Genomic DNA, 68244 nt, shown 5'->3' with positions numbered 1-68244 from the left:
TGTTCTTTTTCTTTTTGAAAAACATTTCATTAAAAAATATTTCATTTGCTTTATTGTCATGTAAATCTATTAAATGAAAAATAATCTATGGAATAAAAAAAATTCCTTGAATCCAATGGCGTGCATGATTTGCATCGAGAGTTTGGGTAATTAGCTCAAGTTCACTTGGGTTTTTTTTAAAAAAAATTGGGTTTCTTTCATCAATTTTATCTTTTAAAATTAAATTAATTCAAGATTTAGGTTCCTAGTTTGTTTTTTTCAAGATTATATCCCCAACTTCCGCTTATTAACCTGAAATAACCTAAATTGATCCAATGTGTTTCCTTCTCAAAGTTAAATAAAAATATTGTCTAATATGCACCTGATTTTAAATTAATGGATAAAATATTTTCATTTCTTTAAAAAGACACATTACCAATACCTACATTTGTTTTTGTTTGGTCTTTTTTTTTTTTTACTTAGCACAAGCTAATTGGCTTGCCTAGGTGTTATTTTGGTTTCAATAGGTTCCATTTCATAAGGGTTTTTTGACCTAAGTGTTTTTTTTTCCTTCACCTTACGCGAGGAAGTAGACCTAACTGCAATAATTATTTTGGCTTCGAATTGATTTTTTTTTTTTAGATGTTCTTTTTGTTTTTGGGTTTCTAGTGGCCATGGATAGGTTAATCAAAGTGTCTATAGTGTTTTATAGGTGTTTTAAGTCAAGTGTCTATAGTGTTTTCTAGGTGTTTTAAGTCAAGAATGAGTTTTAAATTGAAGAAAACCAAACCCCTAATTTTCTAACGAATTGCATAAAGCAGGCAAAACATTGTCTATTGTTTTTTTTCTTTTTTTTTAAAAAAAAAAACAATGGCCCATCTATATTCAATCAATCAATTCTATTTAATTCAAGAATAAAATCTATTTTGAATTTTTTTTTTTATAAAAAAGATCCTAGATAACCCAATCAAATAAAAAGGAAAAAAATGGAAGTAGAAAAGGCATACAAAAAAAAAAAGCCTAATCTCCAATAAAATAAATATCGAAAGATAAAATTAACTTAAAAACAAAAAAAAATGGCAAAAAAAAAAAAAAACCAACAATAAAAAAATAAGAATAAAATTTGATAGGAAAAAAAATGATGGAGGGTGAAATCTCTAAAAAAAAATTATAAAAATCATCTCAGATGGCATAAACAACAATTAAAAATAATAGAGACCAAATCTAACAAATAAAAAAATATCAAATAAACATGAAATTGAAAACAAATTTTGATTTTTATAAATTATTTCAAATAAAACAAATATTAACCAAAAATATCAGGGACTTAATTGAAAACAAAGAGAAGTTGAGAGATTGATCTGAAATATTGCAGGGAAGGGCTTAAAAATCGAGGGAGAGGGTAAAGAAAGAAGAAGAAAAAGAAATAGTCGTTAGAGTCAAACCAAAATTTTGTTTTGTACACACATCACCATTACATGAAAAAGATATCGAAACGAATCTAAAGATAATCTAAAACGACTTTTTGGTCACTGAAATCACTACAGGTGCCAACAAATCTTTTTTAAATATCTTTAATTTATTAAAAGAAAAAAAACACCCCTCATTTTACCCAATAACAACAAAAATACCAATAGTGCAATGAAATAAATGCCATTAGACCCAAGGTATAATAAATTGAACCCCAATAATAAGGACGTATTTTTATTGTGCAAATAAAAAAAGATAAAATTAAAACACATCCTGTCAGCTATTAAAGTATTTTTGTATATAAAGGGAAATATTTTATTTTATTATGCATCTTATAATTAAAAATACAAATCTACCCCTTAATGGAAAACAACAATGTATAACTCTTAAGGGTATTTATGTCCTTTTACTAAGTAACTTAAAAGGAAAATACCATTCTTGCTCCCGACTAGTTTAAAAATTTCAAAATGCCCTAATTGCAAAGAAAACCCCTGAACCCTTAGCCTAAAGGCTTTTTTAGGGTAAGATCATAAATTCACTATTCCAGTCCACAATAAAATTTGTTTATGGGACCAGTGAATTTATCATCCTTTTTTGTTGTTTTTTATTATTATTATTTTACAAGTTATTAATTACATCATGGAGTCTTGTACTCTCGTGATCCATCTAAGAATATTCAAGTGATTGGTCTGGCTTATTACTAGACTTATGCACTTTTGAGTGTTTAATAGTGTGATAATTTTTATTTTTGGATGCTTTTTAAAAATGTGTTTAACTTGAAAAAAAATATCAGATTAATGTATTTTAATGTTTTTCGATAATTTTGATATGTTGATGTGAAATAAAAAAAATATTTTGATGTATTTTTCAAACAAAAAGCACCCTACATCACAATATTAAAGCACTTGTAAGTGGTGCAGTAAAATTCATGGATTAGAATCATGACTTTTTAAAATGTCGTAGTTGGAAAGTGTGATATTTCAAATAAATTGTTAAAATGGGATGATACAAATTTCAAGGAGAAAGAAAAAAGAGAGGGAAAAAAAAACAATGAGACCCCGGAGGCATATCAAAGCTCCGATGACGATATGTCTGATATCATTAGAAAGATTTCAACGAGAAAAATCCAATAATATCAATAAAAAAAAATCATAAACGATACCCAAAAACAATTGAGCTGCCAATTATATTTGGGCAGCTCGCGTGATACGCTTTGGTTAATGTTACCTTTCTTGTTTTTATTGCTGAGAGATAAATATTGTTGATGTCATTACTAATTGTTATTATTGTTGTTATTGTCATTGCCTTTGATTTTGGACTCCTCATGCTTAGTACTTATGGAAATAGATGTATCCATCATCAAGAGTGATCCTTGTTTACATAAAAAAAAAAATATTGGCAGAATCAATGATGCATGTAATTTCTTCTATGTTTATTATGTCAATAAACCAATCTTGTAATAAAAAACACCTCAAATCGGTTAAAAAATACAAAATCAAATTTAAAAAATAATCTCTCAATATCGATTTTTTTTCCATACAAGATGAAGGGGATAAAACACCTTATCAGAACTCTCTTTGTTATTTTCTGGTGATTTTTTTTATCATCTCTCAAGTTTAGGGATTAAAACTAAACAAAATAAATTTTTGGATCAAAATGAGAATTATAAGAACTTTGAAATTAACATTGTATTTTCTCCATATTTTACACAATAATACTCTCTATTTAAATTTTATCTTTCTACTATAATTTAAAATTTTATCTGATGAGATTATATTAAATAAAAAAAAAAATCTGTTGATGAAATTAAAAGAAAAGGGATGAAAAGGAAAAGAAAAGAAAAAACCTTCACTTTCATGTGAATAATGAAACACCTCTCCTACACCCCATTTCTAGTTGTTTAGTTGGAGTTAATATGGATTTCTTCATGTCTATGTGGCCTTTCGAAATCGGAACAGATAGGACATGCGACGTGGTGACAAGAAGGAAGAAGAAGAAGAAGATTTGATACATTATCATTCACTCGACTTTTTACAAATTTTTGGATGCCCATTTTTAATTTGTGGTGCTAATATTAATCAGAAACTTGCATGTGTATCTCAATTTGCCATATCATTTTTCTCCATCTACAACCATTAGTTAATTCCTATGATGCATTATACCAATGTAGAGTTTGTATTTTTAAGATTATTAAAAAAAAATTAATATGTAATTAATTGATATGAGAATAAACCATGTTGATCTGAAAAATATGTCTTAATATCATTAAAAAAAAAAAACTTAATTTTGATTAATGTGTAGTTTGATTCGAAAATACAATCTTGAAATAAATAAATAAATCTACAGCCATTACTTATGAGCACACTAACTAGTCAGTTTCCCCTCTAATCATAGCTAAAATGTGAGCATACAGCGCTCTTGGGATGGAATGGATGGTACTGTCGTTTATTTTTTTTTTATTATTATTAATATAAATATTCAAGCTTGTACATACCTCAATTAATCACAATTAATCACACGAGTATAATACTTTCGTTTCTTAATAACGGATGAGGAGGCAAACATTAATTTATTGTTAGGCGATAAGTTGACGGATAGTGTAAACAGCAGTAATAATCCAACAATGAAAGGAAGCATCTGCAGAGTTTTAGTGTCTTTAGCATGAAACGCCTTTTCTTAGTTACTTGTCTTTTAATGACCCTTTCTTTCATGATCTGAAATATGATCGTAGCAGATCAATGAAGGAGTTTCTGTTGAGTAACTGGTTCTCTGTCTTCTAATGACCCTTTCTTTCAGCTGAAATATGATCGTAGCAGATCAATGAAGGAGTTCTGTTGAGTAACTGGTTCTTTGTCTCGAGCAAATTAATTAAGGACGAGATCAGAGAAGGGCTCAATAGGTTGGTGACTGCTGACCATCATCAATGCACTAAGTAATTAGGTCAATTGTATGACGACAGGATCCTATCACTGTCTGCGCATAAGATCCTAAACGTTTTGATTTTTATTTTTCTGATGTCATTTTACACTAATTAAGTGAGTGCAGGGGTCGTGGGTGCCTGGTAGTGCCAAAGTCTCTCCATGCTGCTTCCTATCACAAGACTTATGGGTTATGGCATAAGCATGTGAGCTCCAAGGGGAATTTACCTAATAAGAAAACAAGGGCATTTGAATTTAGAAATACGAGGGAGAGTAACCATGGATACACGTTTCTTTAAAGAACTTGCAAAAATAAACTTGGACCAGGGATATACTATGCAAGCAGCAGCAACTCTGCTCTATATCTAACTCGATGCAACGATATATATATATATATATATATATATATATATATATATATATATTTTACATATAAAACAAATGAGAAAAAATGCTGGAAACTCTCGTATGTTATTCAGCGAGAGATGACGTATATTTATATCGGTCACAGTACAATTGAGGAGTCAATTGCAGCTGTGTAGTCTATGGAATGTACATGGAAAGCAAATAATAAACTCCTGGAATCAAGGTGTAATTACACTTGCTGCTGTGCCGTGATCTGCAGAATGTATTTCCGTAATAATATTTGATAAAAGCATCAACGTGAGCCACTTGACCCTTCATTCTCCTCAAAGAACAGGAATCAGTCCAAGATGGCCGATCGAGGACAGGATAAGTGGACATCGACAGAAAACCCACTTAAAAGTACTGTGACGTCATGGATGTGTTCTCTATTTAATTTCCATGTTAGATTGTTTATGTTTCGTCGAACTGTAATGAAGTTAGCTTCCCACCTTCGATCCTTTTATTCAAGAAATGCTGGCTCTGAATGTTTCGTGTGGTGGCTTGTCGGTTCTGGCTAAAGTCCTGGCCATCATATATTGGAAACTCTATTCTGATTTCCATTAACCAAACATTCTTCCCATTGGAGGTGTTCTTTTCATGGGTAGGAATTAAATCTTGTAAGAATTCAAACATCACGCGTGTCCTGAAAAGTTTAGTGTATATAATTAATTATATTTGTGTATATATAAGCACTATAACCTATCTAAAAGTATTTGAAATTAAAGGTGATTATCCTCTTAATCAATCAAGATGACAAATAGAGACCTGGGAAATTAATTTTTTTTGTTTTTTTAATTAAATGCATTAATTTGTATTAGAATATTAACACAACAAATACTACAATCTCTTTCTTAATAAATGAGAATAATTGAAAAACTCTTTCGAGGAAAGTTAATATCACAAATGCACTGTTGCGTTTATTTTTCCCATTCATTTCTTAATTTTTATAACTAATCGAGACAATCTAACTGTACAGATAATGGAACCACTTAAATCTCAAGTTGCATTATAGAAACAATCCAAGTATATTAATTTTCCTTCAAATCGTGAACACTTTAGCCATTTTTCCATTTACAAGTTAATCGGCTGTTATGCGATTAAAACTACTTAAGCTAATGAGCCATGGCTGTTGGGCCATTTTAGCTTTAGCATGGCTTCAATTTTTTATCCAAAAAAGCATTCCTTCAATTTAATTCAATTCTAATTTCTAGCTACTCCCACTTCAAACGCCGTAAGTACTTTCAGTGCAGCGAATTCTTACATCACCGCTAATGGGGACACTCGCACCTTACTTGGTCCTAAATTTCCACTTTATAATCTGTTGTCTTATATAATCTTGGCTCTTATCAACGCAAACCCCACAGCACCAGGCATTGCTCTTGGCAACAAAAGGCGGAGACCACGCATTCTCGACTATAACACTTGCCATATCTCTTTCTTCTCGATCCAATCCCTGTGATAGTGTAATTATGCTAGCCACAACAGACCGTGCCCGAGCAGTGTGGCTCCGTTGCCTGGCCTCGGCGTTCAGGACTGCTCTGGCATGTACCATAGTGGGTTGCACCACCCTTTATGGTCCAGCTGCTGTCCAACACCATATAGCCTTCCCTGCGTTCTCTTATGTGACTGTGATACTCATAGTCACTGATGCAACTTTAGGTGACACTCTTCATGGTTGCTGGCTAGCACTCTACGCCACGATCCAGAGCGTGGGGCCGGCTCTGCTGAGCCTTTGGCTGATTGGTCCAGCTCGGTTTACTAATGGCACCATATCCTTAGCAGTGGCCCTGGGTGCATTTGTGGTGGCATTTCCTGAGGGGACTCATTTGATAGCAAAGCGAATTGCACTGGGTCAGATTGTTATCGTGTACGTTATAGCTTTTATCAATGGTGTGGATACTGAGGCTATTATGCATCCTTTGAATATAGCCGCTAGTACCGCTATTGGAGCCTTAGCTTGTGTTATTGCCCTGCTCTTACCATATCCAAGACTGGCTTGTTGGGAGGTGTTTAATATAATATCATTATATATGCATTATAACTAATTAATTAGCATGAATAGTTTGAAAATATTTTCGATAGTGGAAGATACATATTAATCCTGTAAACATTACATTGCAGCTGAAACAAAATTGTGGAAGGCTAGCTGAAAACGTTTCCGAGAGGCTGAACCTCTATGTGAAAGCTTTCTGTGCAGAAGACAATGCATTGGCATTGACATCTATCTCCCAAGCCAAGCCATTGACTATTGCTGGTGCCAAACTTCTCCAGAGTATCAAACGCTACCAAGTAAGAACTTTTGTACCATTTTATAATTAACACTATTTATTGATTCTATCTGGCGCCATCCACTACCAGTGCAAGACTAGATTTCAATTACAACTAGCTGATCAGTTGCTTATAATTAACTTGAATGCATGCACCATTTCTTTTCTGGATTGTGTACAGGAAAGCGTGAAATGGGAGAGGCTTCCATTGAAGTTTCTGAGAAACTTTTACTTGAATCCGGGAGAGAGATTGCAAGAGCTAGAGATACCATTGAGAGGGATGGAAATAGCTTTAACTAGTACCAGTTCATTTCCTATAAGAATGCTCGAGGCAGAGACCAAAAAAGGTCTAGTTCAACTAGAGGAGCATGTTAGCCTGACCCTAAAACAGATCAAGAATTGTTTTCCTAGAGATTCGTTAACTGTTCCAGAATCAAATGCAGACAAAATAATGGAGTCCCTTCAAACATTTCAAGCAACGATCCCAACAAACCACGAAGATTTGCCCTCTTTTTTCTTCTTATTTTGCATGAAACTCCTCCGAAGCAGATCACAGGCGAAACCAATCACCTCCACACAACAAAAAGAATCAAGCACTCCATGTCAGAAGAATGGGTTCTTCAAGAGCATGTGGATGGGCAACTGGTCCACAAGTGTAAACTGCAAAAGGCTTATGCCAGCATTCAAATGCTCTCTCTCCTTGGGCCTTGCTGTCCTGTTTGGTTTGATATATAGCAAGAAAGATAGTTATTGGTCAGGCCTCCCTGTAGCCATTAGCATGGCTGCCGCAAGGGAGGCGACGTTCAAAGTTGCTAATGTTAAAGCACAAGGGACAGTCTTAGGGACTGTATATGGAGTATTTGGCTGCTTTGTGTTTGAGAGATACTTGCCAATAAGGTTTATCTCTCTCCTTCCTTGGTTCGTCGTTGCCAGTTTTCTGAGGCACAGCCAGATGTATGGTCAGGCAGGTGGTATTTCTGCAGTGATTGGAGCTGTACTAATATTGGGCAGGAAAAATTTTGGCCCACCAAGCGAATTTGCTATAGCAAGAATTGTGGAAACTTTTATTGGATTATCTTGTTCAATCATGGTAGACCTTGTCTTGCAACCCACTAGATCTTGTTCTCTAGCTAAAGTTCAACTTTCTAAATGTTTCGGGTCATTGTCTGCTTGCGTTGCCTCGATGAGCCTTGCAGCCAACAGCAATACCAACTTGCTAGAGAAACAAAGGAGACTAAAATTGGATGTTAGCGAACTAGGGAAGTTCATTGGAGAAGCTGAGGTGGAGCCCAACTTCTGGTTTTTGCCTTTTCATAGTGCTTGCTATTGTAAGCTCTTGGCGTCTTTGTCAAAGCTGGTGGATCTCTTGCTTTTTAGTGCTGATGCAGTGGGACTCCTTGAACAAGAATCACAAAAACTTGGAGCTTCCTGGAAGGAGTCTGTAAATAAACTACATGCTGACGTTGAACTTTTCAAGGAAATGGCTGGTTCCTTGGTTAAATGTTTTGAGCATGTCACATTGTTGAAATCGCTAGCATTTCTTGAAAAGAAACTTGAAAACAAGAACATCTCTTATGATCTTGAATTGGGAAAATCTTCAAACTGGAACATTTTTAAAGCTTCCAGTTTAAAAGACGATAAGATAGATAGCATCATCAGCTCTTACCTCCAACATTCAAAAGAAATTGTAGACAAGTTTCACGCAGCTGATCATGAAGGGGAAAGGGAACTGAAGAGCCAGGTGGTCATATGCTTGAGTGCTCTAGGTTTTTGCATGAGCAACTTAATAAAAGAGACAAGAGAGATTGAGAAGGGAATCATTGAACTTCTTCAATGGGAAAACCCTTCAAAACACATAAATTTGTACGAGATTACATGTAAAATCCACGCTCTAAACAATTGAACAATATTGTTACCAATTGTATAAATTTAATGCAAGAAGTCAATGCTTCTTACGTCTGTAATATTTTTGAAAAACAGATTTCAAGAATTGAACAACTTGCCAAGGGAAAGTTGTGCAGCTCACAACCAATGTTAATCTTATGTTATTATTATTATTTTTTTAATAAAAAGTTATCGAATTCGAACCTTTTATTTATACTCACTGCTTAATAGATAAAGTATTAAAAAAGAAAACTATCCTTTGTTGTATCTGGTGGGTGCAGCGTTTTATTATTGTTATCGAGGAGCTATCATTGATCAATGTCTGGTAGCCCATTTAACTTTTCGTAAAGTTTAAGGCTTTGAAATATTTCTGTTCTTTTTATTGGCAGGTGGGAGGAAGGCGACGTGAATCTGAAGGTTCTAATTATTTTATTTATTTGCGATTCAATATTTGGTGGAAGAAGTTTCGACGTTATTGAAAATTATTATTACTGTAGTGGTATTATAAATATCAGCCTCTGATTTCTCAGCTTTCGTCAATCACACAGCTCTGAGAGAGAGAGAGAGAGAGTAAATTCGGGCTTCTGGGTTGGGTTATATTCCTCTCATCTTACCTCTGGTACTCCATTTGATTTGATTTGTTCTGTAATCATTATTTGATCACAGTTTGATGTGTATGTATATTTGATTGATGCTTCAATTTGATAGGATTGCGTATAGGTATTGGATTGAGATCTGATCAAATGGCATCAAACGGAGACCATCAAACAACTGTGAAGCCACCTCCAAGTCCATCTCCATTGCGAAATTCCAAGTTTTCTCAGGTGATTTTCGATTTTCTCTTTCATTTTTCCTTTTTTTTTTTTATGCCCATCTGGGTAGGCAGTCACAATTCTTTAAAAATTGCAATGCAGATATACTGCATTGCATGTATTACATTACATATCCTTAGTGGATTTTTTTACTGTATGATAACGACTTGCTTATAGAGAGAGAGAGAGGTGTGAGTGGTCCTACTTTTAAAAACATGTGGTGCAAGATCAAGAAAACTTAATCTTAATGGTGGTGATAGCTACTTGTTCTTTTCATAGATCTCTGTTTCTTTGAACTGCCTTCAGTAATGGTGCAGCTAAGTTCTTGAACTGGTTCAACTTAAGTTAGATTCTTGGCGTATATAAATAATAAATCATGCTAAGTGCTGGAAACCAGTTTATGAAATTGGGTTGCTTAGAGGGCAACTGAGATGATTTTCAATTTCCATTTCCACCACCAAATAGGCGCGTCGTAGTTGGAAAACAGTGATCAGTGATGCTACTTAGAGGACTACAAAGGCTATAAATTCTCTATACTAAATGAATTTGCAGCTGTTGATCTTTGAGGTCATTGAGATCTTACAATACTACTGTTTCCTAGTTTTAGGTGGTGATTTAACTTCTTGTTCTCTAGCTTTGATAGAGCAGTCCTTTCCCGTTGTTAATATGGTTTTCAAATAGCAACTCTTATTTTTCTGCTGCTTAGAAAGAAAAAAAAAGCTTCTTTTTGTTGCTTAACTAAATTTCGCACTTGCACCATAATGTCTGCCCTCATTGCTCCCAATTTTATCTTGTGATTATTAATATACTCTCGTGAATGAATTGCATTTGCAATTCAGTGTTCTCTATTTAGTCTTATTTCATTGCATTATTGATGGCAGTCCAATATGAGAATTTTGGTTACTGGAGGAGCTGGATTCATTGGATCTCACTTGGTCGACAAACTAATGGAAAATGAGAAAAATGAGGTCAGCATGTTCCCTTACCTAATTCAGCCTCATTTTAAGGTTTTTGACAAATAATGATTTATTGTCCAATTTGATTAATGCGTCTAGTACATCATACTCAGGTTATTGTTGCTGATAACTACTTCACTGGATCTAAAGACAATCTTAGGAAATGGATTGGTCAGCCGAGGTTTGAGCTTATTCGTCATGGTATGCTCTTGTCTTCCCAGTTTCTAGTTTTAAAAATTGACATCAAGTTTTTCCTTCCTTATACAAGATACAAAGCAGGTGCACTATTAGGTCCAGTTATTTATAGCTCTTCTGAATTAAGTTATGGTTTCACTTGGGCTAGGTAAGGACCTTTATGAGATAGTGTCATGGTATCATCCTAGCTAGCAACTAAACATGAGAAGCTCCATGTAAAGGTTGACTTTCGAATTAGATTTGAATATTTTGTTATTGATCTTGTTTTTTATGGTAGGGCTTGATGCCAAGTGCACTTTAAACTAAAGGCCAGGAAGCAGGTTCCTGGGATCTGGACTCTTGAAATTGCCCTACCTTTATGTTTTTGCCTAAAGTGGTTGTTCTTATATGCCAAACTTAGTAGCTCTTTTTATAAATGCATTACTTTCTACCACTGCAGTAGATAATGGCACTTACTGCACTCTGAAAGAACAAGTGGGACAAAAGAAAATAATGGTAATCTACAAGTTAGACAAAGAATCTTCCATATGTTGCATCAAGGCCATTGAGATTTTGCGATTCAGCATTGATAAGAGTTTCTGAGGAGTTTGGCATGCTATTATCAATGTATTTTCTGTTGCCTTTTATTTTTATGATATCAGAATGTTAATGAAAATAACTTGTTTCTTTTTGTTCTTCCTAGATGTCACGGAGCCATTGTTGGTTGAGGTCGATCAGATTTATCATCTTGCATGCCCTGCTTCTCCCATTTTTTATAAATACAATCCTGTAAAGGTGTGTATATGTGCTATCTTGTTGCTAATTTACTCTATTCTTTCAATGTATCTTTTATAAATACTCGTTCTTTGCTCTCTGCTAATTGCACATCAAGTCTCTTGTGCCTCAGCATGATAACTTGATTTTCTACTCCAGTCCTTGTCCACCATTTCCTTTCCTCTCTTTTGTTTTTCTTTTTTTTAGAGGATATCCACCATCCTTTCTCTGGCATTTGTAAATATTTTAATTTTGTGAAACCATGGTCCATCAATTAGTACTTGTTTACACCCTCCTTAATTTTGCAACCAACAACCCCAGCACCGTGATCAAGCAATGCTAAATAACCATCCATTAACAACCAGTTAGGTTGGAGTCATTTGACTATCAGAAGTTTGGAATAATCTATTTTGAATCTTTGTGTTACCTATTTGTGCTGCTGCCTTTGTCTTGTTTTAATCTTTCTGGGACAATGAGTTTCTTAGTGAGCCTTGACACCTGATGTCACTAGATTGGTCCCATTTTCAGCCTCGGGATGTAGAATAGGAAACAGTATGAGCCATGGTTGTTCTTCACATAAAACATGTCTCTCATACGTCACCAATTTAGTTTAATTGCTATAAATGCTCCTATAAATAGGAATATGTATTGAACCTTGGGACATTTTAACTTGGAAGCGTGTGATATCTTGCAGACAATAAAAACAAATGTGATTGGCACGCTGAACATGCTGGGTCTTGCCAAGCGAGTTGGAGCAAGGTTAAGGGATCATATTTTGTATTATTATTTTTAAAACTATCAATGAATGTGTTGACTCATTTATGATATTGGGAGCAGAATCTTGCTTACATCTACTTCAGAGGTATATGGTGATCCACTTGTGCACCCTCAACCTGAGAGCTACTGGGGCAATGTTAATCCAATTGGTATGTTCAGTCATCGACCAAGCCAAATTTTCTTGCATTTTCACTGTTCAATTAAGATAGGAGTTTCTTTGAACTAGCTCCTTGTTGATGGGCTTGCTCTTGTAGCAAGCTTTGCGTTCATTTGATGCATGGATCATGTATATATCTTCACCATCTGGTCCAATGCACTGTTTTTTAAGTTCTCTGCAACTCTGCATTATAAATTAAGTTCTCTGCAACTCTTTTGTGCAATAGGGGTTCGGAGCTGCTATGATGAGGGGAAGCGTGTGGCTGAGACATTGATGTTTGACTATCACAGGCAACATGGGATAGGTAAATGTGTTAACTTTCTCCATATGGAACCGAGTTTTCCTTGGTAATAATTTTGCTGACATAGTTTCTTTAATGTTGATAGAAATTCGCATTGCTAGAATTTTCAACACATATGGACCGCGTATGAATATTGATGATGGGCGTGTTGTGAGCAACTTCATTGCTCAAGCACTTCGGTAAGTCCTTGTTCTGTCATGGGTATCTGTGTGTTCGTAGCTTTATTTGTTAGCTTTAGTTGACAAGAAGTCTAGGTCCATGCTTTTGTTTCACCATCCTTGTGGTTTCTAGTGAAAATTCCTGATGCTTTGTTTTATAAAAAGTTCTTCAGATATTGGGTAAGATTTTTTGCTTATGTCCCATAGCTTTTAATTTACTCTACTATCTTTTGAATTTGTGTAGTGGTGAACCATTGACAGTTCAAAAGCCTGGAACTCAAACTCGCAGTTTCTGCTACGTCTCTGACATGGTATGCAGAACACACACACACACACACACACACATGTATATATGCATGTGTATCAACTTCAACCTCGCGTGATATCCAATGGGGTTCCTAGAGTCTCAAATGCTTGCTTAAAATGTATCAGGTTGATGGCCTTATTCGCCTCATGGATGGAGAGAACACTGGACCAATCAACATTGGAAACCCAGGTATGTTTGTGCTTGCATGGAAAAGCTTGGAATTTCATGTACATATTTCTTGCTATTAACCTCGTTGTTCTTTCTGTACATTTCCAGGGGAATTTACCATGACCGAGCTTGCTGAGACAGTGAAGGAGGTTAGTTTCCAATGTTGCCCCCACTCCCTTTCTGAGCCAGATATCCAGTGTGCACTTCACAGTTCGACACCATTTGTGTTGAAGCAGTATGGTCGTAGTTTTGTTTTTGACAAACGTTAACCTCTCTTTTCGCAGCTTATTAATCCTGGTGTGGAGATAAACATGGTGGAGAATACTCCTGATGATCCACGACAGAGGAAACCTGACATTACAAAGGCAAAGGCATTGTTGGGATGGGAACCAAAAGTTAAGTTGCGGGATGGGCTCCCCCTCATGGAGGAGGACTTCCGCCTGAGGCTTGGAGTCACCAAAAAGAAGTGAAAAACCATCACTGATACTGAAGATGAGCAGTGCTACAATTTTCGTGTGCCAAACATTGATGTTTCTTTCTCCCTAGTTCAGTGTCATGTTCTAGGAAATAAGCGGTGATGAGCATGGCCTTTACCCAGATCTTATATTTAATACAATTTTCACCAATATCATGTTTTCGTCTTCTTCCTTTTCAGTTCGATTCATTCATTGTTGTTGCAACTTGTTGCCCTGAGTTTTGATGAAATAATGACTGGTAAATTTTTAAAGTTTTTTTTTTTTTTTTTGAAATAATGAGCAATATCATATGAACTATGTTGATATACTTGCTGCTTTACATCTGGACAACAATTCTCTTTACATGAGAGACCTTCGAGATGTCTTTATTGTCTAACGAAAGCACACTTGCGATTGTTATCCCCGAGGATTCATGTGTGGGAGCTCACTGCTCTCTATGATCCATATTTATCACTCGTTTATTTTATACGGTGCCTAAAGCTTAACCAAGTTTGTCTATATTTTATTAAAATGAGTTTTTACACCGAGGAGCTCAATTTTAAGTCTAAATTGTATATACTGTAACCAAAAAAAACTCTCAAATAATGATTGAAATATCATTAATATAAAATATGATGACTAAAATAAATTGTTGGCGATGAATTTTTATGTGTGTTTGGGATTATGGTGGCGGTAATAGTTCAAAATATTTTTCACTTAAAAATATATCAAAATAAAATCTTTTATTTTTAAAAAATTATTTTTAACACCAGTACATTAAAATAATTTGATATCATAAAAAAATTCATTTAAACCAAAAAAAAATATCAAGAAAACATGATTTACACCGCATTTCCAAACACTCTTTACAAAAACTTCATGCATCATCATTATGCAACAAACATGTTACAATAACATATGTTGTTGCAAATGTTTTTTTTTTTTTTTATGGTTGAGTATAATCAAATATTATATAATATTCATCTCCGCATTGTTCTACCGATTTAAGATTTGATGTAAAAAAAATAATTTATTATTAAATTATAGATTTAAATTGTAAAATATATTATTAAATCACGAATTTAAATTGAAAAATATCTTGATATTCATATATATTTAGATTTCATAATTATAATTTGATGGGGTCAATGAAACCTAACTTAATTAGGTTTTAAATCAATTAAAGCTTAAAAAGGAAGGGAAACGACCATCCCTTCATGCATCATCATTATGCACCAAACATATTACAATAATATATGAATAATATATGTTGCACATGTTTTTTAGTATGGTTTATTATAATTCAATATCATATATTATATATTCTCGTATCTATCAATTGATCCAGGATTTAATTAAAAAAACTTAATTTATTAGAATTTGGATTTAAATTAAAAAATATTTTAATCTTTATCTATTTAAATTTGATAAAGATAATTTGACAGGGATAACAAAACCTAATTGAGTGAATTTGTGTGTGTGTGTGTAACCACATGTTAATAGCATACAATACATGTTCTCCGAATGCTAACGTGGATCTCCCCCTCTCTCTAGTCTCTGTTATCACATTAGCTGTAACTAAAGCAGTAAAAAGGAACAGCCTCCCCATCCCCCTTCATCTTTCTTTTCCCTTGTTATCCTTTCCAGTTTCTAGATTTTACTAGAAATTCAAGCCCTTCAAAAGAAAACACAATCTGATTTTGACCGGGGTTTGCCGGAGGAGATGGAAGTGCCAAGCGACGACGCTGTTTTGATCGAGAAAGGAAAGAAGGCAGGAGATCCTCACGTGATCACCGTTAATTGTCCCGACAAGACCGGCCTTGCCTGCGATATTCTTCATGTAATTCTTGACTATGGACTTTACATTACCAAAGGGGGTAGTTATTCTTACCAATATTATTTGGTTTTGTTTTTATTGATTAATTATTACAATTATTGAAGTGATAATTATGGAGCAGATGTTTCAACTGATGGGAAATGGTGCTACATAGTATTCTGGGTGGTTCCACACTCACGGTCCATTATAAGATGGACTCATTTGAAGAACAGACTTTTATCTGTATGCCCTTCATGTTCGGTCTCCTTTTACTGGAACCAGCAGCAATCCAAGTCTTGTCCGGTTTACTTGTTGAAGTTCATTAGTCTCGACAGGAAAGGATTGCTGCATGGTAATTAATAGAGTACATTTTTATTTTTTTTAATCTTTGCTTTCGTCGCTGCTTACTGCTTCCTTGGGTTAGTCTGATGATGATAATTCTATCTCTGATGCAATTGGAAAATGTTTTTCTTGTTAGATGTTACTCAGGTTTTGTGTGAGCTGGAGCTAACAATCCAGAGGGTCAAAGTTACTACAACCCCAGATGGCAGAGTCTTGGACCTCTTTTTCGTTACTGATAAACTGTAAGATTTTTTTCTTTCTTTCTTTCTCTTTTGGAATTTATTCGAATTCCTGTCTTTGAGTGAGGGCAATCTTGATTTTTTCTACTGTATAAGGAGAATTCTGTCCTGCCTTTTAATTCAAGTCCATGGAAAAATTGTCTAAACTGCTCACTGCATATCTTAGGCCTTGAGTTACTGAGGGCTGAGGTAACGTAAGCTAGTACTTCCTTGGTTTTTTGTTATTGAGTTTGAGTGAATAGAGATGGCAGCTAATTTGTTATCCTTGGAACCTATCATCTACCGTTCCTATTTATGGCATGGTTCTTCCCAAGTTTTTGCTGACCTACCAATCTTTTTTCATGAACAATTGACAATGACATGATAAGAATGATGATCTATACTTCGTAGTGAAGTGAATAGTTGTTCATGGGAGTCGAAGATATGGCTAGATTCTGTCTGATGTCCATCAGGTCATTGAACACTTCTCTGAATCGATCATGAGATCAATTGTAATTAAAAACCCAGGAGTCTGGGTTGGATTTTGTGGGTGTATTAATCTCCATTCTATTCCACAATTTTGTTGCAGGGAGCTATTACACACAAAGCAACGACAGAATGAGACATGTGAACAATTGCATGCTGTGCTAGGTGAATCATGTATCAGTTGTGAACTTCGATTAGCAGGGCCAGAGTATGAATGTCTTCAGGGCATGTCTTCTCTTTCTCCTGTTATTGCAGATGAATTATTTCATTGTGAGATATCAGATAAAGAAATCCATTCACAAGCTCTTAGCCCAGATATGATGAAATTGAAAAGGACAGATGTAATGATAGACAATTCACTGAGTCCTGCTCATACGCTGCTTCAAGTGCATTGTGTTGATCACAAGGGTCTTCTTTATGATGTGATGAGAACTTTAAAAGACTACAATATACAGGTATGGATTTGCATCTTCCACCATATTTATCCAATATATATTTTTAGATTCTGTCCATTGTTAGTATTTTAAGTTTATCACAATGGTGAACTTAGAATGGGCACTTAATCATTCCATGCTGTGAATGTTTCTGTGCCAGCATTGACAAGACAGCACCAGTTACCTAAACTTGTTAGGTTTCTATATTGGCCCAGCTGTAACAAACTTGATAATTTAGATTAATAGTAATAGTAATTTTATTGAGTTTTAAAAAAAATGATTACAAAAATGTAATTGAAAAAAAAGATAAAAGATAGTTTTTTAGTACATTTGAGGTTGCTCGGGTCTTCATAGGGCATATTTGAGATTGTTCATTCCTCCCATGACTTAGTCGAAAGTCCCCATGAGTTTTTTCATCCTCTTTTTTCCATAGCCTATAATTTTATTTAAATAGAAGATAAATTCAAACAGATTAAACTTTAAATTTTAAAGATTCTAATCTGATAACTTTAAATTTTAATGGAAGTAAATCAAGGCTATGACTGTCACAATTCTACCCCCATGAAAAACCTTGCCCTCAAGATTAGATAGGTTCCTTTAGCTAACTTGTTTTGAAGTTGTCGCACTGGTTCTTTCAAAATTCTTTGTTGAGTTTGTTGGTGTAGTTGTTGCTCCTCCTGTTGTTTCATGCAGGCAACTGCTTTAAGAAGTTATGATATCCTTGTTACCATGGATCTACTGTTTTGATACCAATTGTAACAAATTTGATAATTCAAGATGATAACAAGAGCACTTTTATTGAATTAAAAGAGATGAAGTACAAAGACCTAATTAACAAAAGATAAAAGATAGTTTCTGAGCATATTTGAGGTTGTCCAATTCTCTTATGATTTAATAGAAAGCCCGTAAGTTTTTCCATCTTCTTTTTTTCGTAGCCTAGAATTCTATTTAAATAGAAAAGAAATTCAAACAAAATCAAATTTAAAATATCTTAATATGATTTTAAATTTAAATAGGAGTAAATCAAAGATAGGACTGTTACACCAGCCTACCCCTTCCCCTAAATAAAGGGATCAGCAGGAAAATTTAGAACTAGATGTGAAAAGATGCATATCATTGAAATGCAATAGCTTCCAAAAAGATGGGTTTATTATAAAAAGAAGGATTGCATGGAAGGCTGAGCCAAATTCGTTATGATCAGATTATTCCATCTTCTACCTTCTTGAAATTGTGTTAGCACTTAGTGCATTGATGCAGAGAAGGATAATATGGTCATTTTATTCGCCCATATTGTTTGCTATTTTTGTGATACAGATAGCTCATGGTCGATTCTCACTGGTGACCAATGGTCATCGTGATTTGGACCTATTTATTCAGCAAAAGGATGGAAAAAAGATAGTGGATCCTGAGAAGCAAAGTGCCTTGTGTTTCCGTTTGAAGGTTGAAATGCTTCATCCATTACGTGTGATTATAGCAAACCGAGGACCTGATACTGAACTTCTAGTTGCTAATCCAGTTGAGCTATCTGGAAAGGGAAGACCCAGAGTATTCTATGATATTACACATGCTCTAAAAGCACTTGGGATCTGCATATTTTCGGTAAGAAGTCATTGCATTAGAAAGAAAAACTCAAAGATGCATCTGCACATTGCATCTTCATTCAACTTGCCGTGGAGTTTTTGAATGGGAAATTATGCAATGCATAGGACAATTCCAATGTGGCTTGGAATTAGGGCACTAGAATGCTTTATAAGCAATTTACTGATCCTATTTCCTTCTATCTCTGATGCAACTGCTATTATTAATATAATAGAACAACATTATAATGAAGAGGCTGATAACTTCATGTCAGTTGCCAAGTGCAGATGGAAATCTGAATTCAGTTCTAAAGTTTCCCATAAACAGTGAAATATTTCTAATGCTTTGCAATTTTTGTTCTTAGGCTGAAATAGGAAGGTATTCAACCTCTGATCGTGAATGGGAGATATACAGATTTCTTCTAGAGGAGAACTGCAAATTTCAGTTATCAAATATGATGGCTAGAAATCAGATTGTGGATACAGTTAGAAGAACACTGATGGGTTGGTGAGTTTATTCATTTTGTGTGTACTTTGGTTCTAGTAGCTGTCGCCTTCCTAAAATTTTTAGCTTGGCTCTGCATTTTATGGTATGCAGACCATTTGTACAGTGCACATTCCAATTTATGTTATGTAAAGACGGCTTGTATTCTCAAATCACCTTACACTTACTGGTCGAGTGGGTTATACAGTGGTCTTATTTCCTGTTGATTGTGAAACCTTCGCTGCATTGCAGTTTAAGTTGGAAGATTTTTATTCCTGATATATTATACTCAGATGCAAACGAAGTTTCTCAAAAACCAGTCTATAATACGGTCACATGACTGCAGCAGAATTATCGGCGAAGACCATGAATCCTTGACGTTCTTGAATGCCATCCTAAATTGTTCTAATTGCTAAAATTGATTCTGGAGCTTCTGGTGTTTGTAAGAAGCTAGGCGTATTAGTTATGTTGATATGCATTGCACCTCTCCATTGCTCAGTGTTTCATAGCAGAAGGAACAGGTGAGTGTTGTTGGGGTAGTTGGTGCATCGATTACCTTTCTTTGACTAAAAGGAAAATAAGCAGCTGGTGGAGGTATCTTCCATTGATTAGGACCTGGAAGTCGTAAAGCCCCCATGTGAATTCAAGGCAATATAAACCCCAAGGTAAAAGATCATCTCTTGGGGACAAGAAACTATTGCCTCTCCGTAAGCTTTGCTTTGCGAACACACAAAGCAAAACCTTTAAAACGCCTTTTGTCTCGATCACAAGTGCTCAATTATGTTCGTGTTATCCAAACCCGTCATTCTCAATATCTTTGTACATTTAACTTTTTGTTTTTGTCTTAAAGAAAGAAGAGAAAAACAGATCTTTGTGGGGTTTTCTATAAACTTGATCAAAACCCTATATTTCTAAATACATCCACAGCTCCGTGCTTTCATCAATTATGTTCTTATTCAATTTATTTATTTATTTTAATTTTTTTTTTTAAAGAGACAGATGAAGATAGAGTGGATAAGGTGATAAGATTCTATCAGGAAAAGAGGTGTGTTTGGACAAAAAGAAAAATACTTATTGAGAATGGTTGATGATAATCAACATGTCGAGTGACTACTTAAGGATTTATTACACCGCAAGGACTAATTCATTAGTTTTGATTAACTACGGGGCTAAGTTATAATTAACTCCAAATTTATCCTCCTAACATAATAATCCAAAACGACCATCGTTCCCTTTGACGAGCAATATAATCATTATTGTAACTTACGTGCCTGGTCTCGTCAAAACCAAACAGTGACACGTCCTTTAATCCCCTTTAAAAAATAAAAAAGAAGCTATGCTCTAGATTATTGAATTTAATGCAGGAGGAAGAGAAGCTTCTCGTTTAGTTTCGCAAGAGACGAGAATTTGATTGTTTTCTTGGGTCGGAATTTATCTATCAGGCCAGGGAGGGAGATTTTTGGATCCAATGGTTGAAGATTGTTGTTAAGATAGCAAATTAGATAAAGAAATGAAATGGCAGAGACAAGTTTAAAGACGCCAGGAACTGCAAGTTCATCTTATCTGAAGGCTCTCACCGTTGAAATCGAGAAAAAGCTGCAAAGGGTTCCTTCCTTTTCTCGCACTCTATTTTCCATTTCTTTATTTTGGATCCTTTTGTTTACCATCGTCATCATGTAGTCAAGCGGATTAAGGAAAGTTTTTTATACTCAGATTTAAATCAAGATTTGATAATTTTTTGTCCTGATAGAGAATTTGCTTAGCTAGAGGGCCATAGTGTGGGTGGGTTTTTTTTTTTTTTTTTCATTTCTTGCTTGAGAATCAATCCAATGTTTGTTTTACAGAGTAAGATTGAGTGTCCTTATTTCATAAAAAAAAAATTACGTGATGTTTTAATAACCAATTGCAGGCACTAGCTTCTGCATCTCAGAGACGGAACTTGTTACAAGAATTGTTTGCTGATATTGCTTTGGAAGTTGATGATCGCGCTCGAGGTCAGTTAAAACTAGATGTTTTTATCAATTTGTGTTAATGGGCTGTTGTTGTTTCTCATTTTTGCCTATTATATTATGCACATTTTTTATTGTTCCATAACCACTGGATTTTTTCTTGCATTGACATCGAACACAGGTATAATTTTCAGCAGGGAAGAAGATGAAATTTCTCCTGCAGAAGATGCTGCTGATGGCCAATTGTGCTTTTACGATGTGCTTGCTGATTATTATGTTTGGGTGCCTGAGAGTGGAAAACAAATTCTTCATCTGATTGTCCAACTCTGGAGCCAGTCATTTGCATCACATATTTTCTCTCTTTTGTTCCATAAATGGGTATGCAATCTTGTCTGAGTTCCAGTAATGTTTGTTCTCTTTTCCATCCACAAAGAATTACATATGTTAATGATATTTAACACAAGTCTTTTGAGAGCTTGATATAAACCCATATTTTCCACGCCTGATTGCTTGTTGAATGTCAAGCAAGGAAGCCTCTCAAGATTTCTTCTTTGCTGCCGTCTGTATTCGTTGCATATGTAGGTCGTCAAGTTGATCTATTGTTTGCTGTTCCTTCGTTGCAATGCAATTTATTTGAACTTCCCAATGACAAAACAGTGTAGGCTCTGGCAGGTTGTAATTTTGACTGTTCCAAACTTGATGAAATATAATATAGAATTGCTTGCAATGGAAAACGTGGAAATGAAAGGGGTTGAAATTGCTCTTTTAGCTGTAAAGGAAAAGGAAAAAATAAATGCTTGTTTCTCAATCTATGCTAGATTTCTTTACATTTCAAATTCTTTCCTTAAGGTGACGACTGCTATTATTAACCACTATTCACATAAATTGTGGATTTAAGAGATACCAATATGTGTCTTGTATCCCAGGGTAGACGCTATTTTCACATTTGACATGTCTTGGATCTTTGGCAGAGATTCCTAACATGTGCAAACCATGTTTTGTGGCTTCTACGGATAGATTAGGGCTTGTTTCATCATTTTAGACATTGTTTCATCATTTATGTGCTATTGTTCAAAATTAGAAGTTATTATATTCAAGTTTGGGCTTAAATGACATACCAATTTTGGGTTTTCACTTGATTTGGGAAGGTGTTGCTATTTAAAAAGAAAATAAGGTTTGAAATTTGAGCAATAATTTAGGTTAGTTTATTTCCTGAATCTGTGTTTTTGTTGAATTCAGATGTGTGTGTGGTTGAAGGTTATCATATGGGTTGCTCTGCATGAATGCAATTCCAAAGTTTATGTTTTCTTTTTTTATGTTGACCATCCAGATTTATTTGAAACATTAAAATCTTATGGGAAATTATAGTTCTATATTCCATCAGTGGTGACCATATATCATCGAGTTGCACTCATGTTTTCTGCAGCTTTTTGATGCTCAGCTGGATAATACTGAAGTACTTGTTCGTTTCTCATCTGCTCTTGTTCAAGGTGCTACAAATGTTTTGTGGTAAGAATATCAGCAAGCTTTGGATGGTAGTCATTTAGTGGCTACTAGGAATCAAAGGATTTTGAAGTTCAATTGGGCTGCTAATTACTAATGATTGTTGGGAACTCTGTCTATTCTCCCATTCCAAGCATGCAACAATGACTTGAACCTGGTAAAACTTTGCAGGATTGACATCCAAACAAACAAAAGGCATTTCCAGTCCCTATTTCAGGCAAGTGTCCTGCCAACAATGTAATGCAATCCCTCCTACTGGATATACATGGTAGAATTACGGTCTCTGTATAATTATTTCATCTTCCTCCTTAACCTCTGTCCTTGTTAATTTCAGTATCTCCTTGAGGAAGTTGCCTTGGTCCCTATGCGGTTGAACAGAATTCCAGTGCAGGTCAGGCATTGATGTTTCACTCTTACATGGCTCTTTTTTTTATGCATGCTTGCCTTTGATTGCACGCCTACAAATATTATGGCGTGGACTTCGAAATTATCATTTAGTTGGCACATGTAGTGAAAATTTCCTTGATCGGCGTTTGCATTGCAAAATAATGTCAGTCTTCCATTAAATCAGGCCCAGAGGGAACTGTTTCTTTTACTCTCAAGGTTCATACTCTTTTACAACTCAGGTAAGCTGTATAGATTGTATAGATTCAATCTTGAACAACAAATGGGTTGTCATTTTCTTATATGGTCTGTGCAGTTGACAAGATCGACAGCTTCTTAAAAAAATTTCCTATTTTTCCAAATGCTTTCTTGGTTGGTGGTCCAGCAGACTTCTTTGTTATTGAACTTGCAGATCAGGTATGTTCTATGTACAGTCCTTAGGGCATTTGTTTTTTATAGTGGTTTTACTTTCTTGCCTGTAGAGAATACATTTGCGTATTCATATGGTCTCCAAATTCTTTTGCTTTTCAGCTTCTAAAGTTAAAGGTGGAGCCAGTTCTATTGCATTACCTTTCACAAATTAAAGTTCTCCAAGGTGGTATTATTCATCTCTTTTCAAAAAATAGTGTCTAACATTGAACTGACCTGATATAATTGCACGTTATTCTGAGTAGGGTAGTGTAATTAATTTCTGCAGGCATGGAATTGAGAATGACCACAAGTACAAGATTAAAGGCATGTCTGTATAGCTTTACTTCTCCTGGCGGTCCAATGTATCCCACTAGAGCTGTCCGTCATGCTGCCTGGGATGCTTTGGATTTGCTTTTCCCCGTGAGTGCTTTTTTCCCTGGTTGTTAGTGGCGTCTGCCCAGTTACTTGGCAAATTTCATTAATGAACTGTCATGAAAGTGCATATTTAGGTATTGAATGTATAATCAACAAGTCATTTTTTATGCAATGTGGTATTTGTATCAAATGATACTATCCTTGAGATGATGAGGTGCATTTACAGCTTTTTTTTATCATGCCTGAATAATTATTGACTTGGAAAAGAAACTTGAGTTGATGCATGATTCCACATTCCTAGTGCATACCTGTCATGTCTTTGGCAATGATATTAATTGTCCGCCGCAGGTTGGACGGTATCCTCGGCATTTCATAAGCCTGTTTTTTCGACTGCTATATCCATGGTACTGGCCATCTTCATGTTGGAACTTCATAATATCTTGCATCAAGGCCGTATTCTATTCTCTGCTGGGGCTGTTGTTTTCTAGCTGGGATAAGCTGAGAGAGCCAAAGAACTGCTAAACGCTGACGCCAAAATCAGCTCCCCTGAAGCTTACACTTGCTCTTTCAGCTTGAATACGTGTAGCATTTCATGTTATTTTGTGTTGTACAAGTGCATTCCTTCTGCTTGAGTTACCCTCTCGTTTTAGTCTTTTGAGGGTAATTTCCATATATATGTTAGTTTTCTAACATATATATTATAAATGGATGCATAACTAAATTGTATTCTTGACATTACTCTAATTGGTCAAGTTTATTTGAATTATCGGTTGTGTTTGAATGGAATACTTCCCAGAAAAGAATTTGCACGCTATTTTCAAAGCGCCGGTCAGGGCTGCATTGAACTTAAAAGTTCGGTTGACTTTGAATCCGAAACAGACGTAACGGTGTTTGAATGGACATAGAACTGCGGTGGTGAGATCCGCGAGGGATATGGGAAGAAAAACTGTGGAAAGGCAGCCTGATTCCAGAAAAATTGGTGGAGAATGACCTGACGTTGACAAATTTCTGTTGAGGAACAGCGTGTGAACTTGACGGGGAGTGAGCTATAGCCTTTTTTTTTTTCCTTTTTTGAAGTGGACATGTAAAACACCTATAGCATGAAAGACAAGCTCCGGCACAAAAATCCAAAAACGGAGATAATAGAATTGACAAGAGGCTTCATTGCTGGATGCAACTTCAGGTTTCAAAATGCAATTCAAGAGCTGTTAGATTTACCCTCTGGTCCAAGATGATTTGCAGCAAACATAAAGGACTCTTAAGGGTGTGTACCAGCTGAGTTCAGAAGCAAGGGCAGGCTAGGTATCAGGAGATTCAGGGCATCCACGTAAAACTAGCTCTCACTCCCAGGCTTCTCCTACCTAATTCACTTGTACAAAGTAGCAGTCATAAGCTGCTGGAATGACCGCGGCCATAACTGATGTTAGCCGTAATACTCCAACGGAGCAATGGATGAACCAGAAAACAGCTTGAAACCTGCTACTAAGCAGAATCAAATAGCTTGTGCAGCCCAAAAGCAATGGCTAAGCAAAGCTCTCCCATGTCAGTGTAGTTTAACCAGAGCACCCACTGCCATTCAAACTGCAAATCATATTCCAACTTCTATAACCACCTATGTTTTCAACATCATCAGGTTGAATGAAGCAGAGATGCCAGTTCACACTACAATAAGCTACATCAGCAGGTCATGAAACAATCAAGGAACGGATATTTCACTGCACAGAATAGATGAACTTGAACAAGAACCTAGCCATTAAGAACATTAATAAGGGGCCTGCGCTAACAGTTAAAGACAATCCATTTCAATGGAAGAAATATGAAGAAATCTACCTCCATTCTTATCCCCCTGATTTTATGATGACGATGCAACCAGTAGACATTAGAGCATCGGGCAGTTCCTGTCAAAGTTCGGTTCTCCACTTCTTGCAGACAGCATTTTCTTTGTCTAAGAAAAAACAAGAAAATAGTTCTACTCCCTACCCCAACTTATAAAGTCACAAAGCTAACCAAACAAGAAGCAACGGTACATTACATACAGATAGCTCTCCATTAACCGAACATTACATGATAACAGCCCCAAAATTCCACGATAAAGATTACGATAGTTCTCTCTAAGAAGTATTTGTGAAATCACTAAGACGACTTGGCTGAGACATAGAAGATAGTTCCATTGATGCATGATCGAGCACACAAAAGCAATGAAAGAAAGATGTTGGACCAACCAACAAGACACCAGGAATGACTTCAATTTATCTGCATAGCTTCTGAATGATACTTCTCCAGATCTGCATCAAGATCTTCAGCAGATACCTTTTCACCACGGCCCCTTCCACGTCCGCGTCCCCTTCCAAATCCACGCCCGCCGCCGCCGCCAACGCCGCCAATACCACCGCCACGCAGTCTTCCCAGTGCACCACCCCTACCTCGTCCACTGCAGAATAACCACATGTGAACCCATGAATGAACAAGTAAGAACAATCACAATTCTTATACAGTTCTCTGAGCAAAGACACATACCGGTATGTATCAGTCTCGAATACAATAATAGTTCAATTAATAACAAGTTTAGGTCGTTTTTCCCTTTGTTAAAAAGAAATATATGATCGGATGATCAATGGAAATGTATTTCACTCACATATCAACACAGAATTAAGAATCTTACAATTCATTGTAGAAATCTCAAGAATCAACTATCAACTCTAAATCACACACAAAACTGGATGAATGGCTTGATGAGCCAGATATGATTACGAGTTTTGTAATTCAGGTACAACTTTGAATCACTGAAGTACATGACTCAACCAAATTAAAAGATAAAAATAAATAATTTCACAAAGAGGTGATTATTAGAGGATCTACATGATTTAGGGCATATTTTATTTTGTCCTACAAGTGTTTTGTGGTAGGTTAGAGTCGGGAAAATTGGAGATTTTAGGGTTTAGATCAAAGAAGAAAAGGATTTGAGATTTTAAAACTGAAATATGGATAAATGTGTGAGGCTGCTAGCATCACACAAGTAGGATTTCTAGGACTCGCGCCTACAGGGAAGAAAACCTAAGCATCACCCTAGAGATTACGGAATCACTCCTTAAATGATAACCAAACAGATGCACTTTCATTCATAATCTCTGCTACCAAATGACTACATGCATATTAATAAGCTTGAAATATTCCTATCTTACTTAGATTTTAACAGAAGACTAATGTGTGTTCTAACTAACTTCTGTCATTGTTAGTCCTAGGATAATGCTATGAATCATTCACAATTGATTTGTTTAAATCTTTCTTAGCTGTATATATCAATTGCAATCTCTAGAATCTGTAACAAACCTTCTTAACTTCTTCTGTATTTATACATTGATGAATTAATGAAAGAGGTGTGTGAAAATCATTCATCAATAATTATGTCATGGTATCAAAGCTAATCTAAGTGATAGCCAATTTTTCTCTTTCTTTCTTAGCTTTCTCTCACTCATGGCCATCAACTCTTCTCACACCATCATTCACAACAACAATGAAACTCATAATACCCTTATCACCATTAACACTACCATCCAGCAAATACATCTCCTGAAAATTGCAGTTTCATACCTCATTCATTAGGTATGACCTCCTAGGCTATATTGATGGATCAAAACCATGTCCACCCGCCAACCTCCCTCACAATAACACCACCATCCCTAATCCAGAACATATTCTCTGGATCAAACAAGACCAGCTCATTCTAACATCCATCATTGGCTCCCTCTCCCCGACCATTATTCCATTCATTGCTCAATCCAAAGCTTCACGTGAAGCATGGACTATCTTGGCCAACACTTACGCCAAGCCCTCTCGTTGACACATCAAACATATTAAAACTCAACTTTAGAACCTCACAAAAGGTTCTAAAAGCGTGTCTGAATTTTTACAAACCATAAAAGCATGATTTGATGAACTAGCTCTTCTTGGAGTCTCACTTGATACATAGGATCTCATAGAGGAAGTCCTAGATGGTCTTGGGGATAATTACAAGAAACTAGTTCGTGTCATTCAAGCCAGAGATTCCTCAATTAACTTTGAAGAACTTCATGAAAAATTGCTCTACTTTGAAGCCTCCTTACAAACAAGGAGGCCAAAACCATCTCCCTTCCCAGCTACTACAAGTCCCACCAGCCGAAACACAACATCGTGGCGACCTCACTCAGGCTCCAGCTCTCATAGTTCTTGGTGTCCATCCAACAATAATACCAATCAGTATTCCACACTATCAAATGGTGGACCATTTTCATCTCCTAGCAATCGTCCCTTTCATCCATACTAAGGATATTTCCAAATCTGCGGGCTACAAGGCCACACGGCCAAAAGGTGCCCCTCCTTTCGACTGGTTCCAATTAACTTGCCCAACAACTCCTCAACTTCATCCACTCATCCAACCTCACCATAACAACCACGTGCACATTATGTTGCTGGTTACTGAACCAACCTGGCTCTTAGACAGTGGAGCTTTGCACCATGTTACTTCTGACTTTAGCAATCCTTCCCTACATCCTCCATGCACTGGCTCAAATGACATTATAATTAGAGATGGCTCAGGTATCCCAATTACCCACACTAGTTCTACTCTCTCCCAAAACACTTACACAACTCCTTTCAATTAAACAATGTTCTTTGTATTCATGCAATGAAAAAATCTCATTTCCATTTCTCAATTTTTTCGTACAAACAATGTTTCCATTGAATTCTTATCATCATTTTTTATTGTGAAGGATCTTCGCACGAGGGCCGCACTAAAGATGGTGTGTATGAGTGGCTAGTCTCTTCCCCAATTCTTGCATTTTCTAGCATACAGACTTCCTCCTCTACATGGCAACATAGACTCGAACATCTAGCTCTTTCAATTTTAAAACTTAATATTTCCAATAATAAACTAGGCTCTTCCTCCTCTCTTTTTTCCTCTAATTCTTTTTGTAATTCTTGTCTATGTAATAAAAGCCATAAAATGTCATTCTCCAAATCCTCAATCCTCTCATCTAATCCTTTTAAGACTATTTTTTCTGATGTTTGGACCTCACCAATAATCTCTACTAATGGGTTTAAATACTATGTCATCAGTAGCTTAAATACTATGTCATCTTTCTTGCTCACTTCACCAAATATGTATGGTTTTACCCTCTAAAACAAAAATCAGATGTCAAACCTATTTTTATTTGATTTAAAACCATTGTTGAAAAGTACTTCAACAAAACCATCAAGACTTTATATTCTGATAATGGTGGTGAATACATCTGAACACAATGGTTTTTCTAAAAGGCATCGTCTTCATATTGTGGAAACTAGTTTAGCCTTATTCATACCTCTCTTCCTCTAACTTAGTGGTCATATGCATTTGCCACATCTATTTATTTAATCAATTGAATGCCTACTCCAACCTTCCATCTCTCCTCCCCATATGAAACAATTTTCGGAACAGCTCCCAATTACTCCAAATTACAAATCTTTGGCTGTCTTTGTTACCCCTGGCTTCCTCCTTATACCAATCATAAACTAGATTCATGTTCCAAACCATGTGTGTTCATTGGCTATTCCTCTACTCAAAGTGCATATTATTGTCTTGATCCCTCCACTTCTAAAATATGTCTCTAAGCATGTTAAGTTTGTTGAGTCCTCGTTTCCATTCATCCATCTCTCCCCCACATCACCTCATCCTCAACCTAACTATGTTGCCACTTGGTTCCCAAAACCCCTTACAGTATCCTCCACAACTCTGTTCATGCCACTCCATCATGCTCCTCAACAACTCTCTTGTGAAGCTCCAGTGATATCCTTCATGCCTATCACCTCCGACACCATAAACTCACTTGACATTGTACCTCCTATATCTTCAACCCCCACCCCCACCCCAAAAAAAAAAAAAAACTTCCAACTTGCACCCACCTGAAACTCACACTCAAACCACTCACAACATGACCACTAGACCAAGAACATCTACAAACCTCTACAAAAGATGAACCTTCACAATCAACTCTCCAAAGCCCATGACCTTGAACCCAACACGGTGACCCAAGCTCCAAAAAATCCTAAATGGTGTCGGGCAATGTCTAACGAGTATGATGCTTTGGTTCAGAATGGCACATGGCACTTAGTTCCCCCAAAAACACCAAATTCTAGCTGGTTGTGAGTGGATTTTTCGAACTAAATGTAACTTTGATGGTACTATTGACAGGTTCAAAGCTCACCCTGTAGCCAAAGGCTTTCACCAACATCCTAGAATTGATTTTCATGGCACATTCCACCTTGTGGTCAAACCAACATCCATTTGTGTTGTACTCAATATTGCTATCAGCCGTGGCTGGTGTTTAAGACAGCTTGATGTCAACAATGCTTTCCTTTAAGGCAACCTTTTTGAAACTATATACATGTCTCAACCACTAGGATTTATTGATAAAGACCACTCTAACACATGTATGCAAACTCTGGAAAGCAATTTATGGCCTAGAACAGGCACCTCGAGCTTGGTATCAAAGACTGCGCCATTTTCTTCTTGCTTCAGGATTTACAATTTCACATGTTGATTCTTCTCTATTTGTCTACAATGTTGTTGGTCATATCATATATCTTCTTGTGGATGTCAATGACATTGTCCTTACGAATAACACTACTGCCATTGTCAATCAATTTGTCACAACTCTAGCTCATCGTTTTTCCCTCAAGGATCTTGGCCTCTTAACTTATTTTTTAGGTGTCAAGGTTGTCTCCAACAAAAATGGTGTTACTTTCTCAAATGCGATATATTAAGGACCTTTTAACTCATACTCATATGTCTAATGCCAAGTCTATGCTCACTCCAATCCCAACAAGTCACCCTCTCATGTTAATTCAAGCACTCCTTTGTGTGATCCATCCAAGTATCATCAAGTGGTAGGCAGCCTTCAGTATCTACTCATCATTAGGCCAGATAATGCCTTTGTTGTCAACAAACTCTCCCAGTATATGCATTGCCCAACAACTGAGCATTGATCCTTTGTGAAACAACTCTTATGCTATTTGTGTGGTACTATTGATGATGGTTTACAACTTTATCATAACTCATCCATTAGTTTACATGTTTTTTTTACTCCTCTCTCAGTTTGCACGCCTTCTCTGATGTTGATTGGGCTGGCAACAAAAACATGCTTTGCTCCACAAGGGCCTATGTTGTTTATCTTGGCAAAATTCTTATTTCCTGGAGCTTTAAAAAGCAACGGACTATGGCCAGATCATCCACAGAGGCAGAATATTACTTTGTTGCCAATATTGTTGTTGAACTAAATTGGCTTTGTTCACTTTTAACTAATCTTGGTATTAAGCTTCCCTATTGTCCAGTCATTTATTGTGAAAATGTTGGGGTTACCCAACTTTGTTCCAACCCTGTTTTTCACTCAAGAATGAAGCATGTTGCTATTCATTTCCATTTTATTCGCGATCAAGTGCAAAGTGGTGTTCTCCGTGTTGCTCATGATTACTCTGAAGATCAACATGTTGATACTCTTACCAAGCCTCTTCCTAGACAACGATTCATTCATCTCAAATCCAAGATTGGAGTTCTCACCCGTACTCCATCTTGCGGGGGCATAACAGAAGACTAATGTGTGTTCTAACTAACTTATGTTATTGTTAGTCCTAGGATAATGCTATGACTTATTCAAAATTGATTTGTTTAAATCTTTCTTAGTTGTATATATCAATTGCAATCTCTAGAATCTGTAACAAACCTTCTTAACTTCTTTTGTATTTATATGTTGATGAATTAATGAAAGAGGTGTGTGAAAATCATTCATAAATAATTCTGTCAAATTTGGACTCGAAAATAAGAGACATAAATGTTCCAATTTCAGCAAGGAAAGAGAAAAGGGAAAAATAAATAAACCTTAGCAGATACTTTATATTTCTCAAACATAATCCTCATTTGCAAGAAATTTAATGAAACTATAAATTTCCCTTGCTTAAATATTCCCCTCCAAAGTCACTGTTAAATAATGAGGTTGCAAGGTTGTGCTTGTCACAAATCCATTTTCATGTTTTAACTCCACAATGTAGTGGGTGACAACAACATGCAAACTTGATTTTTGGATAAGTTTTTTGAGTGAAATCAATTAGAAATTAAATCTTAAAAAGAAACATAAAAGAGAGCTCCGAGGTTTTATTTTAAATTGAAAAATTGAATTCAATGAAGGCATGAAATGATAGACTCAATGCAAAGAGAGAGTTGACACCATTATGATATTTTGACATGCCTGACAATACCCATGACCTCAAAGTGAGAAAAAGCATCTACCATACACAAATGCCAGTCAGACTAACTTTTAAGTTCTAACAAACAAATGCACAAAAATCCCACTACTACCAAAAGCATGCACACCAACACAATATATCAAGATCATATGTTTAAAGGGCAAAGAGCCTTTAACGTGAGAAATATATATATATAAGTAAATACTTAATTGACCAGCAGATAATCATACTATATAAAATTCTGAAACAATGCATATAATGTACTGTGATTGGCCAGCAAATCTCAAAATTAGACCACATTTTCCTATAACAAGAGAAATAAATGTCGAACAAAATTTCTAAAAGCAATGAGGCATAATTGCACAACACTAGCAACCAATGACAATATCAAAATCACAAGTTTCCAGCATTTTTTCAGAAGATAACATATTCACCGAGATCATAGTAACAATGAACAACACAGTTGACAACAGGCTACCAAGAAAAAGAAAATCTCAGAATTTTGCTCTTTTACAAACCATAATTAGGAATTTAGAGTGGACAAGTAACAAAGACCAGAGTAGGAGGTGAGATATTACCGTCCAGAAACTCCATTAGAATTTCCAAAAGCAGCATTAGCAGCCGGAAGCGCAGGAGGAGCAACAAAATTTGTTCCCACAATCTCTATCTTCATCGGTTTCCCATCAAGCTGAACATTGTTGTATCTCTTAACAGCAGCGACAGCTTCAGATTGTCGTGCGAAGACAACTTCTGCCGTTCCCTAAAAAAAAGAGGTTTCTAAACCAAAACAGGACACAAAGAATCCATCAAGAGTACGTAGGTTATGCCAAGCTTGAGATATATACCTTCGATCTGCCACTCCGATCGTAATGGATCGAATACCTCTTCAGTTCACCCACTTCCAAAAACAATTCCTGTACATAGTTTACTATCTATCATTACTAAACAATACACTAAATTTAAACATGATTAACCTTCAATTTACTTACATAATTATAGTAATTAGAGGGAAATTTGAAATTGATAGAACAATCCAGATCCATAACGCAGAAAAAATGAAAATTACCTTGATGTCCTCGTTAGAGACTCCATAATCTAAATTGGAAATATAGAGCTTTGCTCCTTCTAAAGAGGAGGTCCGACCTGATTGATCCCTGAACATGTCGTGTTGCCACGTGCTTTCCGGAGCCTGAGAACAACACAGAAAAAAATTATTAAAAAAACAAAATATCGAAACTCATTCTAGCTGATTTTCAAGAGAGAAAGTGTGTGTACCTTAGCGGCGGTATAAGGAGCTGAACGATTGGCGGCGCGGTTAGGGAAGCGACGAGCAGGACCTGCTCCGGAAGGGTGGCCTCGACCACGGCCCCGGAAGTTAGCGGATCCGGGCTTTTTGCTATTTTTGATGATATCGTCGAGGGACATATCCAAAGCGCTTGACATGTTGCTTTTTTCTTTGTTTTAACTTAGAATAAGAAAAATAAGACGAAGAAAGCAAGAGAGGAAGAACTTGATATACTAGGAGGAGGAGGAGGGCAGGTTTCCTCGAAGGAAGAGAGCCGTGATTCAGAGATGCTCAAGGTGTATTAACTCTAAAGCGGTGGAGGAGATAGCTACTTCCTTTACGCCCTTTTTATATCTCAAACTAGTGATATTTTATTTATATTATTTATATCATAATTTATCATAAACGAACAAGAAGGTGTCGTGGTGTAGTTGGTTATCACGTCAGTCTAACACACTGAAGGTCTCCGGTTCGAGTCCGGGCGACGCCATTTCTTTCTTTTTTGGCTCTTTGCTGTTGCTTCATTACACGTCTTGAAATTCTTTTTGTGTTTTTTTATTTTTCAAGTAGTTGGTCATGGATCGAATATTGAACTTGTTTGAAACAAAAAATTGGAATAAGGGGACTAAAGTGTTCTTTAAAAAAATAGATAGAAAGAGAAAAAAAATGAATTTGAGGAACTGTTTGCAAAAACAATAATAATTCTAGGAATCATGTTGACTTTTTTCTTTAAAAAACGTGTATTAACAAAAATTAAAAGAGATTTTTCTTGCAGCGTGCTTCATTGAATAAAATACGATTTATTGCAATACTTTTTGGTATTCTTTTTTTTTTGTTTTGAAGTTTTTTTTATGATTTATCGTGATTTATTTTTTACGTGGTTATCTTAATTTTTTTTATTTTGTCATGATTTTAATAATTGACTCGAGTTTTTTTTATATATATAATTAATTTTTTTTTTCAATTTCATCCTTCAACATCTTAAACATTGGGTTAATTATGAATAAGGTTGTATTATTTGTTTCGGTTTGTTTTTTATAAGGTTATTCTAGTATCATAACCTGAATTCACGAATTTTGTGAGTTAACCCTGGATAGACTCAAGACATTTTATTGTTTTCCTTTTGAGATTGAATTTGTTTCAAATTTTATAATTCAATAATAGGTTTATTGGAAATTTAGCTTTATAATTTGTTTTATTTACTTTTTATGACGATATCCCGGTCTCATGATTCAAGTCATGGGCTTGATATATTAGCTTGAGTTGACTTTGGTTTTTTTTTTTTATGTACCTTTTATGAGACTATTACGATCCTATAACTCGGGTCACGGATTTGAGTTGAATTAAGTTGTTTTTTAGTGTTTTTTTTAATTGATTTTTTTTTATTTTATTATTTAACATTATGTTGATTAAGAATTAGACTTTATGTTTTTTTTTATTTACTTTCTATATAGTTATTTTGGTTTCATGACTTGGATTATGAATTTTGCAAGTTAACTTATACTGACTTGAATCAATTTTTTGTCTCTTTTTAATTATTATTTTTTAAATTTCATCATTTTTAATGTTAGATTGATTGAAAATTGAATTTTATAATTTATTTTGATTTGTTTTGTATAGGGTTATCATGATTTTATAATCCGGATTATAGATTCAGAAAGTTAACATTAGTTGACCCAGCTCAATCCAATTTATTATCCTCACAACAGTATATATATATATATTAAATAAAAAAATTATTATCTTGAATTTTTTCAAGTCAAACCATGTTTTTACTAGTTATATAGATTTTTCCTGAACCTGTTAAGTATACCAGATTATATAAGTAAATTTTCACAAGATTTTTTTATTGGAAAAAATATTAGCTACATCTAAATATTTTTTATATATTAAAATATTTTTAATCCATCTTGCAATGTGACGAAGACCGGCTATCAAATGGTACTAAAATAAGAATTTGTCATATCATTTTTTAGAGGTATTAAATGGAAAATTAAGCAGTGTATGTTTCGGGAATGAGTGTAAAAGGGTAATTCATTGACCTATAAAAGGGTAATTAATTGTTTAGGCTCATATGCTGGGGATGGATCTAGATCAACCCAATATTTGACTTGAAAGTTAAAAACGAAGCAACACTCTTTTATTTAAAAAAAAAATCCACTCATCCAACTTGAAGCAAACACGTTGCAAGGACAACCAACTAGCTTGAAAGCAGGCTTGTCCCTCGAGTCAATGAGTCACTGATTTGTTGGACCAAATCTTATAAACATGCTTAAAATAATATTCTTTTAGGTTTTTTTTTCTTTTATTTTATTAAAAACAAACAAAAAATATGTTTTGCATGGGATATTTGGTGTATGAAATTTTAAATGTTTTGTTGAAATATAAGATTCATGTTTGATTGAAATTAAATAAAAAATGCTTAGCATGTTTTCCTTGAGTTTGAAGTATCATTGACAATTAAAAAAGAAATTACACGAGCAAGTTTAAAGTTTTATTCTTGAAAATTAAACATCTAACTTGACCTCAAGGTTGTCTTATTTTTTAACATCAACACATATACTACTTGGGTTCAAAACTAAAAGATGATGATGAATTAAACATTAAATGTGAATTCCCAATTTTTATAATAATCTAATGATTTTGAGTGTTTGAAATTTCTTTTTTACTGCAAAAATACTCTGGCATCTCGAATATTTTCTCCAAATAATCATGGATTCGGATGGCATCGAGACCGCGGTCCTTAAAAAGCTGATGTTGACCATGGAAGAGGGGTAGATTAATAGATAGTGTGGGCTCAGGGCTGGGGTGTTTGGAGATTGGACTGGGCGTAGGGTGATGTCTTGGATGAAGCCCATAAGCAAAGTGACCCGACCCATCCCCTAAGATTGGCTCCATTGAGCCCAAAATTACTCTCACTGTTTCACGCCATCTATTTGCTCTCCTTTACATTTCCACATCGCTACATGACTCACCGAGCTGAACTCCATTTTTTGTTGGAAAAGTGGAAGAAAGCTCTCTCGTCTATCTTGTATATTCAATTCCTTAAAAAGAATGAAATTCCACCGCTGGCACCCTCATAGATTGGTCTTAAACCCCATCCCCATCTTCCAAACAAAGCCCAAACACTTGTACTGCACCTCTGCTATTCAAGACAATGACGTCAAGGACTCGCAATTCATAGCGACCCTCAGGAACATCGTTCGAGGAAAGGAAAGCTGGAAAATCGCTTTTAACGATCCGTTCATTTCAACTAAATTAAAGCCTCACCATGTTGAGAAGGTCTTGTTGCTTACTCTTGATGATACCAGATTAGCTTTGAGGTTTTTTAACTTCTTGGGTTTGCACAAAAACTTTAACCACTCTACCATGTCCTTCTGTATTCTAATTCATGCCCTTGTTAATGCTAATTTATTCTGGCCTGCTTCTTCGCTTTTGCAAACGCTGCTACTTCGTGGGGGGTTGGATCCAAGAGAGGTTTTCGAGGCTCTCTTGGACTGTTTCAAGAAATGTGACTTCATTTCTAGTTTGGGTTTTGATTTGTTGATTCAGAGTTATGTGCATGAGAAGAGAATGTTTGATAGTGTTTTGATATTCAGGTTGATGAGGCAGTGTGAATTGATGCCTCAAGTTAGGACCTTGGGTGAAATTTTAAATGGGCTTGTCAAGATCAGGCGAGTCGATATGGTTTTAGTGTTGCTTGGTGAGATTGTGAGTATGGGTATTAGGCCTGACATTTATATTTATGTGGCAGTAATTCGAAGTTTCTGTGAGTTGAAGAATTTTGCCAAGGCCAAGGAAATGATTCAGCGAATGGAGTCTAGCGATTTGAATGTAGTGGTGTATAATGTGTTAATTCATGGGCTATGCAAGAACAAGAGAGTTTGGGAGGCTGTTGAGATCAAGAATGGTCTTATTCAAAAGGGATTGACAGCTAGCGAGGTTACTTATTGTACATTAGTTCTTGGATTATGTAAAGTGCAAGAGTTTGAGGTTGGTGCAGGGGTAATGGATGAAATGATTGAGTTGGGGTTTGTTCCAACAGAAGCAGCTTTGTCAAGTCTTGTTGAAGGGTTGAGGAGGAAGGGGAAGGTAGTCGATGCTTTAGATTTGGTTAACAGGGTGCAGAAAGTTGGGGTGATGCCTAGTTTGTTTGTCTACAATGCATTAATCAATTCTTTATGTAAAGATGGTAAATTTGATGAAGCAGAGTTGCTATTCAAGGAAATGGGAGAGAAGGGCCTATGTGCAAATGATGTCACTTATTCTATTTTGATTGATTCATTTTGTAGAAGGGGAAAACTGGATACTGCAATTCATTTTCTTGGTAAAATGATCATGGCAGGGATAAAAATGACAGTCTATCCCTACAATTCCTTGATAAATGGTCACTGCAAGGTGGGGAATTTGAGTGCAGCGGTGTCTTTTTTTGATGAGATGATTGATAAAGGATTGAAACCTACTGTGGTATCCTACACATCATTAATAAGTGGATACTGCAACAAAGGCAAGTTGCATGAGGCTTTCAGGCTGTATCATGAGATGACTGGGAAGGGCATTGCACCAAACACGTACACATTTACCACACTAATATCTGCTCTTTTTCGAGCAAATAGGATGACTGATGCTATTAGATTGTTTGACGAAATGTTAGAGCAGAACATCATGCCAAATGAGGTGACTTATAATGTTATGATAGAAGGACACTGTAAGGAAGGAAACACGGTAAAAGCCTTTGAATTGCTCAATCAAATGGTACAAAAGGGTCTTGTTCCAGATACATATACTTATAGGCCTCTAATAAGCAGTCTTTGTTCTACTGGTAGAGTATGTGAGGCAAAAAAGTTTATTGATGATCTTCACAGAGAGCATTTTAAGTTAAATGAGATGTGTTACAGCGCTCTTCTACATGGTTACTGCAAAGAAGGCAGATTGAGAGATGCATTGGGTGTTTGTCGCGAGATGGTTAAGAGAGGAGTAGACATGGATCTTGTGTGTTATTCTGTACTCATAGATGGAACTATAAAAGAACAAGATACAAGTGCAGTATTTGGTCTTTTGAAGAATATGCATGACCAGAGATTGAGGCCTGATAAAGTAATATACACAAGCATGATTGATGGGTACAGCAAAGCCGGGAGTGTTAAGAAGGCGTTTGGAATTTGGGATATAATGATTGATGAAGGATGTACTCCAAATATTGTGACATACACTACCCTGATAAATGAATTATGCAAAGCAGGACTCATGGATAAGGCTGAGCTTCTTTGGAAGGAAATGCTAGTTAGCAATTCAACTCCAAATCACATTACTTATTGTTGTTTCCTTGATCACCTCGCCAGGGAAGGGAGCATGGAGAAAGCTGTTCAGCTGCATAATGATATGCTTAAAGGGCTTTTAGCAAACACTGTTTCCTATAATATACTTGTCCGTGGCTTTTGCAAATTGGGCAGGGTTGAGGAGGCAACCAAGCTCCTGGATGAAATGATAGACAACGCTATTTTTCCAGATTGCATTACTTATTCTACAATTATATATCAGTGCTGTAGAGGGGGTAATTTAGATGGAGCTATTGAATTGTGGGACACGATGCTAAATAAGGGTCTGAAGCCTGATACACTAGCGTACAACTTTTTGATATATGGTTGCTGCATTGCAGGAGAACTGGGAAAGGCTTTTGAGTTGCGAGATGACATGATAAGAAGGGGCCTGAAGCCAAATCAGGCTACACACAATGCTCTTAGTCATGGAGCTTCAAGGAAGTTTTCTATTTCTACCCACCCAGTTATGCCTGCAAATTAGCGGAACGGTGTATTGTTTAGTGAAAACCTGGCAGAGATCCTATGCGAGTGAGATGGTCTTCATGGTCTTCAAGATGGGACGTTGTTCCTGGAGCTTAGGCGCTAATTATTATATTGCCAAAAAGTTAAAGACATTTTTTCATGTAGTTTGTATTATAGGATAACCGGTATGAAGCTGAAAGAAGCTTTGCCATTTTATTCATCAGAATAGGCCTGTCATAACTTGCAATGATTCTTTGTGGAAGCTGTAATTTTCATACAATAACTTAGCTCCACTCATTTCTATGTATTTGCGATCAATTTATCTGCCACTTTGAATAACTTCTTCTTTAAACTTCTCGCAGCATTTGTGTTACAGGGAATTGATATTCAGAGCTGAGAAATGGGTTGGCAACATCTTGAAAGATTTTTAGAAGCCTAATTTTCCATTTTTAAACGACCGTTTCTCATGGCAAATTGGTCAATAAGTTTTGATCGATCACATTGATTTCTAAAGTGCAACTTTTCATTTGTTGTTGTGTAAAACGAAGGCATAGAAAATTGAAATTTTGGGAAGACGTCGTCAACGAGTGGAGAAAATAAGCAAGATAGTGAACCCAAACATCTGTTGTGTGATTTAGGACCTGGGAGAGAAACGAAGCGAACATGGTGAAGACGAGCAACAAGGGCAGCATGATTTCCTACCGCCCAAATTGAAGAGATTGCGAGGGGGGAGAATACGAGAGACCGATGCGCTTGTCAATAGGAAGGCAGCAGAAAACTTTTGTTTCTAATGGAAGCACTCGTCTTTTCTCGCCACCTCTTTGGGAGGTAAGAAATATACGAGTCTAGGAAGACACTAAACAAAAAAAGGCTAAATAATCCTTCCATTCTTGAATCTTATCATCCCCGTCCCTTCCCTGTCTTGTAGCTCCTGTGCCTGTACATTTAGGATTTGGGAACCTGTGTTTTCAGCACAAATAACAACAAATATGACGGGACACTTTCATGTTAAACTTAGCAGGTGCACGTACATAGCACGTACTCTACATCAGCATCGACATGTTCTTTTCGGAGAAAGCATCCACCAACGGTGCCAAAGAACCAGGGCTCCAACAAATAATTCTAGTCAAAAACATTTACAGGAATATCGGCAATCACTTTTCCAGCTACTTTCCATTGCCATGGAAACAATTAGTTGCAAGTATCCGGGGAAAGAAATATTGTAGAAGAAAAGCAGACTATTTTTGGTTTGTACCACATCCATGTATAAAATGAACCATCAATACCAACACATCAATGACAAATGCCAGGACTATGAATTAAACAGTCGTGAAAAAAAAAATCTGAAAAAGAGTGAAACATCCATTTGCAAAGTTGTAGAAACAAACCCCGGTTTCTCTACCATCAGATGACGGTACACCGATGATTGTGAACATAGCTATAAGGAAACACACATCCCTTTAGTTCATTACATGACGGATCATAAATATAGAACCAAAATCACCAGATTGGTTCTAGAAGAGGATTGTAGGGTAAAACTCAAGCAAACAAACCAATCTCATAATTCAGTCAGGTTCACTGCCACAAGCTATAAACATTTCGCTCAAATGTAGAGGGCATCAAACTCTCCACTGCGAAATTTGGAGACATGCATTTAGCTAGCACGGCTCTTAATGACATCAAGATCCATTTCAGTTGGATCAGTTGCCTGCAATTCTACCTGAATGCCATCTAGTTCTCTCTTGAACCTGTCCTTGGAACTAGCATAAATCATCTTGCTTCTCACCCGTGATGTGTCAGGAGACCTTTGTAAACCACAGAGAAAATGATGAGCAAAACTTACAAGTGAAGTCCCAAAAATAATAAACGGTTATGTGAAGTCGTGTGCATATAAGCGATGTTCAATGTCATTACCATGCAATGAAGAAAATTCTGCTCTTCTGAACATTCTCTTCAGTCACAAAATCAAAATCATAAACAGCATAGCGACACTCATCAGCAGGGAGGCTTGCAGTAAAATCTTCATAGCTTTGGGCAGGCTCGCCAAGCTTTTCCACAATAACCTGCTTTTGCTTTTCCTCAATCTTATAAACTATGAAGCGGTAAGTTCTTTTCGCCTTCAGCTCCAGGAACTTCAGCTTGCAGTCATCATGCACAGCCATACCAGATGCTGCGTTGGCCTGCACACACAGAGTTAAATAACACGCGGTGAGACAGAAAAGCAAAGAAAACAAAAGGCACTCGGGCAACAGCTTCCTCAAGGTTCCTAACAGCAGAGACCCTCCCTCTATTATTATTTCCTCAATTCCTTCTTATTGACGAGATAAGCCTTGGTAGAGGAGATATCACAAAAGCAGGTGCAGCTTATAAACCATGGATCACATATCCGAACAAATAACATTCGAATTCATGACATTAGTCCATCAAAGCTTCAAAAACTCGAACAATTCAGGATGATAAAGGGACCACGTTGAAGAATTTTTTAATTTTTTTTTGGAGTTTTGGTCTTTTAAATCACATTTCAAGATTACTTGGTGATCAACTGAACCATAAATCCTGACATCTAGCAAATAAAAAAAGAATCAGACATTATACAAGTAACCTAAAATAATTTACAAAACAAGATGACTAGATCGGACAAAAAGCCGCACTATCTATAAATTCAAAGAAACACAGCACTGAGTTTAACTACTGTTCGGATAGGACCATTATGAAAAAATAAATGCACGAAATGGAACATCGGAGACATGAATGATTAAAATTAACAGTATCAACTAGTGGCGTAAGATCTAGCGGAATAGCGGTGCAAGCACAGAGACAAGAGACGAAGCCGTTTAAATCTGCCGCTGCCGTCAAATTAGAGATCAAGTCTCAGATCTAGAGCATCAACGGTCATCTCAGTCGTCACTTAAAAACAGACAGCACTACTAGAGATCGAAACAAGTAAAGGGCTACTCACCATGATTGTGCTTCTTCTTATAGGGATCGGTCGAGGCAAAATAACAAAGGCGAAACAAGAGTAGTGCAAGATTTTATAGAGACAGAGAGATTGTTGGGTCTTGCTTTCTTTTATTCAACGCAGGCTTTTACTTTTTGAGAGAAAATGGAGGACTGCTGCTCCTCTATGTTTTGCGTCTCTCTCTCTCTCTCTCTCTCTCTCTACTCTTTTTTCTCTCTCGGTTGATGAAATCAGAATTTCAAGTTGAGTAAATTATAATTTAGTTCTTATATTCTCAAGACATAAATGATTTGGTTGCTAAATTTTTTAAAAATAATTAACTAATCCCTATATATTCTTTTTCTGATATGAACTAATCCCTATATGTATTTTCATTAAGAAATGTTTGGTAACTTAGTTTTGTTGATTAATTCCTCGCTCATCAACAAATTAACACTTGTATATTCATCATCTCAACCACCAGCCTACAACAATCATCATCATTGTTTGAGCGTTGTAGTAACTTTTATAATTGTGATTTTAAAAAATAAATTTTAAAAAAGCTGTTTTTATAATAAAGTTTTAAAATATAATTTTTAATAAAATTCATGTAAAATTATGATATATTTTGATTAATAAAATACTTTCAAGACCGTGAATAAGACAAAATACAATATGAGCCACGCTACTAAATAAACTCTAAATATTAATATATACATAAAAAAATCACATCCTATTTTTTTTTTATCTTGTTATTGAGTTAACTTTTTTATTTGGGTCTGTTTGTGATTGTGATAACTACAGTGGTTTAAAGTGCTTTTAAATAAAAAAATAAAAAAGTTTTAAAATTTTTGGGAACATGGTTTGCACCATGTTCATAAACACTCCTTTTATCTTTCACTTTTTTTTTTTGCTTTTTGAAAATGGTTTCTAAATAAATTAAATTTTCATTATGGTTTATGGATCCATCATGTGAGTTTGATTTTTAGAATCCTTATATGTTTGATGTTATTTTATAACAACTTAAACTTTAAAATGAATATAATAAATCAACATGTTTTATATTTATCTGAATATATTTTTAAAAGAATTAGAGGTGGGATAATAACCCAATATCCTTGCCCCTATGAAAAATTAAGCCCACACATATATAGGTTTATGAGTTGTCAAAACCAGTATTCACGGTCTCAGTCAAGCGCTAAGCTCAGAGACAAATGGCTTTGGCAATCTTATCAACCTTTAAATGACTATAAGATTTTGACGAGCCAGGGAGATATATCCCCTCTAATAAATAAATAAATAAATAACCCTCTATTTGATGAGTTAAAGGTATTTTTTCCCTAATAAGTCATAAATATTTTTTCTTTTTGACACGAGAGACATTTTAATACTGTCAAAAAAAGATGACGTTTTAGTTATTCCCTTCACTAGATGGCAGGGAACACGGGTTATAAAGACTCGTTAGATTCTTAAAAAAATCAAGTTTTCAATCTTTATTATCAACTGTATATTTATTTTTAGAATTTCTTTAAAATATATCGTTGTTTTCTCTCTCAAGAAAATATTTATTAAACATCAAAGAGTTTATAAATTCATCAATAGGGATCTCTTTGCATGTATTAGCACCAACCACCGGCTTTCTTGATAAGAGAGAATAAATCATATTGTTACAACCAAAACATTAACTAGTTATCCAATATATGAACCTTATTATTAAACTACTTGGAACTTTTGAAGTATTATTGTAGTCTTTTTTTTCTTTATTTTTTTAACAAATTGACGGAGAAGATTATGTTTGATATAACGGACAAACACATACAAACATGAAAGATGATAAAAATTACCAATAATCATATCATTCATTAAAAAAGGTTGCATTCTATTTTTTTCAAGCGAGTAAAAATGCTTTTTTATCACCTAAAAAACTAAAATGAATTTATTGAAGCTGGATTTGAATAACTTTATTGAAGCCTTATTATTTTAAAAATTACATGTATTGAATGATTTGTTTGAAAAATATATACGGATAAGGTTATAACTCACTCATTTAAATTTTATTTATAACTTTAAGAGTTATTATAACTTAATATAGTTTATTAATAGAGCATTTGGAAATGTGGTTGTACTTGTATTTTCAAAAAAATTAATTTTATTTTTGTTAAAAAATAATTTTTTATATGTTTTGAATCATTTTGATGTGCCGATTTTAAAAATAATTTTTTAAAAATAAAAAATATTATTTTGATACATTTCATAACGACATTTACCAAATTAAATAATCTTATTATCGACATTTACCAAATTAGTTCATTTTTTTTTCCTTCAAGAATGTCTAAGTTTTTAATAAAATTTCCCATCTTTTCCGCTTCTCCCTCTCTCACTCTATCTTGCAAGGAAAAAAATGGTATAAGCCTCCGTTTGTTTGTAGGAAAGTGGTTTCCGGGAAAGTATTTTTCGATGTTTGGTAGTGTTATGGAAAATGAACTGGAAAATAATTTATTAATGAATTAATTTTTTTTTCAAGTTTATCTAATATATATAAAATATTTAATCACGTACAATAAAAAAAAATCTAAAAAGTATTTATAATGATGAATTTTTTTTTATTATATCCTATATTCATACATAGCTTATTTTATAAAATATAACTATATATATCATATCATATTATAGAGAAATAAGCTTGTGAAATATTTTTTTTATGCAAAACCTATTAATATATATTTTTTAATTTTAAAAGCTTAAAATAAGTTTTTTTTTTCAATTCTGAAAGAGTTATATATCTGGGTTACCATTTTCAATTCTGAAAGAAATATAAGCTTACCATTTTCAATTGCTATTACTGTCAAAATATTCAATTGTAGTTATTAATTCCAATTCTTTTAGCATAGACAATCTCTCTATTTAATTATTTAGACTTTCAAAACTCAAACAATTGCCATAATTTTTTTTTTTAATTTCTTGCATCATTTTCTCTTATATATATATATATATATATATATATATATATAAAACAATTAATTGCTGTATTTTCAAAATTTAATACTCATTCCAAGCACTTTTGGATATTGTTTGTATAGGGTTCTGATTTCTCACTTTACAAAATGATTTGCACTTTTGGATATGGGTTTGCTTCTATTTCCCCTCCCGGTTTCATTTCCCCTTGTTCCCCTCATTTAGTTTCTCAATTCCCCAGTCATTCCCCTGGGTTCTCTCACGGCTGTTCTCTCGGGTTGTTTTCTCTTAGCTCTCTTTCTCTTCCCCTCAAGGATCTGCTCCTCAGTCCCAGTTTTCAGTTCCCCTGGGTTTCCCCTCATTCAGTTTCTCAATTCCCCTGTCATTCCCCTGGGTTCTCTCACGGCTGTTCTCTCGGGTTGTTCTCTCTCAGCTCTCTTTCTCTTCCCTCAAGGATTTGCTCCTCAGTCTCAGTTCTCATCCCCCCCCCGTAATTTCCCCTCCTGTTTACGTCTCTCTCTTTGTTCGGGAAACAAGGTAGGACTGGTTGGGGCTGAATGTTCTTTGAAAATTTGTGTTTTTAATGGCTTGTTTGCTTGTGATAAATTTGGTTGGGTTTTTTTGTGAGATTGTTTGAATGTCATGAGGAGATGAAAAATCAAACTGAGTATGAAAAAAAAATTAAGAGGCAGCTTCCCCAACAATGATGGATTGTTTGCGCGGCAAATACAAATACAAATACAAATACAAAGAAATTGTTTTCTTCGGAACAGACAACAAATAAACAATATCTAGGTTTTTTTTTTGTTATAATTTTCGGACACAAAGAGGGGGGGGGAAGATGTGTTTTACCAATAAAGGAAAGTGTTTTCCTTTTGACAAGGAAAGGAAAACACTTTCCTCCAGGTAAAAAGCAATTTACTTGTTGACTGGAATTAACTTTTCTCTGACTAACTTTTCGGATGGTTGCCAAACAAGGAAAAATAAGGAAACCTGGAATTCAGTTTCCTTGAAATAAACAAGGCATAAATGGAAGTAGCAAGTTTAAATATATCAAAGAAAACATGAGAATTAAATGTATAATTTCTAAAAGTACGAGGAGTAATTGATTAGTTTTTATGAACTACAAGGACTGAGCTATAATTAATCAATAAATTTGACATATTTCTGGTGGCTCCATTGATATTCTTCTGATGTAAATAAATATCAATGATGTGCTCCAGCTCGACAACAGGGATAAAGTACGTGTATCCAACGACAATTAGACGCTTGTTATCCTTTTTTAAAATGCCAACTCATGCCCCCTTAAGCAATGTTGCTTTCTTGTAAAAAAAAAAAAACTTTTTAAAAAGAAGACTGCAATCATTGTAGAAGAAATTATAAAATATTCTAAATTTATGACACGGACGTATAAAGTATATTTTTTAAAAATAAGATTTAATTTTAATTGATATGCCAGCGGTATTTAGTATTGTTGTTTAACTGTATTTTTTATAATATTTTTATTTTTTCAGTTTTATTTTTTTTTCATTTTTTTTTGATATATTAATATTAAAAATATTTTTTAAAAATAAAAATATATTATTTTAATATATTTATAAATAAAAAATACTTTAAATTATTACATTCTCAATTCAAAATGCGGTCATCCTGGAATCAAATTTCTTTCAATTATTTTTTTTTATTTTGTTCCAACTTTTTTTTATTGCACTCAATAAATTAAAATTTTTTTTGTTACTTGATAATAATAAATATCTAGTTCACAGAATTAATTTTCAAATTGAATAATGATTCTATGTAGCTTTGGTCATTTTACTTAAAAGCAAAGTAAATTTGTTTATCGTTGTAAATTAAGGATAAATATTTTTGATTTAGTTTGGTTTTTATAAAAAAAATAATCAAACCAGTTTTTTTTTAAAAAAATCAAAATCAAACCAATCAATTTAGGTTTGATTATTTTAGAATAAAAATTGATTCAAACCAGTTTTTTTAGTTTGGCTCGTTTTTCTTAATTTAACTCAATTTTTTTAGTTTGACTTGATTTTTTTAATTTTTTTTTTTTTTTAAATATAAACAACTCATGCCCCCTTCAGCAATGTTGATTTCTTGTAAAAAAAAAAAATAATAAAAAAGAAGACTGCAATCATTGTAGAAGAAATTATAAAATATTCTAAATTTATAACACAGATGTATAAAGTATATTTTTAAAAAATTTAATTCAATTTTAAATGATATGCTAGTGGTGTTTAGCATTGTTGTTTAATCTAATTTTTTAGAATATTTTTAATTTTTAATTTTTTAGTTATTATTTTTTATATTTATATATATTTTAATATATTAATGTTAAAAATAAATTTTAAAAAATAAAAAATATATTATTTTAATATATTTCTAAATAAAAAAATATTTTAATGGCCCCAAATTTCTTCAGCTTTTTTCCTTTTATTTCGTTCCAGCTTTTCTTTTATTGCACTTAATAAATTAAAATTTCACTTTCGTTCACAGAATTAATTGACTTAGCTTTGGTCATTTTTTTAAAACAATACCTTCACTCAAAAGTGAACTAAATTTGTTTTTCACTATAAATAAATAAAAAATAACAACCAAATTTTTTTGAATGGAATTTTTTATTATTTCTTAACTATTTTAACCAATTTTTAATTTAAAAATTAATAAATAAATAAATTGGAGACGCATTACTCCCTCCCATGATTTGCTTTGGACAGGGGGACTAATGATACCCTAGCATCCACATACCGTCAACAATTTCCCTAATTGAAATCACAAAACTATCTCTATATAAATTACTAGGAAAAAAAAAAAGAAAATTTCAAAAATACTCATTTACAGTTGAATCACAATCTAGCGTTTATTTTTATATTTTAAAATAAATTTTAATTTTTTTATTTTAATTTTTAATTTTTTTAATATTTTTAAATTATTTTAATATATTGATATAAAAATAACTTTTAAAAAAATAAAAATAATATTATTTTAATAAATTTTCAAATAAAAAACACTTTAAAAAACAACAACTAAAAAATAACTACATCCACCGTTTCAAAATATACCCTAAACTCATTTATAAATCTCACCAATACAGTAACTCTTTTAAGTTTTTTATTGCTATATTTTATTCATGTTTAGAACAAGTCTTCTAATGCAAATATGAGAAATTGTCGGAACATCCATTTTCAGAGTTGTAAAAACCAAATACTAGTACAACAAAGATTGTAAGTATGGCTATAAAGAAACACACATCGCATAGGTTCATTACATGATGGATCATAAAAAAAATACAATCAAAATCACTGGATTGATTCCAGAAGAGGGCTATCGGATAAAACTCAAACAAACAAACCGATTTCATAATTCAGTCAGGTTCACCGCCACAGGCTATAAACACTTAACTAGCACGGCTTCTAATGACATCAAGACCCATTTCAGTTGGATCAGTTGCCTGCAACTCTATCTGAATACCATCCAATTCTCTCTTAAACCTGTCCTTAGAGCTGGCATAAATCATCTTGCTTCTCACCCTTGATGTGTCAGGGGACCTTGTAAGCCACAAAAAAATGATGAGAAAACAGTTCAAAGCCCAAAAATAATAAATGCAGTTAGGGTGAATGGATCATTACCATGCAATGAAGAAAATCCTGCTCTTTTGAACATTCTCTGCAGTCATGAAATCAAAATCATAAACAGCGTATCGACACTCATCAGCAGGGAGGCTTGCAGTAAAATCCTCATAGCTTTGAGCTGGCTCACCCAGCTTCTCCACAATAACCTGCTTTAGCTTTTCTTCAATCTTATAAACTATGAAGCGGTAAGTTCTTTTTGCCTTCAGCTCCAGGAACTTCAGCTTGCAGTCATCATGCACAGCCATACCAGATGCTGCGTTGGCCTGCACGCAGCGGGGTGTGATATATGGTAAGATGGAGAAGCGATGTTTTAACAAGATATCTCTTATCACTTGTTTGATTCATTCTTTATTAGGATGCCCTAAGGGGAGGACCACATAAAAACAAATCTACGTATTTTTTAAGTGTATAATGGATCACATCTTGGAAGACATAATACCCAAAGTCATGACATTAGTCCATCAAAGTTTCAAAACAATAGCATAGAAAGAAAGAAAGAAGTTGCAAGACTTGAAACAGTCGAGAAGATTGAAAGACACAGGAACCACATTGGCCAAGATTTTTTAGTTTTTTAAGCTTCCAAACTCATTCACTTGACCTATATTTTATAACCTACATCTTCTCCGTCTCAACACATTAGGGATTCAGTAAGGACCATACATCTTCTCACAGTCATTCCATTTTACATAATTGACTGAACATAGCACCCTATCGAATAAGGCGAAGCGCAAGACCTCTAAGACATAAGGTTTATAAGAAAGCTGAACATTCGAACTCTGTTTGTCATTAAATCAAATGACCAATAACAACCAGAAAGGTAGTTGAAAAAATAGAGGAACAGAACAAAGAAAGGAAGTCGCAGCACAGAGGATTTTGTAGCAATTCCTAATCCTAACCTACGTGTCGAGGTTTGACAAAACTAAGTAAAAAACAACGACGCTTTATTAAAAACGGAAACATAACCTAGGTGTTTGACAATGGGCAAAAGAGAATTCCCGTTTTTTTTTTTTTTAATATAGAAAAATGAGCCAGATATAGATAATCAAAGCTATAACATTATTAGTTAACTGTTGGTAATTAAATAAGATTAACCGCAGCCATTTTGGACGAGTCAGCATTACGACCGCATGCATTCTAGTGCTAAAGAATCCAAGATCCATGGCAACCAGGAACTCGACCTTTGTGTGCAAGAAACGATGCACTTGGCCATGAGAAAAAGCTTACCTTAATGCATCTAAATCACTTGATACAGTTGCAGGGAATAAATGTGAAACTGAACAGAAAACAGTCCCAGATAAAAACATGGTCTCATGTCCGAATCCTCATCTTGTAAACTACCTTTCTGTACTAAGCAAAAGCAAACAAAATAGAGCAACAAAATGGAATTTCATATAAGCCGGAAATAGAACACGACATACATAGATCAAGTTAACAAATCGGATCCGACAAAAAATTATGTATTAAGTCACCAAATCAGAAGATGTTAAGTCTCGAAAGATCCGAGCATCAAATTAAAGAGAAAGGCCAAGTCAGATCTACAAAAAAATAACTTAATCGCCTGTTGCTTACAAATCATAGATCAAAAGAGAGACTTTTTAGAGTAAGAAAGTAAAGTAAAGAGTAAGAAAGAAGAGACTGACCATGGTTGTAGATTAGGAGGTATATGAATGAATTAGTTAGATAAATATCACACAAAAAATAGAGAGAGATTTATAGCGGGAGGGAGAGGGGTAGAGGAATTGGGGTTTGCTTTCTTCAAATGCCGACTTTTTGAGAGAGGCAGAATTCTGTGTGTGTGTCTCTCCTCTCGGGTGAAGGACTCCCTACTTTTTTTTTTTGGTCGATGAGAATTCAAAAATAAATGTCATGATGAGGGTGCTCATGCGTGACAACAGGGACACGGTACTTACGGGTCCCAGTTATAATTAGACACGTTGTCCCTCGTGAAAATTCTATTTTTGCCACCTTTTTTTTTTAAAATCATCAACCCTGCAACGCTGTTATGAACCCGATCGGCAGGTAGTTTAGCTGGGTGGTGTTGTTTATTCTTAATAATATTTTTATATAAGAATATATTAAAATAATATTTTATTAATTTTTAATTTATTTTTTAAATCAGTACATTAAATAATAAAAAAATAAAAAAATTTAAAATATCATGAAACACAGAGTTACACATAGCCTCAAACAACTTCTAATCCAAGACCTTTTGTTTTGGAATACAGTTTAAATCACGTTCATTAAAATTTAAAATTTTATTTTGTTTAAAATTAATTTTTTATATATATTTTTAGAATGTTTTTATATACTGATATTAAAAATAATTTTTGAAAAATAAAAAAATATTTTAATATATTTCTAAGTAAAAAATATTTTAAACCGTAATTGCTACTACCCTTCCAAATACATTTTTAATTTATAATGAGTTTTATAAATAAAAAAATAAAAATTAATGAAATCTCTATATATATAATTTATTACCCGTTAACCTAGTTAAAATCTATCAACTTTTTTTTTAAAAAAAAATTGTCCTAGATATACTATATAATTTGATTGACTTGCCTATTATGTTCTGAAAACTTACTATATATATCTTTATCTTGGGTCAATAAAAATTTTTAAATGTGATAAAATAATAAAGTTATTTTTTATTTATTAAATTAAAAAATCAATCAAATAATACATGTATCTTCTCTCTCTTCAAGTGAGATTTCTCTCCCTATTTCACAAAATTACCAAATCAGACACATTTTTTTGAGTGTGAAATTATGAGGCCAATATTTAATTTTAGAATAGGAGATATTTGACACAATAAATTCGGGTTTCTCTCTTTAAAAATTTCTCCCTTTTCAGTTCCAGACCTAAATGAAAACTAAAATCTAAGTGGTGGAGAGGGGAAGAGGGTTGTTGCATGTCTGATTTTTAAATGTTAATCTATGTACACTCCAATTAACTCGTTTGACCATTGGTTATATTTGTTGAGTTTAATAGCTATAGCAGACAAAATAATTATTGAAATTGACCTGAAATTAATCTAATTAAGAAATCGAGTCTCATGTTAACACACAAGTTAGAAAAAATAATAAAAAAAATGTTTGAGATTTTAATACCTCGTCTAGAAAAGTTTTTAAAATATAAATGTTAATGTAGGCAATAAAAATAAATAAATGTGAAGTGTAAAATAATTATTTCACATTTAAAAAGTTAAAAATAATTTATATGGATGTAGGATATAAAAAAAAAGTATAATATATTTATCTCACATTAAAAACTTAATATACAATCTACTTGGATATAGATTACATGTAGTTATTCCATTCCGAAAAATTAAGAAACAATTTATCTGGAATTAAGCTATAAAAAGAATGATTAAATGTAATATAGTTATTCCATATTGAAAAATTTTAAAACAATATGTGTGGATGTAGCCATATATAGTTATCCCACATCGAACATTTAAGAAACAATGCATGTAAATGTAGGCCATAAAAAAATAAAGTGTAGTGTTGTTATTACATGTTGAAAAGTTAATAAAGAATTTATATGGATATAGGTTATATATAGTTATCTCAAATAAAAAAAAATCATGTGAATGTAGTGTATAAAAAAATGACATGCGAAGTTAAATATTTATAAATTAATTTATATTTTTTAAATTTATTAACAAATTTGATCTTACTCAGGTTATGCTAAATCACCAAGATTTAATCGGGTAAATTATAAGCAAAAGTTTTTATGATTTAAAATCCAATTAAGACCTCAAGTCAACCCACTGGTAAAACCAAATTTCATTACTGCTAGTTATGTGGTCCGCGCTATGCCGCAGGTTAATTTTTTTTTTTCATAAAAAATATCAAAAAAGGTTAAGATTTAAGAGTGTTAGGTTTTTTTGCAAAGCTGTACCCAAAAGTCTTAGGTCTGGTTGTAATGTCTAACATAAGAGTAATATTTATAAAATTAATAATAATATTAAACTTGCATAATCTAAGTTTAAATGGGTTTGGTGTTGCTTTGGATGTAGGTCTGGTTATAAGATCGTGTCATAAAAATATGATAACTAAATAGAAAAATAATAATTAATATTACATAATGAAATTAAACAAAAAAAAGATTAATTGAAAAGAAAAAAAAACAAAGAAAAAAAAAAACAAAGCAAAGCATCATTCCAATGAATTACCTTTGTGAGGAGGGGTACAGTAAAATCCCTCATGAGATTACAATAATCAAATTAAAAGTAAACAAAACAAATTATAAAGTTCAATTCTTAATCAAATTAATATTAAAAAATAAAATTGAAAAAAAAACTACTTAAAAAAAAAGAAAAAAAATCTTAATTAATTGGTTTCACCCGCCAAACTAGGTTAACCCGTCAAACTTGGGATTCATGTCATGAGAGTGTGATAACTAAATAAAAAAAAATATATATTAACAAACTAAATGAAACAAAAAAAAAACATTAAATAAAAAGAAAAAAGCAAAAAAAAACCTATTTATTAATTATTATATTAGCAATATTCATTATAATAAAAATAATGATATCTATAATAGATATAATAATATTTTTAATATTAATAATAATATTTTTAATATTAATAATAATATTAAACTTGCATTACCCAAGTTTAAGTAAGTTTAACTGCAACGTTAAGTCCAAGAGTCTTGGGTGTGTTGTAACACCAGACCTAAGAGCGTTGGATATGGGTCCGGCAATAAGGTCGTGTTATAAAAGTGTGACAACTAAATAGAAAAAAATAATTAATATTAAAGAATAAAATCAAACAAAAAAAAAAGATTAATTGAAAAAGAAAAAAAACAAAATAAAGCACTATTCCAATTAATATTATTTTGTGAGGAGGGGTACAATAAAATCCCCTCATGAGATTATGATAATCCAATAAAAAATAAATAAAACAAATTATAAAGTTTAATTTTCAATCAAATTGATATTAAAAGATGAAATTAGAAGAAAAAAAACTAATTGAAAAAAAAAAAACTGAATCAACTGGGCTAACCCGTTAAACCAAGTTAATCCGTTAAACATGAGATTCGTGTCAAGAGACTGTGATAATTAAATAGAAAAAAAATATTGACAAACTAAATCAAACAAAAAAATTATAATTAAAAAGAAATAAAAAACAAAAAAAAACCTATAACTAAAAGGCATTTGTCTTTCACCGTGGATTTGCATAATGCAATCCATAGTGAAAGGTTGATCTCTTATAGTTATAGTTACAATATTAAAAAAATAAAATTGAAAGAAAAAAACTAATGAAAAAATATAATTAACCGGGTTAAATCACCAAACCAAGTTAATCCGTCAAACATGAAATTTAAGTAGTGAGAATGTGATAACTAAATAAAAAAATTAATATTAATAAATTAAATTAAACAAAAAAAAATTAATTAAAAAGAGAAAGCAAAGGAAAAAACCTATAAAAAAAAAAATCAATAAGAAGAAAAAAATATAATGAAAAAAAAAAAAAAAATTGGAATTAACTGGGTTAACTTGTCAAACCAGATTAACTCATCAAATCTGAGATTCGTGTTATGAAAGTTTTATAACTAAATAAAAAAATTTAATATTAACAAACTAAATTAAAAAAAATTAATTTAAAAAAAAACAAAAAAAACAAAAAAAAATTAAAAGCATTAATTTTTTCACTGTACAATCCACGTTAAAAAACTGATACCTTCTAATTATAGTTAATGGTGGACAGCATACCTCCTGTAAGAAAGGACGATGTCATTGTTATATGTAAGATAAAGTTCAATTCATATAGTAATTCTAGAAAAAATAATTAATATTGTCTACCATTTCAAATATGTTTTCACCTCTTCTTATAAAAAAAAATTACTTTTATTAATTTCAAGAATTTAATGTATTTTTTTTCTTATTTCTATTTATAATAAATCATACACGTGTAGATTTCCATCCTTTATTTATGATAATAAATGATAATTTGTCAAGTTGATGGACTTGCATTACGAAGCTGGACAATAGATCAATAAGTATCATCATATATTGTAAAAAGATTATTGTATATTAAAATCATATAGATTGATCAATATAATAATAAAATTGAAAGTAAAAGGACTTCCCATGAATTCCAGCCACATTGAGTTGATTCAATTTTTTGTTGCCTGTCCAATTTTTTCTACGGTGACTTTGTGCTTTTGTCTTTAAAATTGTGTTTGGATATATTTTAAAAATATATTTATGGTCAATTCTTTTTTATTTTATATTTTAAAATATATTTAACTTGAAAAAATATAAAATTAATATTTTTTAAAAAATTCAGTAATTTTAATGTATTAATATAAAAAATAAAATTAAAAAAAATTATTTTAATATATTTTAAAATAAAAAATATTTTTAAATACCAAAAACAAACAGTGTAGTTTTGAATCTCTCTCTCTCTCTCTCTCTCTTCTCTTTTTTAAAAACGTCGTAGCCAAATTCTCGAACATCTTGCGGGCAAAGAAAACATGGGTTCCATTTTAGTTTGGACCTAAGAAGATGCAAAAGCATCAAGACGTTTCCATCAGTGATCAGTCTCTAGTTTCATCTCTCACTAATTTCTGACTTAAAGAATCAGACCCATTTCAATCTGTTTTCAGGGAAGCGTAGGATAACAAGGGATGCAGTGTCTGAATCGAAGCGTCAGTCTGCCCTTAGCCAGATGGTTATTGGCCCGCCACTTATCCACCAAATTATTTGTTGGAGGTCTCCAATTTTCTTTCTCCTTCTTCATTTCTGCATGCGTTTTTCTATGCTACCAATATCCATCAATTTAATCCGCGGTGATGGATGCAGGGCTTTCTTACGACACCAATGAAACTGTTTTAAAGGATGCTTTTGGAAAATATGGTGAAGTAATTGAAGGTAACGTATTGGCCAGGAGCCCTTGTGGTTTTCCTTATTCTTTTGGAAATTTTATAGCCTTGTCTATTTTTAGCAGTGAAAGTGATATGTCACCGAGTGTATGGTGAATCCAAAGGCTACGGCTTTGTGCAGTTCTCTTCTGAAGCTGCAGCCAGCACAGCTTTGAAAGAAATGGATGGCCAGGCATGTTTTCATTAATTATCATGCTCGATAGCTATTATCCTCCTTAGCTTGTTTGTTACATGAATCCTGCTTTGAGTGTTGATATTGAGATAATGTGTGTCATCTATTAATGTTTTGTTCTATGCTCTATTCCAGTTGCTGGATGACCGAAATATCCGTGTGCATTATGCTCATAAGTGGTCATGAGGAGGAGCTTTTGTCTTGTCTGATCCATTACACGGTATGCGAATTTCACATTCGTAGTCATAGAGCAGTGATAATATTTGTTGAAAATCATTGGGTTTGTTCCGTCGTCAACATTTCTGCTCATCGTGTGCTCTTAGAACTTGGAAGTGCTTTACTACATGTTCAGATAATAAGTGCTTGTTCTTGATCATCTTCCAGAACTAAACAGGACAAATTTTTTTGATTTCCTGTCAACACTTGGCTATTACAGGTTAGATGCTGCTTATTGAGTAAGGTTTTCCTAATGTGCAATGGTTCACCAAACATGTCAAAAGTAAAAATAGAAACGTCTATATTACTTCTGTCCCTATTCTTTCTTTCCTTCCCGATTGGTTTCTTAGAGTAGAAAATAGGTCAGGTTTTATTGGGAGGGGGGTTCAGATGGGGCAAGAGACTAGAATATGGAAGCAGATCGTTTTACCCTATTGGAAACTAGCCTGCAGTTCCATGGTTATTGTACTTGAAGAGTGCGTGTTGCAAGTCTATGCCTGTGTTCAGTTTCTGCTGTGTTCAAAACCCAGTAGTTGTAAGTTAAAACCTACATCTTTCTAACGTTTCTTACAACCGATTTTGATCACCACCAAGCATCAGCGTCCCGTTGGATGTGAATCGCCTTAAGCCATCAATTCTCCTGCTAAATTGCATGTTGAACTAGTCGCAGGTAAAAGAATGAATGGGATTTGGAACAGTATATAATTGTTAAACCGTGTACAATTTCCTTTACCTAAAACATGATACGGTGGGTTATCACAGATGGATGGGTTCAGACTTGAAATGCCAGCAGCATCTCCTAGAAAGAGCAGAACCCTCAAAGATTTGCCTTGCAAGGATTGGGCTGGGCGTTACATATAAAAAGAGAGTAAAATAAATGATGCATCTGGTGAATCAAATACCATGGTCTAATAATGGTTCACGAATTGGATACCCTCATACATTATCCACCTCCATTCTTCAGGTCTGCATAATTTTACAAATATCAAGCCAAGAAAGAGTTTAAATCCATTAGACAGTATGAGGTAGCCTTATCACAGTTCTCAGCCTCTGCCCGCTAAAATAAACAGTCCCTCTTCATTTGTTAAACCATCGCCAAAGGAGCTCACCTTTTGAGATTCTGTTAACTGGAATCCACTCAATTTTGCTATTTTGGCAGTGTTGGGATAAAACTCGAACACAAGATCACCCCAAAGCACCCGAGGAAACTCTACAATGATGCAACTTCTCCTTCTACAATAATGAAGTCAAGTTACTCGTCCGGGCAAAAGCACGAGCACAATCGAGTGCTTAAGCAAAGTATTGAAAGCAAATGCATTAATTCCCCCCTTCCACAAATTATACCTTCTACACGAATCATAAGTTGTCTTACAATATACTTTTACCAACACTTGGACGTCCATGCCCTCTTGGTTTCCCTAATTACCCAACAGAATTGGGGAAATAAAAGAGAACTGTGCACAATCCCTTCATCTAATATCTGTTGAGAGCTACATCATCGCTCGGTATCCTTTGCAACTTCAACAAAGATCAGCCTTCCATTAACGATCTGTATGCCAAAACAGAAATGTGGCAGGCGTGAAAAATCAGATATAAAAGTGCTCTTAAATGCTTCAAGTCACATTATTTAACACAAGCAATGATCGCTTCAACTTAACCATGCATAAAAAGCAGTGATATAATGAGTTCCAACAGAGTAAGGTTGGTGCTAATGTTTCAATTTTTTGTATGCAAACAAAAGAATAAAAAGGATTTAAATCCAAGAGCTGAAAGAAGACCCAGAGAGTTAAACAAAACACTTAAGCTTTCCCCTTATTTCAGTTTCCAGAAATAAACAATAAGAAGCTAAGCAGGAATGGGATTGATGTCAAATTGAGAGGAAATGTTATGGAAAAAAAAACGAGTCATACTGAAAAAACTCGTAAAAAAATACTGGACTCTGCTTCCTTCGAATCACACTAACCATTGAAAGTGTAAGCACACTGCCAACAACAACCTCTCCTGATCCATTCAGTGGTGCATGATAAGAAAAGGTAGCCCTCCGAGCAGAGCAGATTATTAATATTGTTGTTGTGATAAAAAAATTTTTTTTGCAAAAATTTAAAAATAGTCTTCTCGTGGCATGTGAAAGATCCTGGATTGGACCAATCTATTAAATCCAACAGCAAAAACTCCTAAGCATATTCTTGCTACAAGTTAAAATTAATTTTGCAAAGGAAGAAATGAGCCGAGGATTACCACATCTGATCAGAAATCTATTTCAGGATGTTTAAACAAGAGAGTAACATGCCAGAGCTAGACCAAATATTGATCATTGCCCAGAAAACGGAAGAAAATCCTAACATTACAATGGTGAAGATTGAAACCATTGTTAGATCTTGATGTATACTTTGCTGCTAAATTATCAACAGTGATAGCGTCCAGGCCACTTAATCAGTTCCCCAAGCATGATGGTCTCTTACCCTCTTCTACATGTATGCATGTATATACATATTACAGCCTTCACAAGAACCGTCATCTACAATGGTTAAACAATGCTATACTTGCTTTATAAAGAACACCTAGAGTGTCTGAAATAAACCCTTTTTTAGAGGACCGAGACCCATCCCAGCTACACGAGGCCTGCTACCTCACCCACCGTAAATAAGCAGAAAAGGAGCCAACATTGGAGGGTTATGGTTTCAATTATTGCAGGCAACCTAGGGAAAATAAGGTGGATTCAAGAGAGAAGAAAAGGACGACTAAGCTTCCCCTGCTCTTAACCATTTCTACAAAGTTTGACAAGAAATCCGTGAAGGATAACTGAATTTACAAACACGCGAAAGAGGGAAAATGTTCGACAAGATAATTTAGTGGCCATTAGGAAAACATTAAGAAAAAAACAGAGAAGAAAGTAGGAAAATACCCTGCCATTCATTGCCTTCAATGCCTTGTGTGCATCAGCCTCTGACTCGAAAGTAACAAAACCAAACCCTTTCGGCCTGAGTGTTTTTGATTCAACAACTAGTCTAGCTACACAGACAACATAAATTAGAAAATATTTGTTTAAAAACGAAACAGATAAAGAATGAAAGGTAATTGAAAGCAAGTGAAATCTTCTTCTACCTTCCGAAACAGCACCGAAGGGAGAAAACAACCTTTTGAGCTCATGATTTGTCGTGTATGATGATAATCTGCTGACAAAGAGCTGTAAGCCTATTCTTTGTGCCATTTTCTTCTTCTTCACTGTTCAGACAAACTGGTGCGGTGCGAGCTTGCAACTAGATAACGGCGTTCGTTCATTGACATTTTTAAATGCACTGCCCTGGTACTGTGTCGTCCCTTTGCTCATACGACAATTCAATCGTTCCCGAATGGTATGGCCACTCATTGAACAGTAGACGACGAGTAGCTTGGATAAAGAAGGCCCTGCCAATAAATGGGACCAACTCATAAAAGCCCACTTCTTCTTCTTCTTCTTCTTTATGAGATATTAGTTAGGGGCGGCAAAACTCCTCGATCCCATGCATACCCGATTCAAGTAGGGCAGGTTTGGGACAGTTTTTTTCTCTGAAAGGTCGAGTTCGGGTTTACCTAAAGCATTGTTTATTTTTGCTTATGAAATTGTGATTGTATGCGTTTGAAAAGTGTGTTTGGCTTAAAAAAATTTAATTGATATATTTTAGTGTATTTTAATAGTTTTGATATGTTGATTTTAAAAATAAAAAATATTTTAATATATTTTTTTAAAAAAATATATTTTTAAAAAGCACCATGCACCACAATATCAATTATAAAATTAAATTTTGAGGGTGATAAAGTAGCATAGTCTTATCCTATGAATAACTCGTTTTAATTTACCAAAAATACATAGGATGATAAGAAGTTTATTCTAGCACTAGAAAGAATTTATTGTGGATGGTGATAGCACTAGAAAGATTAAGCAAGGGGTAAAGTGATATTTTTTATTATAATTTATTTGTTTTTTTTTTTTGACTAGAGGTATATATATCTTTTTTTTTAGAACAATGAAATGCCTTTATTACCTTTAAAACAAAAAAAAAAACGATATTTGACTTCTATGGACTTTTTTTAAAATTTCATATTTTATTGCATAATAAATTTATTAAATTGAGTTTCAGTTTCAAAATTAATTAATTTTTTTGGGGGGCATTATTGTATTTTCATTTATTGTTTTTTGTTATAATCGGATGGATGAAACGGTAAATTGATCTTTACACTAATTAAAAATTAAAATTCAGGGCACATTAAATTTATTGAATTGCCCTCAGTTTCATAATTAATTTATGCTTTTGGGGTATTTTTGTATTTTTATAAGGTGTTTTTTTTTTAAAAAAATCAAATGGATAAAGAAGTAAATTGCTCTTTACAATCATTAAAAAGTTATTAAAAACTCAAACTTGTCCGGCACATGGCACATGGCACATGGCACATACACAGAGGCGCGTAAAGGTTTAGTGGAGTTTTGGTAAGGTGTGTTTGGTGCACCGTGTTTTTAAAAATTTTAAGTTTTTTTATTTTAAATAAATTTTTATGTATATTTTTAGAATATAATGATATTAAAAATAATTTTTAAAAAATAAAAAAAAAATTATTTTGATATATTTTTAAATAAAAACCATTTTGAACCATCATCACTACTATAATTTCAAATAGACTTACCGTGTGCAAAAAATTTTCTTGTTGTTGGAGATTTTCTTCTATATTTGATAATTTTTAACAAGTTATCATCACTACTACAATTTTCACTATTATAATTTTTAATAAGTTCATTTGAGTAGGCTTACTTTTTAATTATTTTTTTTAAATAATAATTTTTTTATTTTATTTTTTAATATTTGAAATGGTATAAGACGAGTTGATTTTTTTTTTTTTTATCATTCAACATTTATTTATCATTTCTTTACATCAGCTAAACATAATATTTTTTCTTAAAAAAATAATTATCTGACTCGTTCAGGAGTAGAAGTTTTATGATGGCTATAATAGCTATTACTATTATAAAATAATGACGCAACTTTGTTTTGGTCAAGAGAGCATGGGGTTGGTATTAGAAATGATAAAGGCGAAGTTATGCTGGCAGCTTGCAAACACATACATAATTCATTGTCAATTATTGTTGGCGGCGAAAACCTAGTTGGCGACAAAGTTGGTGAAGAAGAAGATGCAAAATTTATGTGACAAGGTAACTTTAGACGTTAAATTAATTATAATATCACGTTGTAGCGTGTTGCTAATTTAATATATAAATTGCTATTAATTATATAAATAATATGATGCAAAGTGTTACCAAACTCAAACCTCTAGATGGTCAAGGTAAAATTTTCTTATTTTAAATAAAAATCAAGATTAATACATTCTCATCATCTCAACATTATTTTTTAATTAGTGTTGATTGGGTATGAAAAATTTATTCTAAACATACTTTACCAAACACTCAATATTGTTACCCAACATCATGACAACCTTGATTTTTTTTTCGATATTTGACATCTGTTTTTAAAGAAAAAATATATTGTTTAAGAAATTACCACTTAATATTATGATTTTTAAAAAACCCTATTTGAACAATATAGATTCTATAATATAAAACTGATTATGCAAAATGAAAAATGATATCATTTTTAAAGTATCCTATTTAAAGTAGACTGTATTATTGGTTTTGTTTTAAATTATTAAGGGTTTGTTGTGTTGTGTTATAGATAGTCCATTTATAATATTTTTGCCTCTAGCATTATTGAATTTTCAATTAAAAATATTTTCAAATCTAGTGTCAAAGGTATGGAATTCCTGATTTAACTGTCTTTGATGTTACTAAATATCAAACTAAGAAAATTTTTAATTTTGATATTAATAAATATTAATAATTCTGAACTCTAGTGTTATTGAAGGGAAGTAGAAGTAGGATTGCTTTGAAGGCAGACTTGTGGACTTCCAGCAATCAATCAAGGAAAGGGAATCATGGCTGTTACATCTCATTTTATTGATGAAAATTGGATGTAGCATATCCGAATCATGAGGTTTTGATTTCATCTTACCAATTATTGATGCTATGGTTATCATTAGTCATTAAATACATATTATTTTGCATTAATACGACATGAAAAGTGAAGCTTCTCCACCCAATTCAGGAGTTCACTCTCACGAATTCTTTCTATACCCTTTCCAATGATAGCCACACCATCTTGAACAATTAGACTTGGCATATGTGCACAATAATGCAATTAGTCTTTTATATTTTCATACTGTTTAGAAATTTAGTTGAACTTGTATTTTTTAAAAAAATAATTTTTTTATATTTTTAGATTATTTTGATGTGCTGATCTCAAAAATAATTTTTATAAAATAAAAAAATATTATTTTAATATATTTCTAAATAAAAAATACTTTAAACCTCAATCACCATCACAATTCTAAACATATGCTTTATTTAATTAGAAGTTCCCTATACATGAATAAATGTTTATGTGATAAATAGAAAAAAACCCCGAAAGAAGCAATAAATAAAAATTCACTAACGAGCTCTGAATTTGATTATTATTAACTGTAGAAAAAGAAGGAACAAAGAATATGATAACAAAGTTGCTGCTTTGGAATTGCAGTGTATACTTTATTATGTAATGTGCCATATATATATACACAACGCAGCAGAGACATAAGTAGAAGTGGAATAGAAGTCCATGATTGCAAAGGAAACTAACAATCTAACTGTTAATCTTTATTTTATAAGGACTGTATATCCTTTTCCTAAAAGCTTTAGTATAATTAATCCTTTACGTATCAAATAACTGTTGCTAAAGAATCGGCTAATATTCAGCCTTATTCCAATACTCCCCCTCAAGCTGGATCAAGAGGATTAATTGATCCAAGCTTGGACAACAGTCGGTGAAAATGAGCAGAGGTCAAGGATTTTGTGAACACATCAGCAAGTTGATCATGACTGCGGACGTAATGAGTTTGAATAATCTGAGACTGAACTTGTTGACGAATAAAATGGCAATCAACTTCAATGTGTTTTGTTCTTTCATGAAACACAGGATTGGCGACAATATGCATGACAGCTTGGTTGTCACAAAAGAAGGTCATAGGGATGTTACTTGGAAAACCCAGTTCAGATAGGAGACCTTTAAGCCAAATTAACTTACAAGCAACTGATGCCATGACACGATATTTGGCTTCAGCACTAGAATGTGCAACGACATGTTGTTTCTTGCTACGCCAAGAGACAAGATTACCACCAACAAACATGCAATAGCCAGTGGTTGACTTGCGATCAATGGCATTGCCAGCCCAATTTGAATCACTGTATCCGGTTATCTGAGTGTGATCGTTTTTGGCCATGACAATTCCACGTCCAATAGAACCCTTTAGATAGCGTAGGATGCGCTTGACAATACTCAGATGGAGAATAGTAGGTGCATGCATGAATTGGCTAACAAGGCTAACTACGTAGGCTATATCAGGTCGCGTAATGGTAAGGTAAATGAGCTTACCTACAAGATGTTGGTAGTGATTAATGGATTGAAGGGGCTCACTGTTTTTGGCAAGCTGCAATTTACTATCCAATGGAGTAGGGGCATGCTTGGCATCCATCATCTCAGCATCTTTGAGTAAATCAAGAACATACTTGCGTTGATTAAGAAATAATCCTTTATGAGAAGCTGCCATTTCTATTCCAAGAAAATACTTCAATTTGCCAAGATCTGTAATTGGAAAGTGATCTTGTAAGGTGGCTTTGAGACGTGATATAGCCTCGCTGTTATTTCCTGAAATAATAAGATCATCAACGTAGATAAGAACCACCAATGTTTCCTTAGGTCCAAGATGGACAAATAAGGATGAATCCGCATTACTTCTTTTGAAATCAAGCTCTTCAAGAACAACACCTAATTGAGCATGCCAAGCACGTGAAGACTGCTTCAAACCATAAAGTGATTTGTGAAGTCGTCATGCTAAGGTAGGATCTGAAGCTTGAGGATGACCAGGAGGCAATTTTATGTAGAGACTTCTTCCTCAAGATTCTCATGCAAGAAGGCATTTTTTACGTCTATCTGACACATTAACCATCCTTTGTTTACGGCAACGGATAATAAAACACGAATAGTGTTCATCTTTGCAACAGGAGCAAAGGTTTCCTTGTAATCCACTCCAAAGGTTTGAGTAAATCCTTGAGCTACAAGACGTGCCTTATGTCTGTCAATGGTGCCATCAGATTTAAACTTTGTTTTATACACCCACCGGCTGCCAACAACATGTTTTCCTTTGGGAAGTTTGACAATACTCCAGGTTTGATTCTGAGCAAGAGTTAGGAGTTCATCATTCATGGCACGTTTCCATTCATCTTGAGTATTAGCTTCCTGAAAATTTCGTGGCTCCTGTACATTAGATATAGCAAAAAGATATGTTACATGATCAGGGGAGAGTTGTTCGTATGTAAGGGAATTTGAAATAGGATGTCTTGCTGCAAATGTGACAAAATCTTTCATTTTAATTGGAGGAGCACGATTACGAGCTGGATTTTTACGAGTCTATGGCAAAGGAATAACATGAGTCTCCAATTCAGATTGCTCATTCAGGGAATCACCCTCATGATTAGCAGCCCTTGTGCTAGAAGAAGGTCCTGTAGTAGACATAGGGATACTGCTACCGGGATTTGCATTGGGTTTAAAGTGTTAATGATCTTTTTCAGATTCTGAAATAATTTGACTGAAGCTCTCTGTACCTGAGGACTCATCAGTGGTTGATGATGGGGTGTTGCTAGTCGCGGGAGGTAAGAATGAGGGAGATACCGTGTCTGCAGGAGTTGGATATGGAAGAGGAAAAATATCTTTTGAAGATGTCTGCTGATTTATCTCACAATAGTATGGAATAGTTTCTTCAAAATGAACATCTCTTGATATGAATAATTTTCGGGAATGAGGGTGATAGCATTTATATCCCTTCTTGGTTGAAGAATATCCCAAGAAAATACATTTAGCAGCCCTTGCGTCAAGTTTATCACGATTTGAAGCCTGAATATGCACAAAACATATGCAACCAAACACCCTTAAATGTGATACATCAGGTGATTGTTTTTGCAAAACTTCAAGTGGTGATTTTGAAAAACAACACTCGGCTAGGTAGCCAATTAATAATATATGCAGTAGATAATACTCCTTGAGACCAAAAAGTTTTGGGAACATGCATTTGTATCATTAAGGCTCAAGTTTTTTCTAGCAGATCTCTATTTTTGCGTTCAGCTACCCCATTCTGTTGGGGTGTACCAACATAGCTAGACTGATGTAAAATGCCATGAGAAGCTAGATACTGTTTCATTTTTTGAGACATGTATTCGGTGCCATTATCAGATCTAAGAATTTTAAGTTTCGTAGAAAATTAATTTATGACTAGCGTATAAAAATCCTTAAAAACATCAACAACCTCACTTTTGAATTTTAAAAGATATATCCATGTTACACGAGAAAAATCATCAACGAAAGTAACAAAATACTTGTAGTCATCAAAGGATTCAATAGTTGGTCCCCAAATATCAGAGTGTACAAGTTCAAACATCTCATTAGCTCTAGACATAGAGGGTGAAAAAGGGAGTCTGGTGGATTTTGATTGATGACATGTATCACAAGTGATGTTTCTGGCATCTAGACTGGGCATTAATTTTGTAAGAACATTCTCGGAAGGATGGGCTAAACGTTGATGCCATAAAACTTGATCCTGACTAAGGGAAGAAAGAGCAGAAATTTGAGGACGCTTAGAATCATTTGAAAAATAATAAAGTCCTTGAAAAAAGAAACCTTCACCAATCATCCTCTCGGTGGCGCGATCCTGAAAAAGAACTCGGTGAGAATCAAATATAACACGACAATTTAGTGTTTTAGTGACCTTGCCAATGGAAAGCAATTGGAATGGAAAAGATGGAACATATAAAACCAAAGATTCAATATTTTCAGAGAGCAACTTAATTTTCCCTTTACCTTCAACAGGGACATGTTTTCCATTTGCAACAGAAATATGAATTGGAGTAGTGATTTTTTCAAAATGATGTAAGCTAGTCATTTTATTTGTTATGTGATCAAAGGCACCTGAATCAATGACCTAAAAATTATACACAGTACTAGCAACTAAAGCAATTTTAAAAGCAGTCAAAATACCTTCTAAATTCTCTTGGGATAGATGATTAGAGTTTGCTAGGAAACCAGCAAACTTACCAAGAATAGTTGTAGAATCAAAATTGATTGAGGTTGTCAAGCTGGCATCACCCTTTTCCTTAAGATAATTGGCAAAATCATTAAGAAGAGCAGACGGGTTGGTAGAAAAATTCACAACATTACTTGAAGAAGAATCATCAGTAGAGCGAGCAGCAATGTGAGCTTTATATTCATAACCCTTTTGAAGTCCATTTTCCTGTTCAAAGTTAGGCTTTAATTCTGGATGAAGGATCCAACACTGCCCGATTGTGTGTCCAAGATTATGACAATGAGTGCACTTCAAATCTGGTCGTTTTCCTTTATAAGATTTATTACTTTTCATTTGTCTGGTAACAGCGTATACACGGGTTTCTGGCAAGGTGGTTCTTGGCTCTGGATTCATGATTTTTCTGCGAGCTTCCTCTCGCTGTATTGTAGCACATACATTCGCAAGGGATGGAAGATCATGATTCATTAGAATTCGACTTCGAAGGTCTTCATAATCTGGACCAAGACTGGATAGTAATTGGAATATTTTGTCTTCCCCATCTCGTTTTTTCAATACTGCAACATCAACAGTATAAGGTCGATATAATGCAAGTTCACTCCACATACCTTTCAGAATTCCAAGTAGTTGCACATAAGTCTTGCCATCTTGCTGCAGATTAGCAAGATCTCTTTTGATTTGAAAAACACGAGCTGCATTGTTTTAATTTCCATACATCTCCTTCATAGCCTCCCAGAGGTCCATTGAAGATTCTGAATAACTAAATATTTCAGCAATATTATTCTCCATAGAATTAAGTAACCAAGACATGACAAGTTGATCCTTGCATTGCCATGATTCATAGTTATGCGAGAGAGGGTCAGGGGCTTTGATATGGCCATTAACATAGCCAAATTTGGACCTTCCACCAAGAGCAATTGTTATAGCTCTTGACCAAGGAAGATAGTTGAGTTCATTCAACAAAACTGAACCTAGACGTTGGTTTGGATTACTTTGTTCTCCTTCTGATGTGTTAAAATATCTGTTGATGTCATCAACACCAACATATTTAGAAGAGTCTTCCATAGAAAACTTTAAATAAAATGCAGGTCAATCGAAACCTGCTCTGATACCATGTAGAAAAAGAAGGAACAAAGAATATGATAACAAAGTTACTGCTTTGGAATTGCAGTGTATACTTTATTATGTAATGTACCATATATATATACAACGCAACAGAGGCGTAAGTAGAAGTGGAATAAAAGTCCATGATTACAAAGGAAACTAACAATCTAACTGTTAATCTTTATTTTATAAGAACTGTATATCCTTTTTCTAAAAGCTTTAGTATAATTAATCCTTTATGTATCAAATAACTGTTGCTAAAGAATTGGCTAATATTCAGCCTTATTCCAATATTAACTTATTATAACTTCGGAAGAGCTGCGACAATATTTTATTACAAGATCTTAGATTCGGACATTAAGGAAAAAAAAGAGTTTACAAAATTATAATTAAAGAAAAAGATATGATTATTATAACTTAGCATTCAGACATTAAGAAAAAAGAAAAAAAAAAGTGATTCTTTTTTATTCGACATAACCACCGTGTAGACGGTAAAATTCTTGAATCATAAGCATCTCATTCTAGATGCACTACTAAAGTATTTTTATTGGATTTTTCACCCTATGTCTTGATGTCTGCAATCATCACCTCCTTCACCGTTACAGATGGCCATCATTTGTGTAAAAGTGTTTTTATTTTTTTTATTTTTAAATTGTTTAAACATATTCATGTTAAAAATAAATTTTAAAAAATAAAAAAATATTATTATTTTAAAATAAAAAAACATTTTAAATACGATTAGACGGTTCTATATCACGCTAATGTGTGCCGTCCTCAGAATATTTTCCTGCAGCTGACATCTACTAAATGGAGGTCACGAATGTTTTCTCGAAGAGAATGAGTGAAGGAGAGGTTGGTGTGTTTTAAAGGG

General features: G+C 33.9%; 10 protein-coding genes and 1 non-coding gene across 17 annotated transcripts; 7 read left to right on the top strand and 4 right to left on the bottom strand.

The window, feature by feature from the left end:
• Positions 1 to 6139: 6139 nt before the first annotated feature.
• LOC118045692 (uncharacterized) lies at positions 6140 to 9542 on the top strand. Its single transcript, XM_035054387.2, has 4 exons — positions 6140 to 6778; positions 6894 to 7061; positions 7221 to 9340; positions 9454 to 9542. Exons 1-3 carry the CDS (start codon positions 6242 to 6244, stop codon positions 8940 to 8942), a joined length of 2427 nt encoding a protein of 808 aa, XP_034910278.1. The 5' UTR covers positions 6140 to 6241; the 3' UTR covers positions 8943 to 9340; positions 9454 to 9542.
• Positions 9460 to 14234, top strand: LOC118045690 (UDP-glucuronic acid decarboxylase 5). 2 transcript variants are annotated; one of them, XM_035054385.2, is made up of 13 exons: positions 9460 to 9542; positions 9644 to 9747; positions 10617 to 10703; positions 10805 to 10892; positions 11569 to 11660; positions 12334 to 12398; positions 12477 to 12565; positions 12800 to 12877; positions 12960 to 13053; positions 13277 to 13343; positions 13465 to 13528; positions 13616 to 13656; positions 13792 to 14234. In XM_035054385.2, the coding sequence occupies exons 2-13, from the start codon at positions 9667 to 9669 to the stop codon at positions 13975 to 13977; spliced, it is 1032 nt and encodes a 343-aa protein (XP_034910276.1). In that variant the 5' UTR covers positions 9460 to 9542; positions 9644 to 9666; the 3' UTR covers positions 13978 to 14234. The 2 variants fall into 2 exon arrangements, with proteins under 2 accessions (XP_034910276.1, XP_034910275.1); XM_035054384.2 differs by having other exon boundaries at positions 9632 to 9747.
• A 1221-nt stretch (positions 14235 to 15455) lies between these two features.
• Positions 15456 to 19544, top strand: LOC118045689 (ACT domain-containing protein ACR9). The gene is made up of 6 exons (XM_035054383.2): positions 15456 to 15839; positions 15921 to 16130; positions 16257 to 16362; positions 16928 to 17279; positions 18573 to 18857; positions 19201 to 19544. Exons 1-6 carry the CDS (start codon positions 15686 to 15688, stop codon positions 19345 to 19347), a joined length of 1254 nt encoding a protein of 417 aa, XP_034910274.1. The 5' UTR covers positions 15456 to 15685; the 3' UTR covers positions 19348 to 19544.
• An 885-nt stretch (positions 19545 to 20429) lies between these two features.
• On the top strand, positions 20430 to 24707 carry LOC118045686 (uncharacterized). 2 transcript variants are annotated; one of them, XM_035054379.2, is made up of 11 exons: positions 20490 to 20924; positions 21229 to 21313; positions 21450 to 21646; positions 22695 to 22777; positions 22943 to 22988; positions 23106 to 23162; positions 23343 to 23397; positions 23472 to 23572; positions 23687 to 23750; positions 23853 to 23986; positions 24290 to 24707. In XM_035054379.2, the coding sequence occupies exons 1-11, from the start codon at positions 20835 to 20837 to the stop codon at positions 24461 to 24463; spliced, it is 1086 nt and encodes a 361-aa protein (XP_034910270.1). In that variant the 5' UTR covers positions 20490 to 20834; the 3' UTR covers positions 24464 to 24707. The 2 variants fall into 2 exon arrangements, with proteins under 2 accessions (XP_034910271.1, XP_034910270.1); XM_035054380.2 differs by lacking the exons at positions 23687 to 23750; positions 23853 to 23986 and having other exon boundaries at positions 20430 to 20924.
• A 959-nt stretch (positions 24708 to 25666) lies between these two features.
• On the bottom strand, positions 25667 to 33812 carry LOC118045687 (THO complex subunit 4A). Its single transcript, XM_035054381.2, has 5 exons — positions 33470 to 33812; positions 33261 to 33383; positions 33040 to 33108; positions 32773 to 32954; positions 25667 to 26372 (listed from the first exon to the last, which is right to left on the bottom strand). The coding sequence occupies exons 1-5, from the start codon at positions 33635 to 33637 to the stop codon at positions 26186 to 26188; spliced, it is 729 nt and encodes a 242-aa protein (XP_034910272.1). The 5' UTR covers positions 33638 to 33812; the 3' UTR covers positions 25667 to 26185.
• Positions 33813 to 33895: 83 nt separating this feature from the next.
• On the top strand, positions 33896 to 33969 carry TRNAV-AAC (transfer RNA valine (anticodon AAC)). Its single transcript has one exon. It is a non-coding gene; the product is annotated as a tRNA-Val (tRNA).
• A 2456-nt stretch (positions 33970 to 36425) lies between these two features.
• Positions 36426 to 39545, top strand: LOC118045682 (uncharacterized). Its single transcript, XM_035054374.2, has one exon. It carries the CDS (start codon positions 36534 to 36536, stop codon positions 39279 to 39281), a length of 2748 nt encoding a protein of 915 aa, XP_034910265.1. The 5' UTR covers positions 36426 to 36533; the 3' UTR covers positions 39282 to 39545.
• Positions 39546 to 40606: 1061 nt separating this feature from the next.
• On the bottom strand, positions 40607 to 42454 carry LOC118045684 (actin-depolymerizing factor 2-like). Its single transcript, XM_035054375.2, has 3 exons — positions 42222 to 42454; positions 41177 to 41442; positions 40607 to 41067 (listed from the first exon to the last, which is right to left on the bottom strand). The coding sequence occupies exons 1-3, from the start codon at positions 42222 to 42224 to the stop codon at positions 40917 to 40919; spliced, it is 420 nt and encodes a 139-aa protein (XP_034910266.1). The 5' UTR covers positions 42225 to 42454; the 3' UTR covers positions 40607 to 40916.
• A 5918-nt stretch (positions 42455 to 48372) lies between these two features.
• On the bottom strand, positions 48373 to 50631 carry LOC118045685 (actin-depolymerizing factor 2). Of its 2 annotated transcripts, none has more exons than XM_035054376.2 (3): positions 50437 to 50631; positions 48794 to 49059; positions 48373 to 48712 (listed from the first exon to the last, which is right to left on the bottom strand). In XM_035054376.2, exons 1-3 carry the CDS (start codon positions 50437 to 50439, stop codon positions 48562 to 48564), a joined length of 420 nt encoding a protein of 139 aa, XP_034910267.1. In that variant the 5' UTR covers positions 50440 to 50631; the 3' UTR covers positions 48373 to 48561. The 2 variants fall into 2 exon arrangements, with proteins under 2 accessions (XP_034910267.1, XP_034910268.1); XM_035054377.2 differs by lacking the exon at positions 50437 to 50631 and adding an exon at positions 50021 to 50144.
• A 4569-nt stretch (positions 50632 to 55200) lies between these two features.
• On the top strand, positions 55201 to 56397 carry LOC118045680 (glycine-rich RNA-binding protein 4, mitochondrial). 3 transcript variants are annotated; one of them, XM_073409699.1, is made up of 5 exons: positions 55201 to 55520; positions 55611 to 55679; positions 55753 to 55862; positions 55998 to 56082; positions 56299 to 56397. In XM_073409699.1, exons 1-4 carry the CDS (start codon positions 55436 to 55438, stop codon positions 56046 to 56048), a joined length of 315 nt encoding a protein of 104 aa, XP_073265800.1. In that variant the 5' UTR covers positions 55201 to 55435; the 3' UTR covers positions 56049 to 56082; positions 56299 to 56397. The 3 variants fall into 3 exon arrangements, with proteins under 3 accessions (XP_073265800.1, XP_034910263.1, XP_034910262.1); XM_035054372.2 differs by having other exon boundaries at positions 55756 to 55862; positions 55998 to 56397; XM_035054371.2 differs by having other exon boundaries at positions 55998 to 56397.
• Positions 56398 to 56947: 550 nt separating this feature from the next.
• LOC118045681 (small RNA-binding protein 11, chloroplastic) lies at positions 56948 to 59374 on the bottom strand. Of its 2 annotated transcripts, XR_004687023.2 has the most exons (4): positions 59184 to 59374; positions 58984 to 59090; positions 57423 to 57627; positions 56948 to 57311 (listed from the first exon to the last, which is right to left on the bottom strand). XR_004687023.2 is itself a non-coding variant. In XM_035054373.2 (3 exons), the coding sequence occupies exons 1-3, from the start codon at positions 59287 to 59289 to the stop codon at positions 57574 to 57576; spliced, it is 267 nt and encodes an 88-aa protein (XP_034910264.1). In that variant the 5' UTR covers positions 59290 to 59374; the 3' UTR covers positions 56948 to 57573. The 2 variants fall into 2 exon arrangements, 1 of the variants encoding a protein (XP_034910264.1); XM_035054373.2 differs by having other exon boundaries at positions 56948 to 57627.
• Positions 59375 to 68244: the final 8870 nt, after the last annotated feature.

This window comes from Populus alba, chromosome 1 (genome assembly GCF_005239225.2).
Source record: "Populus alba chromosome 1, ASM523922v2, whole genome shotgun sequence".
NCBI classification, from domain to species: Eukaryota; Viridiplantae; Streptophyta; class Magnoliopsida; order Malpighiales; family Salicaceae; genus Populus; species Populus alba.
This window is presented reverse-complemented; position numbering and strand designations above follow the sequence as displayed.

Excerpts from the sequence above, each read along its gene's own strand:
- LOC118045692 (XM_035054387.2), top strand. The coding sequence starts at position 6,242 with ATGCTAGCCACAACAGACCGTGCCCGAGCAGTGTGGCTCCGTTGCCTG. Across the intron at positions 6,779-6,893 it reads CAAGACTGGCTTGTTGGGAG|CTGAAACAAAATTGTGGAAG; the intron begins GTGTTTAATATA and ends ATTACATTGCAG. Across the intron at positions 7,062-7,220 it reads AGAGTATCAAACGCTACCAA|GAAAGCGTGAAATGGGAGAG; the intron begins GTAAGAACTTTT and ends GATTGTGTACAG.
- LOC118045690 (XM_035054385.2), top strand. The coding sequence starts at position 9,667 with ATGGCATCAAACGGAGACCATCAAACAACTGTGAAGCCACCTCCAAGT. Across the intron at positions 12,566-12,799 it reads GGGCAATGTTAATCCAATTG|GGGTTCGGAGCTGCTATGAT; the intron begins GTATGTTCAGTC and ends TTTGTGCAATAG. Across the intron at positions 13,529-13,615 it reads AATCAACATTGGAAACCCAG|GGGAATTTACCATGACCGAG; the intron begins GTATGTTTGTGC and ends GTACATTTCCAG.
- LOC118045689 (XM_035054383.2), top strand. The coding sequence starts at position 15,686 with ATGGAAGTGCCAAGCGACGACGCTGTTTTGATCGAGAAAGGAAAGAAG. Across the intron at positions 15,840-15,920 it reads ACTTTACATTACCAAAGGGG|ATGTTTCAACTGATGGGAAA; the intron begins GTAGTTATTCTT and ends ATTATGGAGCAG. Across the intron at positions 17,280-18,572 it reads TAAAAGACTACAATATACAG|ATAGCTCATGGTCGATTCTC; the intron begins GTATGGATTTGC and ends TTTGTGATACAG.
- LOC118045686 (XM_035054379.2), top strand. The coding sequence starts at position 20,835 with ATGGCAGAGACAAGTTTAAAGACGCCAGGAACTGCAAGTTCATCTTAT. Across the intron at positions 20,925-21,228 it reads TCGAGAAAAAGCTGCAAAGG|GCACTAGCTTCTGCATCTCA; the intron begins GTTCCTTCCTTT and ends AACCAATTGCAG. Across the intron at positions 21,314-21,449 it reads AGTTGATGATCGCGCTCGAG|GTATAATTTTCAGCAGGGAA; the intron begins GTCAGTTAAAAC and ends CATCGAACACAG.
- LOC118045687 (XM_035054381.2), bottom strand. The coding sequence starts at position 33,637 with ATGTCAAGCGCTTTGGATATGTCCCTCGACGATATCATCAAAAATAGC. Across the intron at positions 33,109-33,260 it reads TCTCTAACGAGGACATCAAG|GAATTGTTTTTGGAAGTGGG; the intron begins GTAATTTTCATT and ends AACTATGTACAG. Across the intron at positions 32,955-33,039 it reads ATCGGAGTGGCAGATCGAAG|GGAACGGCAGAAGTTGTCTT; the intron begins GTATATATCTCA and ends TCTTTTTTTTAG.
- LOC118045682 (XM_035054374.2), top strand. The coding sequence starts at position 36,534 with ATGAAATTCCACCGCTGGCACCCTCATAGATTGGTCTTAAACCCCATC.
- LOC118045684 (XM_035054375.2), bottom strand. Across the intron at positions 41,068-41,176 it reads AGAATTTTCTTCATTGCATG|GTCTCCTGACACATCACGGG; the intron begins GTAATGACATTG and ends TGGTTTACAAAG.
- LOC118045685 (XM_035054376.2), bottom strand. Across the intron at positions 48,713-48,793 it reads AGGATTTTCTTCATTGCATG|GTCCCCTGACACATCAAGGG; the intron begins GTAATGATCCAT and ends GTGGCTTACAAG.
- LOC118045680 (XM_073409699.1), top strand. The coding sequence starts at position 55,436 with ATGCAGTGTCTGAATCGAAGCGTCAGTCTGCCCTTAGCCAGATGGTTA. Across the intron at positions 55,521-55,610 it reads CACCAAATTATTTGTTGGAG|GGCTTTCTTACGACACCAAT; the intron begins GTCTCCAATTTT and ends TGATGGATGCAG. Across the intron at positions 55,680-55,752 it reads ATATGGTGAAGTAATTGAAG|CAGTGAAAGTGATATGTCAC; the intron begins GTAACGTATTGG and ends GTCTATTTTTAG.
- LOC118045681 (XM_035054373.2), bottom strand. The coding sequence starts at position 59,289 with ATGGCACAAAGAATAGGCTTACAGCTCTTTGTCAGCAGATTATCATCA. Across the intron at positions 59,091-59,183 it reads CTTCGGTGCTGTTTCGGAAG|CTAGACTAGTTGTTGAATCA; the intron begins GTAGAAGAAGAT and ends TTGTCTGTGTAG. Across the intron at positions 57,628-58,983 it reads TGAAGGCAATGAATGGCAGG|ATCGTTAATGGAAGGCTGAT; the intron begins GTATTTTCCTAC and ends TTTGGCATACAG.